Consider the following 71,653-nt stretch of genomic DNA (forward strand, 5'->3'; position numbering starts at 1 on the left):
AACAGGGCGCCATCTACCGCCTGGTCCCGCTACCTAATTGCACCGACTTGCGCTCGTACTACGAGGTGTCCCGCACTGTTCCGGAGCCTGTCCCTGCACAACGAAGGAAGTATGAAAAACCTATGCTGCTTTGGTTTCCGCCTCTCTGCGCGATCGTGTTGTGGCCCGACAGAGGCGCATGTTGACACAAGATCCAGGAGCTTCGTATGCAATTCTCGGTCTAGGCGCCGGCGTCCGCCGATGCGGAACATCGATGGTTCGATGGTCTTCAGTTGTGTCCCAGCGCCGAGGGGGTAAACACTTCAAGAAATCGTGTACAGACTACTCGGTATTCCGCTGTATTACGGAGGTATTACACGTGTATTACGGCCTTAAAATGCAAAAATTTGGCACATTTGACCCGTAAAAGGTATTACGACCACGTGTATTACGCGTAATACACGTTTTTTGTGTACAGGGTATTACGCGAGTGGTTACCCCCTCGCCCAGCGCGCAGCGAGAATGAGCTATCCTAGATTTAAGTGCGTCCATTGTCGTATCGGATTGTGGAGCGTAGATGCGGCGCGCAGTCACATGCAGGAACATCGGCAAATCAGTGAATACCATTCATCAGTCACCATCCTTCCAGAGACTGGCTTCGGTATCCGTCCGAATGTTTCTCGATGATGTGTGCATGGTCCCAAACCGCCCGCGTGTTCGGCTCCTTGGCCTCGGGTTAGTGGCTGGTTAGAGTCGAGCAGCCGAGCCTGTTCGGGAGCCGAGCCGAGTCGATGGCGTCGACGGCGCTCGGCGGCGAGCCAAAGACTCCCGAGGCAGTGAGATGTGCATGCCAATGTCGGTCTCTGTTTTCTTCTGTGTCTTCCCTGCATCCATGTGAATCTAAAAGGGTGTTTTTGTGTTTTATTTTAAAAGAGGGGATAAACATTGCTCATCCCGTGGAGTGCGGGCGTTGCGGTGGAATATTTAACACCATCAACATCACACTCCAACATCAACAGGAGGAGCTGTGCTATATGTGTGAGTGTTAACAAGATTACACAAATGGACGTAATAGACTGTCGAAAGGTAATGAAGTGATGAACAAAATGTTACAGCCGTTCCTGTTGCGAATGGTGCGATAAGATCCCGATTCGGACCTATAGGGACAAGCATATCTATAATTCCCAGAGACGAAACGCCGCCCATCCTCCCCATCAGGGCTCCGATGCCCGTCAGGACCACCGTACCCATTTGGGCGACATATGTCCCCACCCAGGTGGTTACGGTGGCCCCGGCGGACTCCACCACAGGGCCAGATAGGGAGGAGCTTCCAAGTGAAGACAATTAAGAAATACTGTTAAAATACTATGTTTAAGAAATACTGTTTAAATTCTATGTTTAAGAAATACTGTTTAAATACTATGTTTAAGAAATACTGTTTAAATACTTTGTTTAAGGAATACTGTAATACTACGATTAAGAAAAAATGAAAAAGATTTCATTTGAAATAAATAACACGTGAAATAGGAAACGATGTGTTTGTCATTAAATTGTCTATGAACAACTATTCCCACACCCGCTGAAGAGAGTCGTGCGTTACTTGTAATGGGGGCTACTAAAATACAAAAATATAAAATATTATAAATAATTTGATGAAAAAAGAGAACAACATTCATGCCATTTGTCGTCTTTTTCCCCCAAACAATAAAAAAAGTATGAAACAAGTAAGAAAAATTTAGTCCGCCTCAGAGAGCCACTAACCTCTATGAAACACTCACAAGATGCTAGCTTTGAGCAATCACGCCACCGAGCTATCCGCGCAGTAGTCGAGTCCGAAAACCGCGAGAGCGCAGCACTGTCCAGTTTCGCAAGGCGCTAGCCGGCTCGAGCTGATGGCTCGACAGATAGATGTCGCTGAGGAACAATGGCAGCGGCCATCATTAAAAACCCGTCTCCGAAAGTGTCGTTTCTGCGCGAACACGATGAGGGGAATATGTGCGAGAGAGAGTGAGAGCGATAAGGCACGCACGCATTGACCTCGCACGCCAGCTGCGCTGCGAGCGAAAACCGCTGACTGCGCAGGCAGCTCGAGTTGAGAGGGACGCCTTGCAGCGAAAAGGCAACGTCCGAGAGGGCGCATGTGTTCGGAAACAGCCGCTCCAAGCGTAACGGTCATGTTGCGCTCGTCCTTACGGACGAACCGTTTGAGCAAATGGGTTCACGTTTTTTCTATTGATAGAGGATAGAGTACTTGACGTCCTCGCCAACGGGCATTGAGTTTGAGGCAGTCGTTCGGCGCTCACAGAGCGTCAAAGTCGAACATGCTCTTTTGGGGTTTCTGGAGACCTTAACGCGCCGCGGAGAAAAAACTCACAGGCCGTAGGCTTTGGCTCGCCGCGAAGCCAGAACACAGAGAGGTGACTCGCGGAGTGTAAGCCACGCCAATCGATAAAAAATGTATCAATTTGTGAATCCATTTTCGGCATGCTTGGCAGCTCCCAGTGGAAGTGGTAAAACTCGGTGGGTCCTTAAACTTTTAAAACATTTAAGTGAGGTAATTCAGGCCGTTCAGAATGGTTTGATATTTAAGAAGCTTAAAGAGTCTATAACAGATAATTTTCAATGAGCTGGAGCGTCGCTCTATGCTGGTAATGTGAGTTATATGACCTGTCACTAGGTGCCCCGGGCTGGGGCACCCAGTGACAAGTGCAGAGGTCTGCGGAAAGCTATGTAAATAATGTTGTCAAAACACCACAACATGTTTTTGCGATCAAGGAAGGATCAAAGCAACCTTCTGAGGTGTAAGCAGATTCATTTCTCGCACAGTATCGGAGTGAGTGCCAAGATCCAAAAAGTGTCACTAGGTGCCCCACCCTCCCTTAATGGACTAGCAACGGAGCTGGCCCGAATCTCTGCCTTTCGAATTGTAGTTCACTATTTCTCCAAATAAATATGCGATTTTTAAGATGGCTCGGGCATTTTTGGAAAGAAGACACCTTGAAGTATGCCCAAAATTACAAAAAGTTTTAATTTTCCCACCAGGGCTCAAACAGGAACAGCTTCACCGTTGCGCTTCTCAAATGCGCAGGGCGACGGCCATGGTGCCAGGGGCGACGCAGGGGGGACGCATCTTCAACTTGCGATAGAAGCTTCCGGATGCCGCAAAAGTGATGGGACAAGTTGTGCACCTTGATATATGTCGAAGACAAACTATGCCCGGTCACCTTTGCGGCATCCGGAAGCTTCTATCGCAAGTTGAAGATGCGTCCCCCCTGCGTCGCCCCTGGCACCACGGCCGTCGCCCTGCGCATTTGAGAAGCGCAACGGTGAAGCTGTTCCTGTTTGAGCCCTGTGGGAAAATTGAAGCTTTTTTAAATTTTGGGCATACATCAAGGTGTCTTCTTTCCAAAAATGCCCGAGCCATCTTAAAAATCGCATATTAAGTCGGAGAAATAGTGAACTACAATTCACAAGGCAGAGATTCCGGCCAGCTCCGTTGCGAGTCCATTACCCCTTGTCTCATGCTGAGAGTGTATTTGGGAAAATTTGGTTGTTATAACCGAGGTTTGGGTTGGTTTTGAGATAAGCAAAACATACGTTTCCTGACCAGCTACACATAGTAAGGACACTAATTACTGATTTCCTACTACTCACAATAAATCCGAACTGACATTCTATCAACGTCGTGCACACTTGGTTAAAGTATTCCTAAAGGAAGCGGTTCCGAGATAAAGTTCGTCACGGGAAAAGAAACGTAACCAAGTTCACCTATTGTCTGGGGCCGCGAGGATTTGAATATCCGCTGGTGCTGGAGAGGGCGCAGCGATGACATCCGATCGCGGCTCTGCGCGACGGTCAGCCCGGCGGCGGAGCGGCTGGACGGAAGCGCAGGGCCGGCAGATGTGTTCAGGCCCTCGGACGGCACAGTCCGTGTAAGTGCTGGTGGCTTCGCGAGTAGCCGTGCTTTATTAGAAACGTTAACCCCGCAAGTGCTTATTCCACAAGAATTTCCCACGCTTTGCACGGGGTCCCCAATTCTTCTCAGGGAGCTGCACTCAGCCGGAACACCGTACCGGGCCTTCAAGTGGCCCGCACGGGTTGTGTCCGACTCGTATCACTAGGGGTACGCGCCGTTTAGTCTGGGCGCGTAGTGTGGCTGAGCGATGCGAATTGACATAGTTTGTGCACTTTGGACTTTGCTTGAGTAGACGAAATGTGCAATGATGGGCTCATATTGAGTGAACTTTAGACCAGGGGCACAAGTGGAAGTGATTTTCGTTATCAGAACACCAAAAACTGCTGGGATCAAAGTCAAACTCAATATAAAAATTTTGGTCCAAAATTGGTCAAAATTCGGTTAAATGTGAGTCTGGGAAAAGTTTGGAGGTCATTTTTGAGTTCAGCACACCAAAATCTGCAGGAAACCATATAAAACTCGACTTGAAAATTTTGGTCCAAAATGACCTAATTTGGGATGAAAATATAAGTCTGAAGTCGAAATGGGAGTGATTTTCGTTATCAGCACACCAAAAACTGCTGGGATCAACGTCAAACTCGATTTAAGGGGAGGTTCTACTGAAAAAATAGCACTTTTCAAATTGAGCCCCAGTGTTAACATTTGTTGCATATGTGTAGTATTACATTGTTTTAAGTCAAACATGAAATTTTAAGCCCAATACCTTCCTCCAAATCCAGTCGAAGAGGTTTTTTCAGCCTATTTTAGCAATGTCTTAAAAAGTTCTCCTACGCAAAGTATTTCAACGTAAACTGATGTTCTGGACATTTTTCACTTCTTTGGCACATATGCAATAAAGCGTGGCATCACCAAGACATGGGACCCAACAAATTCATTATGGCATTGTTTATCAGAAAAAAAGACACTAAAATATCAGGATTTTGACCATTTTCTTGAAATTCCAGTGACATGCTGTGTTAAAAACCCAGCTTCTGATTTTGCAATGGTTCCAGTATCTTACTAATGCCACGGTTTATCAATTATGAACCAAAAAAGTGAAAAATGCCCAGAACATCAGTTAACGTTGAAAAACTTTGCATAGGAGAATTTTTCAAGATACGACTGGAAATAGCAGAAAATTCCTCTTCGACTGGGTTTGGGGCTTGGTATTCCTCTGCAAACTTCAAATTTTACTACTTTCTATGAAATACTTTAAATTTACAATGAACGTAAATAGTGGGACTCAATTTGAAGAAAGTAAGATTTTCAGTAGAACCTCCCCTTAAAAATTCTGCTCCAAAATTGGTCCAAATTTGGGTAAGTGTGAGTCTGAGAAAATTTTGGAAGTCATTTTTAAGTTCAGCACATCAAAAACTGCAGGAAACAATATAAACCTTGACTTGAAATTTTTGGTCCAAAATGACCTAATATGGGATGCAATTATAGGTCTGGTGTTAACAGTTTGGGTCAGGGGACAATTTAGATGTCAATATTGAGGTCAGCGCACTGAAAACTACAGCGAAACACACAAATCTCAACTTGGAAAGTTTGGCCCAAAATTGCGTAGCTCTAGATGAAAATGTAGGATTGGCATTGAAATAAATGAAGTTTTTGTGACTAGTACACTGAAAACTACATACAATACTTTAGACTAAATTTCTTTCTGTATATTGTTCCTATTTGTCTTCATGAAGCACCCTCTGTCGTCACCAATTCCCTGATGCCACACCAATGCGAATCCCTCAGTCGAGTAACATTCAATTGCCAGCATTGAATCGCTTAATTGGCTACTTGTATGCTTGGGTCACTATTCGATATCTTTTTTTCCTAACTAATGAATTCACAATTTTATAAGTAATATTTAAGAAACATTTTGCCATTCTTTCATTGTGAACCAGTGAATAAAACAATATTGATTGGAACATGTTATCACAGTTAATATTAAGAGAGTGGCAGTTTAGGGTAGGCTGATCTGAACCAGTTAACGGGGACCAATTATTGTCAAATCCAGTGATTCCTCACATAGAGTCCAATGCCAAGGCTACCCAAAACTTAATGAACCGACATAATTTCTCTTACTCATGTAAACAATACTGAGTAGTACCAGTTATATTAACTTCAGTGATGTTAGAAGAATTGTCTCATTAAATCGAATCACTAATTCACTCACCGCTCAAAACCTGAGTCGTCTCTTTGAACCCAATATCAATTCAAACTCAATACACACAAGCATACATTGATTCTATTAATAAACACATGTTAGTACTTTTGCACTCTTGTCAGCTTGCAGTTTTGAAAAAGAATGTATTTCTCGAGTCCAAACTAAGTATGCCTGCTAATTTCAACACAAGTTTATGCATTTCCCTGATTTCCTCTAGTATGAAAATTTAAAAAAGAGGATGACACTATAGAAAATGAAATATGAAGATGCCCACAATACAAAAGGTGAAAATAAAAACATTCTGTTTACAATGCTCTGTCAAAGTGCACTGACCTGAAGAAGATTCCCCTCTAACGGGGGAGAGGGGCGAGGGGAACGAAAGACGTAAATCATTTGCACTTCCATTCTCCATATTTCGCTGTGTTGATACTCCAAAAGGGTTTTAATCATTCTAGAATGTTGAAAAACTATGGCCGATCTCATTTCCAAACCCTTCTGCTCGTTATTTTGTTTTATTTGCTTATTTGCTTCTGTCCCGTATTTGAGAGCCGCTGCCGCAGGTATGAGAAATTCGTGAGTGCTGAGTGCTGCCAACCTAACCATGCTAATAACCTGATTCAAAAATATGTTTTGAATATTTCAAACGATACTAAACAACGATTTGAAACAAACTCGTGTTGGGGGGTACTAAGGCGACGTTAAATACGAAATCTTGAAACTATAGCCACTGTAGTTGCTGAGAATCGTTGGTGAGTACAAACAGACTCACAGACAGACAGACAGACGCACGACCAGTCACTTTTCAGCGCGCCCAAACACGGCAAGGGCTTCGCTATCGCTCAGCCAACAAGTATTGAACCAGCAGTGCGATCTAATATCCGTAGAAGGCACTTTGGGGACGAGTGTGAACGGGGAGAGGCGAATAAAATAATACACCTCTCACCCTCTCACGGCCCGTCCCTTTAGTGTTGGGAGATGCTTACAGCCAGCGCGGAGTCACTGGCGTTCCGACCAGCAGCGAACACATCCCACTGAACCACATTTTCCGTCAAACTGCCTCGTTCGCAGCGCGCGCCTGCAGCGCATGGAACCAACATGCACTCAGCGCAGCGCGCGGAGTGAGAGGACAGAGCGCCGCAGGCAAAACGCGATCCGTGCACCTTGGAGGACGGCTGGAGACTGACGTTTGGCGTGCCGAGGCAGCCAAAACTTTCCGAGTTGCCGAAGGATTAACGCTCCCCTCCTCGACGACCAATCAGAGAGCTCCTCTTGCCAGCCCAGCCGGCGGGCCTTTCCGCGAATGCATCGGCAGGGACACTCCGGATCGGTGCCGATCGGACTCTGCCGGACAGTCCGAGACGCAAAGCCGCCCTGCGGCCAAGGCCGGAACTGTCCGCTCCGGACTCGGACTCACTACGGCCAAGTCCGAAGGTAAAAAGGAACTGTCCGAGGGGAAAGGAAGATTCTGGAACCGTCCTAGACAGATTTCGGAACTCATCTGTTCTACAAGGGCGCCGCGTGACGCGTTTGACGGCCATCAGTTGTTAGTGCGATCTTGTGCGTGTCGCGTCGCGTCGTGTTGCTGCGTGTCGAGCTGAGAGTGAATACTGAGTGAATAGTGTGTGTGCCTGGTGCGTTGCTGTTGCTTTTGTGGTCGGTAAGTGATGAGGTGGAATGCAAGGCCCGTGGCTGTGGCGCTTCGGGTGGTATGAACGAATGGGCCGGTGTGTTCAATGTTGTGCTTTCCTCGTTGCAGTGTAGTGCGTGTTCCTGGTGTCTTGCTGTGCTGCTGTGTTGCTGTTGCTGACGTGCTTCCTGCTACCCGTCTTCGTTTTGGGTTGCTTCTTGTGGTATGTATGTAATGTATGTAATGAAGTGTTGTGGTCACCACCAGGGAGGGAACAACGTCTAAAGTTCTGTCCGCCCCTACCGCGGTCCTACTGTGAACCGAACCGGCAAAAGATCAGTTGTGTCTAGCCTTCCAAGTCAAGTCAAGGTGCCGTGGAGCGCCTGTCGTCGGGAGGGTAGGCCAGCCCGCGGCACAGCGCTTCGCGGAGCACCTGAGGCAGCCTACCTGCCGGGCGGTCCAACCGCCCGGCCCGGCATATACATTGATGCGATCTGGAATTACGAACTTCCATCATTATGCTCGCTTTCCATAACATAAAACCTTTTTTTTCTAGTGGTATTGCTGTGTTTCTAACTGCCCCATCCACATCTGTTTCAAACTGCCCCAGAGGGCACCATTCCAGTTGTGCTGCTTCCCGCCGGACTTGGTGAGGGCTACGTCAGTGTCCGAGGGTGCGTTACGTTTGCCTAATATGGTACTACAAGATGAATTAAGGGTGCGGGAGATGATTGCTTACTAGCGAAACCCAGACCAGACGGAAACTCCCGTGACTTAGAAATTTAAGTTTAGGCCAAGTTCAGTGGTACCGAATTTATACCTTTTTTTCAAGGCCACTAAAGTGCACCGTTGACGACCGTGTCGATCGCAAATCAGTAAGATCATGAAAACAGAAGATTGTGCACACCCACATTTCCTTCGGCAGCCCTCATTGCTTTAATATTGGTGTTTGTTTCAAACTGCCCCTGTTTCAAACTGCCCCACCCTCCCTTACCCCCTTCCCCTTGAATTGAATAATTTGTATTAGTAGTATTAGGGTCAGTTGGGGCGATTATGGGACACGGTGTAAAACGGGAGCATATTCCAAGGGGTACCCGACTCAAGATAATCATTGCGCGTCTAGTTGAATCAGTGAAATAATCAACATCATCCAATGAAATGACAATCATACTTTCGGGGATGCAATCACTTTTTGGTCTTATGTCCAACCTTGCCACGGAAACCTCAATCGGAAGAACGGACGGAGTTCAAGACAGGGCCTCGCACTCTGTCCCTGAAAAATGTCATATCTGCGGAGATCCCCTTTTAAGAAATTTTGCTTACACCAAAAGCCATATGAAGGACCACGCAAAAGTAAGTTGCTTTGAATCTAAAACTATACAGTAAAATACTATGTAGTGTTTTGTGCATAGCTTTGCACGAAATTGGCCATGCGTTTATTCGTGCGTGCGTAGCTATTGTTGTGTCTCTGGTTGTGGGCGAGAGAAGTCAGTCAGTGCGCGCGGATGCTACTCTGGCGCGGCCGGCAGTGCTCTGGTGGGGCCCGAGGCACGGGGTGCCGCTTCTTATCGGTTTCGCGACAAGTGTCGGCCTCGGCCGGACTCGGGTTGCTCCGGCTCGGCTCGGCGGCCGCCCGGCGGGGACCGTCAGGAAACCAGCGTCCCAACACTTATGCACGAAAGTGTGCATTGTAATGCAGCACCTTGGGCGTTGTTCCGCACAAATTCGTGCGCACGCACGAATATCGAGAATATCGAGATTCGCTCCCTTGTTACTAAATTGATGTTCTTGACTTGATTACCTCCTTGTTTTGATTGCAGGAGGACACCGGAGCGCAACCAGAGCGGCTCACCTGACCTGTTCACTAGTCCGGAGGCGTGCGTATTTTGAATATGAGATTCGCTCCCTTGTTTCTAAATTGATGTTCTTGACTTGATTGCCTTCTTGTTTTGATTCCAGTACGACTTCGATGAGCTACCTGAGCAGCTCCTCCGTGGTAAGCAAATTTAAGATGAAAAAAAAAAACTCTAGAGGTGGAGGAGACAAACGTCACCTCCAATAAACACAGACATACAATGGTCGGATACAAACAGTACCGCCCCTCCAGCTTCCCCGACAAACGCAGTGGCGTAGGCATCAATACCTACATCGAAATAAGCACCCAACACCAGCTCGTCGCTCACCAACACGACGACTGGTCAGAAGCATCCACATTCAAAATCGAAACAAACAGAGGTCCACTGTTCGTTACAAACCTCTACCAGGCTGCCTCAAAACCTCTCAACACAAGACTCATCCAATCCATTCTCGATGCCTCTCTGTTGCGGGCCCCCGCGACTGGCAATCGGCGTGAGCCCGCCGCGACGCCCCGTATTGCTGACGCTAATGGAAAACCCTTCCAGCGGTTCCGATGCGGAGCGACAGGGAAGAGCAGCCGATGCACTGGCTCGCACCGGCCCGCTGGAGGGGACGGCGCGGCAGTCGCGTTCTAGACGGTCAAAGTGTAAGGTGCGTGTGGGGCCACCCCTGTAGTTAAAAGGAGAATACAAACGAGATAAAACCCGAATTGAGTCTGGCCTTGAGTTACCGAAACACACCACCGAAACATCACCGGGCCAGCACTTGCTCGTCGGCGACTTCAACATGGGAGCCAGAAAAGGCAAAGCTTCCGGGTCTGTTGAGATCTCCTACTTTCCGCCCCAGCGCTGATTTTGCATGAATTCTTGGCTCCGGCCTCGTGATCCTCCAGTTTTGTGGAAACAGTCGTTGAGAGTTGTTCTGCCGTCTATTTTGGTTCCTCGCCGTGTTTTGATTGTATCATTTGCCATGTCTCCCGAGCTGTATTTCGCTTTTTATTACCATATCAATGCTGCTGGTTGCACGTGGAAGGTGTGCTGCGAGTGCTTCGTGCACTCTTTCCAGTACGGGCGGGTACGCCCGTACTTAACCGTGGCTACCGCCACGAGGCAATGCCTCGCACGGTACGTCTGCGCCTCAGTTCAGTCGGACGACCGCTTAAATCCGGAGTATTTATGTTTTCTATGGAACGAGACATGTTGTGTGAGTACTGGCTTTTAAATGTTTTTGTGCACTTCTTTATCGAGTGTTAAGTTAGGTAATGATGCCTTCGGGGTTTGGTTACAGTATTTGTATCGGCCTGCTGTCGTACCTGCACCTCCTGCTCCCGTTCCTGCTTCCCGTGTCACTACTTTTCGGATACCTGAAGATTTGGAGGACGCTCCCCTCGCCGTGCGTCTGATGATGACGGCGAGGGTGAGTCTAGTAAATTTTCTAGACTATGACATGAAAATTGTGATTAAGGAGGAGGTTGTAGACCTCGTTGATTAATTTTTAGTTGTTTTTTTTTAAGAATTATTATAATTCTTTTTTATGTTCTTTGTTTTTGAAATGCGCCGGAAACGAATTTTGCAAAAAAAAATTGTTAATGTAATTATTTTTTAAAAAAAAAATTTTCAAAGTCCATTATAATTTGGCACCTCTCAGTTTAATAGTGGTAATTTAATAGTTACCTGATGATTCCCTTATTCCCGCGTTTTAGTAGGCTGCTGAACAAATGGTACAAAATAAACTTTTAATAAACGGTGATTTAGGCCTATGTAGGTTGTGCTGGATGCCCTGTTGGTTATGCAGAAAACAGATTAGGGGGGGAGGGCTAGATGAGGGAAACTGCGAGAGATAGAGAGAGAACTATGCAGTTCAGCTGCAGTGTGAGATGTGTCGCCTACACCCGATAGATTGCTACCATGCACTTTGCTGCGCCGAGTCCAAGCGGCCCTCCGCTGGACCCCGACCGCAGTCATCCTCGTGCACCTCGATCATGACGTCGCCGTTGTGGTGTGCCCTTTGCCTTAATGAACTCTGGTCCCACGACCATGCTGTGTGCCATTTGGCCAATCATGTGTACGAGGGTAAGAGCCCCCGCAACTGTTTCCCGATAGCTTTGACGAAAGTACAAATTGAATCTGTGCGCTGCGAGCGCGCGGTTCGCAGCACACCTGGCTGGCTAGCCAATCAGAGTGCGCCTACCTGCCGCCGCCGGGCGCGGCCGCAGCACACCTCCCAGGTATAAATATGACCGCGCACGGGACACTCCTCACCATTCCCCTGCCGCTTGCACGCCGGACACGGGAACTCCGCCGCCAACCGCCAGTCCAGAGCCCGCCTTCGACGTGAACGGACACCCCTCGCTGCCCACCATGGCTCACTTCTGCCCCACGTGCGGAAAATCCTGCTCAACGCCAGCCAACGTGCGCCGCCACGAGCAAACGGCCCACACCCCCGTGAGGTTCGAGTGCCCCGCCTGCCCAGCAACGTTTCGGCACCGACGGCCACCTCCCGGCCACCGAACGTCCACCACCCCTTTGGACATCGCCAGCGCACTCCTTCACCGTGCACCGTGCACCCTCCCATCATCGCCGCCGCCTACAAGCAGGCCGCCAACACCGCCGCGAGGGTGAGCGCCCCGTCGCCACCCCGTCCGCCGCCGTCATCGACGCAACCCGCGTAGCGGCGCCGGTCGCCCCGCCGCGTCCCGCGCGCTCGCTCGCCGCCATCGAGGAGGCCCCGAAGCAGTACCCCGCGCGCGCGCACCTGCCGCGTTTCGGCCGCCTCCCCCCACCGCCGCGCACCCCCGTCCGTCGCGCACCGCCGTGCGCCCGCGCGCCTCGCCGCACGCGCCCCCCCGGGTGACCGACGACGCCGTGCCCGTGCACAACCACCCCGCGGACGTCCCCGTCGACGCCCACCGCCAGCCGCCGCAACTCACCCGCCGCGCCGCTTCGCCGCGCACCCTACCGACCCCTGCCTGAGGCCGCACCGCCTGCACCACCTCCTCTCTCCCGGAGCAACAAAGTCGCGGAGAACCAAGCGACCACCACCTACCAGCTCCAGGACGCCGTGAGGACCAGCAGAAGGCCCGGCAGCAACTACAACAAGAAGACCCACCAGCACGCCCACGAAGCGTAGCCGTCGGCTCCAAAGTCAGCCCACCACCGCCATGCCGGCCATCACCGGTGCTAAAAAGGCCAAGGGGCCCGCGGTGCGGACCCCAGGCGCCAGCACACCCAGACCCAAGGGCACCGGCATCTTCTCCCGCTTCAACATAAAAGCTGCGAAGCAGAAGACCCCAAACGTCCCCAAGACCGCCACACCGCAGGGCGCGAACCAGCTAGCCGCCCGCTCCCACCGACCCCCGGTCGACCGCAAGTATCAGCAGCTCGGCCGCATCCTGAGGGAATGCAGCCAAGCCCCCTACCGCATCCTCTCCGCCAACTACGCCAACAACATCGCCGAGGCGGTCTACTGCCCCGCCTGCGAGACCCTGGACTACCAAACGCCAGCGCAGGCCTCGGCCAGCCTGGCACTGCACGGCGCACAAAGGTGCGCCGAAGCGCCCTTCTCCCAGGACAGAGCCATCGCCCGCTCCTGGTACCAACAGGAGAACTCCAGGGCCCGCTTCGCCTTCAACGCGGCCACACTGCTGGCCCACCACCTTTACGGCAGAGAACTCGTCACCTGCCCAAACTGCGACACGACCAGCAGCGTCGAGGCGATGCACCTCGGCAGCGCCGAGGACTACCACTCGCGCAAGCTATGCACAGCCCAGAGGGACCCCGCCGACGGCCGACGTGGCTTCCTAGTGATCGAATCCTGGCCAAACGACCCGCTCTGGAGAATGCCGAGACGGCGCCCCCACCCTGGGGCACCCCCAGGAAGCTGCAGCTTCGACTGCCCCAACTGCCTGCACTCCGTCTACACGAAGCAGACCAACGCCCCCGCCGCCCTCGCCAGGCACGTCACTGCGATCTGCCTGTTCCCAAACGCGGCGCTGGAACACTTGTTTCCCGCCGGACCACTAGCGGAGATCTTCGACCCCGCCATCGCCGCCCTGGCCCACAAAGAAGCCCTCCTCGCGTTCATCGCAGAACAGGAACAACCGGCCGACGCCAAGGATGGCCAGATCCAAGGCGCCCTGATAGAAGCCCGAAGCCGACGGGCCGAGCCAACCACAGACGCACGGCCGCCGCCCCAGCCACTGCAGCCCGCCGCTGCGGCCGCTGCGACAGCGAAAGCCGCCACCGCGACAACGAAACAACCGAACGCCGGTAAAAAGAAGACTGGTAAGTCCACCGGCGCCCCGCCGCCGAACGCAGCTCAGGACGTACCCCAAAGGCTCCGCCCTAAGCCACCCCCGCCCATCGCGGTGAGCGGCGCCCTCACAAACGAGATCCAATCGGAAATGCTGGGGATCCAAGCCGCCCTCCAGGCTGGGCTCCGCCTAGTCCCCCGCCCCCACTCGTTCCAAGTGAAGACCCACAACGAACAGGACCGCGACATCGTCGTGAACAAACTGCTGGCACTCCGTGCCACCACAGGTCTGGAATTCCACACCTATAGTGCCCCCCAACGCCGCAGCTTCGTCGCCCGCGGCATCCCAGCGCATTTCACCAACGACGACATCCTCAAATGGGCCCGCGACTGCGGCATAGACGCCGCGGAAGCAACCCGCCTGACCTCGCGGAAGGACACGGCCCTGTCGCGCGCCCTGCCCTCCGTCCGCCTCTTCGTCTCCAAGACAACCACCCTGGCCGACCTGCAGGAGAACTGCAGATCGATCAATCTCGCCCAGGTCCGCTGGGCCCCCTACCGGGGATCACAGCGACCCCCAATCTGCCCCAAATGTCACCGCATCGGGCACCTACTACCGGACTGCAACAACAACCCCCGCTGTAAGGGATGCGGGAGCGAGGCTCACAGTGTCGACCAATGCACGGAGCCGTCCATCACATGCCCCAACTGCCACTCCAGCAAGCACAGAGTGAACTACGGAGGCTGCACTCACATCTCTGCCTGGATCAAACGTAACCGGCGCACCAGCCCGCCGGTCAAGCCTCCGACGCCGCAGAAACGCCAACGCCCGGACGGGCAGCAGCCACGCGCGCGGCGCCAGCCGCACGAGAACCGCCCACGTCAACAGCAGCAACCACAAGAACAACAACAACGCCGACCCCAACGCCACCGGCAAGACCGCCCTGCCCAGGCCCAGGCCCGGGACCAGCGCACCGCCCGCGACCCCCGCGGCCCGAACCGGAAGCCTGCCCGCACCTCGAACGCCTCCCGACGCCCCACCCCGGCCGTCGATGACTACAGACTCACAACGCCCGCCCGCGGCCTGCCCGCAGGGCAGAGCAGCACGCGCCACATGGAAGCCATCCAGCAGGTGGATCAGCTCCTAAGCCTCCTACCCTGCCCAACGGCAGACGTCAAGAAATCAGCGTCGGCAGCATACGCCAAGCTCGTCAAAGCCACAACGGCGGGAAACGCCGCCCAGACTCTCCAAACGGTGATCGAAATCATCGAAAAGTACGGAGCGGCCCGCCCGCCCCGCCGCTAAGGGAAAAAAGCCCGCCACTCGCCCCCCCCCCCCTCCCCCTCCGACCCGCCGCGCGCTAGACTGACTGGGGCCAGGGCCGGCTACGGGGGACGAGAAGAGAGAGGGGGAAGCGCTGCGCTGCCCGCGCTGTGTCGCGGCGGACCCCCCCCCTCCCCCCTCCACCACCTCTACCACCACCACCACCGACTCACTCGCCGGCCCGCCGACTCACTCCGGGCCGCACCGTGAGGGCTGCGCTGCGACACGACAGTCCCGGCTTGCCCACCAGCCCGCCAACAACCGTCTACCGACATGCCCAAGGAGATTCGCTGCGAGACGTGCCAGGCGACGTTCTCGACGCCAACGACGCTCCGGCGACACCGGCGCGTCGTCCATCTCGCCGAGCGTCGCCACCCCTGCACCTTCTGTCTCAAGGGATTCGACCAACCCTGGCAGATCGACCGCCACCTGGCCACGGTACATTTGAAAAGCCGTGCTGGACAACACCATGAATGCCCGGTCTGCGGGCGGCCGTTCGCCAATCGGCCGAACCTCGTCCGCCACGTCCGGGCGCTCCATGAAGACGCCCCCACGCCGCCGTCCCTCCGCGAGAGGCGGAAACAGGAGGCATCCGACACTGAATGGCAGGAATGGTTGTCCGGCTGCCAGACGGGCCCGGTAAGCGGCAACGACACCGCCGCCTCGCCGGACTCCCCGGACTCCAGTCCGAGTCCGAGCCCGCCCCCCGCCCCCGCGGATGAGCCGTCCGGGAGCTCTGTGACACCTTGTGTCGCGGAGCGATCGGGCGGCGAACCCGAGGATGCCGGGGAACCGGAACCCGAACAACAAGAGGAGCCTCCCGTGGACACCGCCGACCTCGCGGTCCCTCCTCTGCACCCTGCCTCTGCCACGGAGGGTGCTCAATCTTGAGCACCCAGCACCAGCAGTGCCTCACCGGCACTAAAATCAAAAAGGCCCTTCTAAGGGCCAACCAATCATTCCCGAAGGAATAACTCCAAAGACAAAAAACCTATGCCCGGCCCACAAGCTGGAGACCCTCCGCAGCTTTCCACCTTTCCTAGAAAACCCCGGCCGAAATTTTTATTTCGAGTATGGCATTGTTGTGGGTGCTGATAAAGAAAATGACAACCATTTTGACCCCAGACCCGATTTGTATCACCATTTTTTCTTTGATTCATTATTGCAGGAGGAGGCTCGAAGGCTGTTGGCCCAAGTGGTGGCCCCACAGCAGCAACACGCTCACTCGGCGGCGAGCCAAACACTCCCGAGGCAGTAAGATGTGCATGCCAATGTCGGTCTCTGTTTTCTTCTGTGTCTTCCCTGCATCCATGTGAATCTAATAGGGTGTTTTTGTGTTTTATTTTAAAAGAGGGGATAAACATTGCTCATCCCGTGGAGTGCGGGCGTTGCGGTGGAATATTTAACACCATCAACATCACACTCCAACATCAACAGGAGGGGCTGTGCTATATGTGTGAGTGTTAATGTGTATAACAAGATTACACAAATGGACGTAATAGACTGTCGAAAGGTAATTAAGTGATGAACAAAATGTTACAGCCGTTCCTGTTGCGAATGGTGCGATAAGATCCCGATTCGGACCTATAGGGACAAGCATATCTATAATTCCCAGAGACGAAACGCCGCCCATCCTCCCCATCAGGGCTCCGATGCCCGTCAGGACCACCGTACCCATTTGGGCGACATATGTCCCCACCCAGGTGGTTACGGTGGCCCCGGCGGACTCCACCACAGGGCCAGATAGGGAGGAGCTTCCAAGTGAAGACAATTAAGAAATACTGTTAAAATACTATGTTTAAGAAATACTGTTTAAATTCTATGTTTAAGAAATACTGTTTAAATACTATGTTTAAGAAATACTGTTTAAATACTTTGTTTAAGGAATACTGTAATACTACGATTAAGAAAAAATGAAAAAGATTTCATTTGAAATAAATAAATAACGCGTGAAATAGGAAACGATGTGTTTGTCATTAACTTGTCAATGAACAACTATTCCCACACCCGCTGAAGAGAGTCGTGCGTTACTTGTAATGGGGGCTAGTGAAATGCAAAAATATAAAATATTATAAATAATTTGATGAAAAAAGAGAACAACATTCATGCCATTTGTCGTCTTTTTCCCCCAAACAATAAAAAAAGTATGAAAAATGTAAGAAAAATTTAGTCCGCCTCAGAGAGCCACTAACCTCTATGAAACACTCACAAAGATGCTAGCTTTGAGCAATCACGCCACCGAGCTATCCGCGCAGTAGTCGAGTCCGAAAACCGCGAGAGCGCAGCACTGTCCAGTCTCGCAAGGCGCTAGCCGGCTCGAGCTGATGGCTCGACAGATAGATGTCGCTGAGGAACAATGGCAGCGGCCATCATTAAAAACCCGTCTCCGAAAGTGTCGTTTCTGCGCGAACACGATGAGGGGAATGTGTGCGAGAGAGAGTGAGAGCGATAAGGCACGCACGCATTGACCTCGCACGCCAGCTGCGCAGCGAGCGAAAACTGCTGACTGCACAGGCAGCTCGGGTGGAGAGGGACGCCTTGCAGCGAAAAGGCAACGTCCGAGAGGGCGCATGTGTTCGGAAACAGCCGCTCCAAGCGTAAAGGTCATGTTGCGCTAATCCTTACATGTGGCAAAAAGCTACGGTAAATTCTGTAAACAGCTTGTGGCAATTCTCCGTAGCCCCCTTATCAATATTCTCTGTAGGCTCTTACAGCATTTTCCATAGGACCGCACAGTATTCTCCGTAGGACCTTACAGTGATCTCCGTAGTACTATACAGTCTTTCAGGTCCTACGGATAAGAGTGTGTGGACTTACAGAGAATACTGTACGGCCCTACGGAGAATACTGTAAGAGCCTACGGAGAATATTGATAAGAGGGCTACGGAGAATCCTGGCAAAAAAATTAACAGAATTTTCCGTACCTTTTTGCCACAGTGTACGGACGAACCGTTTGAGCAAATGGTCCGGTGTCCTCCTGCAATCAAAACAAAAAGGCAATCAAGTCAAGAAAATCAATTTAGAAACAAGGGAGCGAATCTCAGATTCAAATTACGCACTCCACACTAGCGAACATGTCACGAGAGCCGCTCTGGTTGCGCTCCGGTGTCCTCCTGCAATCAAAAACAAGGAGGTAATCAAGTCAAGAACATCAATTTAGTAACAAGAGAGCGAATCTCGATATTCTCGATATTCGTGCGTGCGCACAAATTTGTGCGGAACAACGCCCAAGGTGCTGCATAACAATGCACACTTTCGTGCATAAGTGTTGGGACGCTGGTTTCCTGACGGTCCCCGCCGGGCGGCCGCCGAGCCGAGCCGGAGCAACCCGAGTCCGGCCGAGGCCGACACTTGTCGCGAAACCACGGAGCAGAATGGTATGGAGGATCAGCTATGCACGAAAACCGAACTACCTTTCGCGGCGGCAGTTGGTGCTTGCTCCGGCCGCCACCGCGCGGCGCTCGCGTCGTTATGGCTCTGCCCCGGCCGCTGGGCGCCTCTGCCGGCCACTGTGAGGCATGGACCGGGGACGGTTTTTCGGCTGTAAATCCTAAACCGTTCAAATTAAATGGGTAGAGTAAGCGAGGCGATTGTAGGTCTCAGTCTAAGCTACAATCGGCTCGCTCAGTATACCCCTCTAACTGCAGCGGCCTAGGAGCTAGGACTGAAAAACCATCTCCCGCCGGCGCCGGCAGCCCCAGGCCCCAGCCCCTGTCTATGCTTTTCTCTAGAGATAAAGAAAAACATTATACAATCCATTAATTTCTAATTAAATTGCATGATTGTGGTTGAATATTGTTCAGCTAAAATATGTTTACGTAATGGTGTCATTACAATTGCTGGAATGCACATTGTTTTAGAAATCGAGTAGTCATGATATTTGACGGAATTTACTTTATGATGCCTGGTTTAAAAGCTTAAGTCAAAATGAAGACTTTTGAAACAAATCAGTACAGTTGTCGTGACTTAAAAGTGAAATCATTAAAGATGTAGTCAGAAGGTGACTTTACGTTTGCTTTTCAAGTATTGCCTGATGGCACATGAAGCGTCAATAATTCTTTATTTTTTAATTTTTCAAAAAATCTGAGTATAATGCTACTTTATGCTTTCAAGCACAGTTATTAAATTGAAGCCAATTTTATTAGGTTCCCACAGTTTCCTCGCTTGCCAAAGCTTTTGAGCCAGGCATTACAAATTAAGTTACGTCAATTACTTACTATAGGTTCTTGATTTCTAAATCGAAAAGGCTATGCAGCCACTGTTATGGTCTTATGTCCTGATAACAATTAAACTATGCAATACCGAGACGCAATTATGCAGTTTTATTGAAAGCAACTGGATTGTCTTATATTTTTGTGATTGTAGTATGGACCATGGGGCCTGGGGCTGCCGGCGGGAGATGGTTTTTTAGTCCTAGCTCCTAGGCCGCTGCAGTTAGAGGGGTATACTAAGCGAGCCGATTGTAGCTTAGACTGAGACCTACAATCGCCTCGCTTCCTCTACCCATTTAATTTGAACGGTTTAGGACTTACAGCCGAAAAACCGTCCCCGGTCCATGCCTCACAGTGGCCGGCAGAGGCGCCCAGCGGCCGGGGCAGAGCCATAACGACGCGAGCGCCGCGCGGTGGCGGCCGGAGCAAGCACCAAGTGCCGCCGCGAAAGGTAGTTCGCCGGCCCTATGCCGCTGGGCCTGATCCGTTGCTCCATACCATTCTGCTCCGTGGCGAAACCGATAAAAAGCGGCACCCCGGTGCCTCGCCCCCCCCCCCTCCCCCCCAAGAGCACTGCCGGCCGCGCCAGAGTAGCATCCGCGCGCACTGACTGACTTCTCTCACCCACAACCAGAGACACAACAATAGCTACGCACGCACGAATAAACGCATGGTCAATATCGTGCAAAGCTATGCACAAAAAACTACATAGTAATTTACTGTATAGTTTTAGATTCAAAGCAACTTACTTTTGCGTGGTCCTTCATATGGCTTTTGGTGTAAGCAAAATTCCTAAAAAGGGGATCTCCGCAGATATGACATATTTCAGGGACAGAGTGCGAGGCCCTGTCTTGAACTCCGTCCGTTCTTCCGATTGAGGTGTCCGTGGCACGACTGTAACTGAAAAGGTTGGACATAAGACCAAATTTTGTCATCTCAAAATTCACCGAAAAATCCGAAAATGCGGGGCTTTATCTAAACAGACCTTGTTTCCCCAAGCTTTTGTCTTTCCTCCTCTCTTTTCAATGTCGCCCTTTCTTCTTCAGCTGTTATCTTCTGACGCTTCTCCTTCAATTGTTGGTTGTAAGCCGTTACCTCCGCGGCTTGCTTTTATTCCCTTTCCAGAATCTGATTCTTTTTCTCCACTCGCTCTTTCTCATTTTTTTCTTCTTCTTCTCTCATTCTTTCTTTTCTTTTTCTCTCTGTCTCCTCATCCTCTTTCTCTTTTCTCTTCCTCTCCTCTTCTTCATCTCTCTTTTTTCGGTCATTTTCTTCTTTTGTTTCTCTACATTCTTTTTGACGTTTTCTCTCCGCCTCTTCACGTTCTTTTCTTCTTCTTTGTTCTTCTTGTCGTTTTTCTTCTCGTCTTTTTTCTTCTCGTCTTTGTTCTTCTTGTCGTTTTTCTTCTCGTCTTTTTTCTTCTCGTCTTTTTTCTTCTCGTCTTTTTTCTTCTCGTCTTTTTTCTTCTCGTCTTTTTTCTTCTCGTCTTTTTTCTTCTCCTCTTTTTTCTTCTCGTCTTTTTTCTTCTCGTCTTTTTTCTTCTTGTTTTCTTTTCTTCTTGTTTCTTTTCTTCTTGTCTTTTTTCTTCTTGTCTTTGTTTTTCTCGACTCTCTCGCTCAGCAGCTTGCCTTCTTCGCTCATCTTCCAGTCGTTTTTCACGCTCAGCTTGTCTTTTCCGCTCAAAATCGCGCGGTGTCGACGGCCAGCCAAGGCGACAAATGCCCCCTGCCTCGCCACGATTTTGAACAGAGGGGGTAACGATTGGTTAATTTCGTGTCAGCAGGATTACGGGTTACCCGGATTTCCCGCGGATTACCTCCGGGACTGGAGCTGGCAGGCGCTTGTCCGGGCCAGGGTTGCACGTTTTCCTGAAAACCTGTCCGTCCTTTTGAGCCACGTATTTGCTAATTTTTAATCGACTTATTTGTTTCAGGAAAATGGCTAATCGAAATAATAAGGGATTGCCTGGGTAAAATGCTTGTTTTGATAAGCTTGAGAATAAAAGACGAGAATCAAAAAGAAAAATTCAAGACAAAAAGAGAAAAGAAGATGAAGACAACCGAAAAAGACTAGCTGAGCAACGTAGACAACGAGCACAGAGAGAGGAAGATGAGCGGAAAAGACAAGCTGCAACGTGCAACCCTGGCCCGGACAAGCGCCTGCCAGCTCCAGTCCCGGAGGTTATCCGCGGGAAATCCGGGTAACCCGTAATCCTGCTGACACGAAATTAACCAATCGTTACCCCCTCTGTTCAAAATCGTGGCGAGGCAGGGGGCATTTGTCGCCTTGGCTGGCCGTCGACACCGCGCGATTTTGAGCGGAAAAGACAAGCTGAGCGTGAAAAACGACTGGAAGATGAGCGAAGAAGGCAAGCTGCTGAGCGAGAGAGTCGAGAAAAACAAAGACAAGAAGAAAAAAGACAAGAAGAAAAGAAACAAGAAGAAAAGAAACAAGAAGAAAAAAGACGAGAAGAAAAAGACGAGAAGAAAAAAGACGAGAAGAAAAAAGACGAGAAGAAAAAAGACGAGAAGAAAAAAGACGAGAAGAAAAAAGACGAGAAGAAAAAAGACGAGAAGAAAAAAGACGAGAAGAAAAAAGACGAGAAGAAAAAAGACGAGAAGAAAAAAGACGAGAAGAAAAACGACAAGAAGAACAAAGACGAGAAGAAAAAAGACGAGAAGAAAAACGACAAGAAGAACAAAGAAGAAGAAAAGAACGTGAAGAGGCGGAGAGAAAACGTCAAAAAGAATGTAGAGAAACAAAAGAAGAAAATGACCGAAAAATGAGAGATGAAGAAGAGGAGAGGAAGAGAAAAGAGAAAGAGGATGAGGAGACAGAGAGAAAAAGAAAAGAAAGAATGAGAGAAGAAGAAGAAAAAAATGAGAAAGAGCGAGTGGAGAAAAAGAATCAGATTCTGGAAAGGGAAAAAAAGCAAGCCGCGGAGGTAACAGCTTACAACCAACAATTCGACGGCCCCTATTCAAAAGATCTTATCTGCGCGCTCCTATTCAAAGAATCTTATCTGCAACGCACGCAAATTTCACTAAGTTTGACCATTTGGGACGGAGAAGAGGGTAAGCGTATCATATTTCTACACGCACTATTAATTTCTTTGATCTTTCATCTTCAAGTTTGTGTAACTACAATCCCAAATTATTTTGATTTGTAGCTGCCTCTAATGGTCAAACTTAGTGAAATTTGCTTGTTTTGCAGATAAGATTATTTGAATAGGAGCGCCCAGATAAGATCTTTTGAATAGGACCCCTCGAATTGAAGGAGAAGCGTCAGAAGATAACAGCTGAAGAAGAAAGGGCGACATTGAAAAGAGAGGAGGAAAGACAAAAGCTTGGGGAAACAAGGTCTGTTTAGTTAAAGCCCCGCATTTTCGGATTTTCGGATTTTTCGGTGGATTTTGAGATGACAAAATTTGGTCTTATGTCCAACCTTTTCAGTTACAGTCGTGCCACGGACACCTCAATCGGAAGAATGGATGGAGTTCAAGACAGGGCCTCGCACTCTGTCCCTGAAATATGTCATTGGCTGAGCGATAGCGAAGCCTGTTACTCCAGTGGAGTTGAAAAATTTTTCCTGTCTGTCTGTGTGTCTGTGTGTCTGTGTGTGTACACTACTCCTCCTGAACGGCTCGGCCGATCTGGCTGAGATTTTGCAGGCTTATTATGTATGTCCTTGGCTTGGCCCACGCGAAATTTCACCATCCTAGCTTTACTGGTTTGGTTTTTATAGCCGAAAAACACTTAAAAAACGGCGAAAAATCGAGTTTTTCTGAATTCAGATCGCCTTTGTCTTGAAGAAAGAGGGGTCTGGGGGGCGGAGCCAGGACAAGTGAAAAAGCTACAAGGGTCAAGATCGCGTTATCTGCAGATAAAGCAACTCTATCTAGAATGAAGGGGGGTCTGGGGGGCGGAGTCCCCCAGCACGCAAAACGTTAGGAAAATCGACGATGGAGAAGCCATTGCCTGCCGAAGGCAGGCTAGCGCCGCAGGCCAAGGTAGGTACGCCAGGCGCGGATTGGAGAAACAGGCAGCGAGACATCGCGAAGCCTGTTACGACAAGACGCGGTCTGGCGTAAACCTACCTTGTATCTGCGGAGATCCCCTTTTTAGGAATTTTGCTTACACCAAAAGCCATATGAAGGACCACGCAAAAGTAAGTTGCTTTGAATCTAAAACTATACAGTAAATTACTATGTAGTTTTTTGTGCATAGCTTTGCACGACATTGGCCATGCGTTTATTCGTGCGTGCGTGGCTATTGTTGTGTCTCTGGTTGTGGGTGAGAGAGGTCAGTCAGTGCGCGCGGATGCTACTCTGGCGCGGCCGGCAGTGCTCTGGGGAGGCCCGAGGCACCGGGGTGCCGCTTCTTATCGGTTTCGCGACAAGTGTCGGCCTCGGCCGGACTCGGGTTGCTCCGGCTCGGCTCGGCGGCCGCCCAGCGGGGACCGTCAGGAAACCAGCGTCCCAACACTAATGCACGAAAGTGTGCATTGTTATGCAGCACCTTGGGCGTTGTTCCGCACAAATTCGTGCGCACGCACGAATATCGAGAATATCGAGATTCGCTCTCTTGTTACTAAATTGATGTTCTTGACTTGATTACCTCCTTGTTTTGACTGCAGGATGACACCGGAGCGCAACCAGAGCGGCTCACGTGACATGTTCGCTAGTCTGGAGTGCTTAATTTGAATCTGAGATTCGCTCCCTTGTTTCTAAATTGATTTTCTTGACTTGATTGCCTTCTTGTTTTGACATCAGGATGACACGGGAGCGCAACCAGAGCGGCTCACGTGACATGTTCGCTAGTCTGGAGTGCGTATTTTGAATATGAGATTCGCTCCCTTGTTTCTAAATTGATTTTCTTGACTTGATTGCCTTCTTGTTTGCAGTACGACACCGGAAGGCACCTCGAGCAGCCATGCCTCAGTGTCCTCTGGTCTGGAGGGGTACTTATTTTGAATATGAGATTCACTCCCTTGTTTCTAAATTGATTTTCTTGACTTGATTGCCCACTTGTTTTGATTGCAGGAGGACACCGGAGCGCAACCAGAGCGGCTCACCTGACCTGTTCGCTAGTCCGGAGGCGTGCGTATTTTGAATATGAGATTCGCTCCCTTGTTTCTAAATTGATGTTATTTACTTGATTGCCCTCTTGTTTTGATTCCAGTACTATTTCGATGAGCTACCTGAGCAGCTCCTCCGTGGTAAGCAAATTCAAGATGAAAAAAACACTCTACAGGTGGAGGAGACAAACGTCACCTCCAATAAACACAGACATACAATGGTCGGATACAAACAGTACCGCCCCTCCAGCTTCCCCGACAAACGCAGTGGCGTAGGCATCAATACCTACATCGAAATAAGCACCCAACACCAGCTCGTCGCTCACCAACACGACGACTGGTCAGAAGCATCCACATTCAAAATCGAAACAAACAGAGGTCCACTGTTCGTTACAAACCTCTACCAGGCTGCCTCAAAACCTCTCAACACAAGACTCATCCAATCCATTCTCGATGCCTCTCTGTTGCGGGCCCCCGCGACTGGCAATCGGCGTGAGCCCGCCGCGACGCCCCGTATTGCTGACGCTAATGGAAAACCCTTCCAGCGGTTCCGATGCGGAGCGACAGGGAAGAGCAGCCGATGCACTGGCTCGCACCGGCCCGCTGGAGGGGACGGCGCGGCAGTCGCGTTCTAGACGGTCAAAGTGTAAGGTGCGTGTGGGGCCACCCCTGTAGTTAAAAGGAGAATACAAACGAGATAAAACCCGAATTGAGTCTGGCCTTGAGTTACCGAAACACACCACCGAAACATCACCGTGGCCCGGTGGCACTTGCTCGTCGGCGACTTCAACATGGGAGCCAGGAAAGGCAAAGCACCCGGGTCTGTTGAGATCTCCTACTTTCCGCCCCAGCGCTGATTTTGCATGAATTCTTGGCTCCGGCCTCGTGATCCTCCACTTTTGTGGAAACAGTCGTTGAGAGTTGTTCTGCTGTCTATTTTGGTTCCTCGCCGTGTTTTGATTGTATCATTTGCCATGTCTCCCGAGCTGTATTTCGCTTTTTATTGCCATATCAATGCTGCTGGCTGCACGTGGAAGGTGTGCTGCGAGTGCTTCACGCACTCTTTCCAGTACGGGCGGGTACGCCCGTACTTTACCGTGGCTACCGCCACGAGGCAAGGCCTCGCGCGGTACGTCTGCGCCTCAGTTCAGTCGGACGACCGCTTAAATCCGGAGTATTTATGTTTTCTATGCAACGAGACATGTTGTGTGAGTACTGGCTTTTAAATGTTTTTGTGCACTTCTTTATCGAGTGTTAAGTTAGGTAATAATTCCTTCGGGGTTTGGTTACAGTATTTGTATCGGCCTGCTGTCGTACCTGCACCTCCTGCTCCCGTTCCTGCTTCCCGTGTCAATACTTTTCGGATACCTGAAGATTTGGAGGACGCTCCCCTCGCCGTGCGTCTGATGATGACGGCGAGGGTGAGTCTAGTAAGGGAGAGTGGGGTAATTCCGGACGCTTTTTTTCTTTTTGGTCTTTGAGCTTGAATATGCTTCTTGGTTCAAATGTTATTACAGGAGAGTAAAGTATGGACCTTTACCTTCACAATGATATACATGAAAGCCAAATCTCAGCAACGGTTAGGGAGATATAGGCGCTTAACAAAAGCCTTGCAAGTGTCCGGAATTGCCCCAGCCTGGGGTAATTCCGGACGACCTATGGGGCAATTCCGGACGACCTTAAAATTTGACACTACTCGAGCTTACTTTCGCTTGTTTTAATGTCAGGCATGCTTTTAGAAGGCGTGCAAGGACATTTGCTGCGAACTGAAGTGTTTGATTATTACTCAAAGCATATTATAAGGAATAGTTTCTATCAAAACCCCTAAATTGACAACACTGTCTTGAGTAAAGCTCTTTAACATAGCTGCAATACTATTTTTCGTTCTTTCTTTATCCTTCTTAACGGTGGGGATGCATGTCCACAATTTTGAACCCACTACCTTAATATAATGCGGGAAATTGAAGAAAATAACACTTCTTGTCCGGATTTACCCCACAGGTAGTGAAAACCCTTGATGTTCAATTGTAAGAAAACGGCGAGCCATACGAGCACTCCCGAAACGCCAAAGTAAAGTCCAATGACCATATAATATGATAAAATTTTAGTCATGGGACTGAACTTGATGGTAAGGTACGATAAGTACATGGAAATACGGGGGAAAGATGCAGCTTTTGCCTATTTTTGATGGTACTCAAAATTCGTGAAGCGACCACAGCCGAACGGTTTGACCTCCTACCTTGGCGATTTGGAATTATCATTTTTAACTGATTATCTTCCTCTGTTAGGCGGGCTTTTGAGTTATCTTCACTCAAACCCAGTGAAAATCGAAGTGTCCGGAATTACCCCGTGTCCGGAATTACCCCACTCTCCCTTAAATTTTCTGGACTATGACATGAAAGTTGTGATTAAGGAGGAGGTTGTAGACCTCGTTGATTAATTTTTAGTTGTTTTTTTTAAGAATTATTATAATTCTTTTTTTTTCTTTGTTTTTGAAATGTGCCGGAAACGAAGTTTGCAAAAGAATTTTGTTATTGTAATTATTTTTCTAAATTTTTTTTTTAAAGTACATTATAATTTGGCACCACTCAGTTTAATAGTGGTCATTTAATAGTTACCTGATGATTCCCTTATTCCCGCGTTTTAGTAGGCTGCTCTGCTGAACAAATGGTACAAAATAAACTTTTAATAAACGGTGATTTATGTAGGTTATGCAGAAAACAGATTAGGGGGGGGGGGGCTAGATGAGGGAAACTGCGAAAGATAGAGAGAGAACTATGCAGTTCAGCTGCAGTGTGAGATGTGTCGCCGACACCCGATAGATTGCTGCCATGCACTTTTGGCTGCGCCGAGTCCAGGCGGCCGTCCCGCTGGACCGCGACCGCAGTCATCCTCGTGCACCTCGATCATGACGTCGCCGTTGTGGTGTGCCCTTTGCCTAAATGAACTCTGGACCCACGACCATGCTGTGTGCCATTTGTCCAATCATGTGTACGAGGGTAAGAGCCCCCGCAACTGTTTCCCGATAGCTTTGACGAAAGTACAAATTGAATCTGTGCGCTGTGAGCACGCGGTCGCAGCACACCTGGCTGGCTAGCCAATCAGAGTGCACCTACCTGCCGCCGCCGGGCGCGGCCGCAGCACACCTCCCAGGTATAAATATGACCGCGCACGGGACACTCCTCAGCAAAGCTGTCCCTCCGCGCGCCGCCGAGCCGGACGGACGTGCCAGTCCGCCCGTGTGTCCGAGACCGTCGCGCATACCCGTCGACGGGCACCTCGCCCGCCGTCGACTCTGACTCCCGTGGTGCCGCCTGCGTCGCGCGCGCCGCGCAGGAGCCACCCACCCAGTCAGCCAACCAGCCCGACGGCCTCCACGACGACGACCGCCACCACCTCCCGGCACCGAACGTCCACCCTTTGGACATCGCCAGCGCACCTCACCGTGCACCCTCCCATCACCGCCGCCTCCAAGCAGGCCGCCAAACCGTCGAGGGTGTCGGCGCCCCCGCTGCACCCAGCAGCGTCCCGTCGCCACCCCCGCCGTCATCCCGCCGCGCCACCACAAGTGCGCAGCGACGTCGACGCAGCCGCGCAGCAGCACCGGTCGCCGCGCCGCGCCCCGCGCTCGCTCCCCGCCGCTCGTCGCCATCGAGGAGGCCCCGAAGCAGGTACCGCGCGCACACCTGCCGCGTCCGGCCGCCACCACCACCGCCGCGCACCCCGTCCGCCGCGCACCGCCGTGCGCCCGCGCGCCTCGCCGCACGCGCGCCCCGGTAACCGACGACGCCGTGCACGTGCACAACCACCCCGCGGACGTCCCCGTCGACGCCCACCGCCAACCGACCTCTGCCCGAGGCCGCCCTGCCAGCCCCTCCTCTCCTGGAGCAACAAAGTCGCGGAGGACGCGATCACCACCCACCAGCTCCAGGACGCCGCCGTGAGGACCAGCAGAAGGCCCGGCAACAACAAGAAGACCCACCAGCACGCCCACGAGCGTAGCCGTCGACTCCCAGTCAGCCCACCGCCGCTATGGAAAACAGCGCACCCACCAACAGCACCAGGCTCAACCAGAGCCCTGGCCTGCTTGCAGAGCACGCCGCCGCAATCACACGCCTCGAGCGCCGCCGAAAGCTACAGATGGAGACCGTCATCGGCAACCTCCACACACCGCCGCCCTGCCCCATGGATGAGGCCACTGCCACTGACCTGGCACGCCTCATCCGCCTTGAGGAGGAGCTCCACCCCAGAGAGATGGCCTGCCTGCTACATGCAGCCCTCCACGGCCTCGACGCCCACCCTTTCACGCTAACGGCGAACTGCGGGACGCGGGCCACCACCCTTGTCTGCCCAACGTGCAGGGTGGTCGACTTGGCCATCCCGCAAACCGCCTCTCTCAAGAGAACACTACACCGCCACGCCCGCTGCCACGCCGCAACCCATGTCCTCAGCCCTCTTCAGGGGCGGAGCTGGTACGCCCGGCTCGTTTTCGCCCCTGAAGAGCAGGGCCTGGAAACAACGACGGACGCGCTAAAAAAAGCGCAATAAGGGGGCCGAGAAGCTGCCCCCGCCAGCCTGCAGCCCGCACATCACCCTGCCCTCAGCACGTCTCGTCAACAAAGCGCTGAGTGAGAAGAAACAGAACAGCTCTCCAACGCAAGCCCACCGGGCCTGCACAAGCCCGCCAGTCCTGACCTGTCGTCCCAACGCCACGCACGCACCATGTTCGCCTGCGACGACTGCGAGCGGCAGTTCGCACACGCCCGCTCGCTCCAACGCCACCGCCGTGTGGACCACCATGCACCTGCTCACCGTTGTGAGCAGTGCAAGAGGGCCTACCGCTACGGATGGCAGAAACAGCAGTATCTCCGCTCCGCCCACGAGCTGAGCGGCTCACACCGCTACCCCTGCTCGGCCCCGGGCTGCATCTACCGGAGTACTACGAGATCTAACTTAACGCGGCACTGGCGGACCTGCCACAGTGCCATCGCCAAGGAACTCGCCGACGGGTACACCTCCCAACCTGCCCACCGACCTACCAAACCTGACAACCAGACCGACGACCCCCGCAAGGAGGCCGTCCGGGAGGCCCTCAAGACCTTCCTGACTAACGCGATCGCTGCGGCCATCACCCTGGCCCGCAGCGAAGCCCGACCAGTGACAGTAGACGACATCCGTGCGGCGCTCTAGCCAGCGTCGCACGTCGACAAACAAAAATGGCCCTTCTCAGGGCCACCAACCCCTCCCGAAAGAATGCTGTCAAAGACGCTGAGCACTGCTCACCTACGGCCTGCCCACCACTGTGGCGGCACTCCCGCCCCCAACCGCGGCCAGGCAGCCCCCGTGCCTCAACGGGCCTGCCGCTTGCCGCCTCTCCAAAACTAGGCTAGTGGTCCGCCTCCACCGACGCCTGCCCGCCGCCGCCACCGCGTCGAGCGACCCGCTCGGCGCCCCTTCTCAGCTACGCCCACCCCTGTGGCTCCTCATCCTCGACGGGCAGCCCAGGACTCCCTCGGCCGCACTGCAAATGCGACCCCAGGAAGCCGCCGGACGGACGGCCCGACGCAACGAGAGTAAGTCCGCCTCCCCGGCCCTACCGCCCGCACGGACCGATGTGTGTTTGCCTGCCTCTGTCCCACCCCCGCCAAGGGCCTTCCCCTCCGGCGGGGGCCCCAGAGAGGCCCCACCACCACCAACAGCGACGCCGAGCGCGGCCAGGCAGTCCGCCACAGGACTCGCCACACCGGCCGCTTCTCTCCCCGAAGCAACAAAACGAGCGGGTCGACCCGTCGGCCCTGCCCGCCCCGGCCTGCAGCCCCGCCTGCCTGCCCCACCCCTCCGAGACCGCCCCTGCCGCGGCCCCCTCCAGGACATCAAAAAGAGTGCCGCGACGGCTGAGCCCAGCCAGCCAGCCAGCCAGCCCGCCAGCCCGCCGCGACCAATGGAACCGCCAGGTAGTACCTTTCTCCTCTGATCTGCCTGGCAGCCCCTACCTCCTGCGTGGCCGCCTCCCCGCAGCCGCGCCAGGACCCCAGCCGAGAGCCACCAAGGGCGCGACCAGCCCCCGCGCGCGTGTCGCCGCCACCCCCAGAGAACACACCTGCAGACCGAGCGAGGGCAGTCCGCCCCCCCCTCGGCCCGCCTGAGTGAGTACGTCGCCCTTCCCGGGCCGGCGAGTACGTCGGCTCCCCGGGCCTCCGAGTACGTCGCCCCCCTGGGGGCCGCCGAGTGCATCGCCCCGCCGGATCAGGCCTCCCCGGCCGCTCCGCCGGCGGGCCGCCTGCCTCTTCCAACCCCCTGCGTCGACCCTACGTCGAGGTCGACCCTACGAAGTACCTCAACAGCTACACCGCAATGATCAAGGCTCTTGCCAGTGGTAACACTAGGCAAATCCTTGCAGCCACCAATAAATTCATCAACCTCGTCGTATAATGGGACTACGAATCATCAGCAACAACATTAGAGGGGACCTTCGCGGCCGCCTCCCGCTTCTTCAACAACTAGCGAACTCCCACGGTGGACAGCGACAACCAACACCAACCCGAAGCGCAGCAACCACCACCAGAAACTGCTGCCGCCCCCGCCGTGATCCTCCTCTTCTCCCCCGAGGGGTGGAAACTACCAGCACCACTAGAAGAAACCCCACTCTTCTTCTCAGCGGCAGGTTGGACACTCCCACCCCCGTAAGCAAAACCAGCACTCAACCCTTTCGGCAGAAAACACCATCCCATCATTTCGGCAACAAAAAGGTCCTTTTCAGGTCCACCAACAGTTCCCGAGAGAATAACTCGCTCAAAGACAAACCACCCCCTGGACACCTACAGAAACAAAGCCAAATAAAACCAAAACCCCGGCACTTGCACAGAACATGCACAGACAACACACCAACAGCCCACTGTGCTGGGCCCCCACCCCTGGCAAGGGTGAGAGCCTACCCCTCACTGAGGAATGGCACAAGGCCCAGCACACAAGAAAGAAGAGGACCACTGGTAGGACGGGCAGGAGCCGCCGCCAGACAACCAGAACTACCAGACCTCCCGGCGCCTGCACCGCACCAGCACGCTGCCCACCCCCACCCCCGGGGCTGTTTCGATGGTGTGGTAGGGGGTTCGGAGATCGAGTATGATTAATAGATGGATTTCAGGTCAACTGGGTATAAGATATATTGAACCGATTAGGACTGGGGTGGTCTCACACACCTTGTCTAAGGGATTGACTTCGGACGACTGCCCCGAGTGTCCGCCCGGAGTGCCGCTCCGCGGCCGCTCCGCGGGCTCGCGAAGGGCCCGGCGGACGGCCGCTACTGCCTCATCCTCGCGCCGCCCGCCTCGCGCTCTAGATGGCAGTGAGCGGGCTTGGTGACAGGAGCGGCGCGAGATTTGAGTTTCCCCCCGCAACATCCGTGTAGCATCAAAATTGTCGACCCCGACAACGGCACAAACTAAGATAGCTAACTCTTAACGTTTGAACATTTTCTAGGCAAATTAGGTTGTGTGAGACCAGCACCAGGAGTACAATTTTTTTTTTACATTTACAAATATTTCAAAAGTTGATAGTGGCTACATGTATTTTTAGATAAATTATCATGACATGGACACATACAAAAAAAATGATTAGCAGTGAAGATGAGAAAAAAAACAAGACAATGTCCTTTTACCACAGTTTAACACTAAATGATTTTATCCCAAACAAACTCTAAAACTACACCCATTGATATTTTTTTTTTGTATTTTCTTTTTCCTATTCTAAACTTAGCACTATCGATTACATGGTTTCCTAACATTACACTTAGACCTATTCTCTCTCTTCTCACTCGCAAACTACCGGGCAGGGACGCTTACTCCCGTGTGACTTAGACTGTTCGCCGCCGTCGAAGCTCGTGATGGCAAAGGGTCGTTTCTTCATCCTTTGCAAAATCGTTGATGATGAGTGCCAGAACTGCTATTGGCACCAAAGGTAACCGCAGTCGGCCGTGGGGGGCGTTGCGCCTAGCCACAGCTCGCGCGACTCTGAGTAACTGTTGAGTCAAGCGCCTGGACTTAGCCAACACTACAAATCCAAATATCAATTTAGAATTTTTAACAAGTAGTGTGGCATACTTCCCCCAAAACCCTTCGGCTGAAGCAAGGCGCGCCAAACACCTTCCTTGCTTGTCCGGCTTCCTCCCATAAAGGGCCTCAGCTTGGGCAGTCGTTTCTACGACTGTGCCTCCTCTCTCAAAGACTTGGCATTTTGGGTGGAAGGTCAAGGAAATGGTGATCCAATTGGTGCTCCGGGACGGTGTCGGCTCCGGTCCTTCCCAGGCTCGGCCGTCCTCGTAGCAAGTCACACAGGAGTTTTGTTCCCTAGCACGTCGGTGCCTGCGGATAACCTTCCTCTAAAACACTGCTAAAAAAAATTACAGAAAGAAAATTATACCTAGCTTAATTCTAATGGGACCTTATTACTCTTACAACCTCGCCGCCGCCCGTTGGCGCATGCTTCTGAGCTCTACCTCATCCTCGTTTTCCTCACTCTCCGGCGGCGGAACAGTTTTCTTTGATGCCCCAGCAAATTTGCGGACAGTCGCCCTACCACAGCTCCACAACATTGACACAGCACTAGTCTTTTTATCAATCCAATATGCTGCTGCGGCAATTACCGAAAGACAGATTAATACAAAAATTATGGTTTCAATCCAGCCAGACTTATACAGCGGCATTTTGTGCCAATTCATTCCCGTGCTACTTAGGGGTGCCACTGTGGCCAATTCAAGTGGTGGCATTGTTACATTTTCTGCTGCAAGAGCAAGAGCCTGACCTTTAGTTACAAACACATCCAACAATGAGAAATTTCCTAAATCCGTCCATGAATTATCAACATGCACTTTGTTATTTACATTTTTCGGCATAACACAAGCGCTACCTGCTGGAATTAAAGTACGCTCACCTGCGCGTTGTTCCACGAGGGTGCAGTGGCAAGGGATTACAATTTCATGCCTGCCTGATACCAAAACATTGACAGTACGCACCACATTATTATTGCAAATAATATCCAATTCACTAGTTGGGTTTAAAACAGAGAACGTGTTATTCCAGATAGATTGAACTGTTGCTTCCTTCTTTTCCACACAATTTACATGACAGTGATCTTGCAACTCCGCAATTTCCATTCCAGTGAGAATTTTGTGAACACAATTCGTAATATCATTATTTTCACTAATGCGAGGCAAAATTTTTACAAAATTGGTATTTAGGACGTCACGCTCGTCCATTGGTCGAACTGATACCCCATCTGTTGCAATGAGGACCGATTTTTGAAGAATGTCACATGTATGTGAGTTGAGCAAAAACTTTAATGGCTTTATGGCAAAAACCGCCCATTTATCTGTAGCTGGAGTGATGGGAACATAGACCGAAATACTTATGCTCGTTTGAGACACGAGATCACAAGTAGCTGAACTGAGCAGGTAATAAAGGTCAACTCTTTCCGGTGGAATCGCAAGTTTGAGATCTCCAGATTTTAGTAAGAGATTCTTTTGTGCCAAAACATGCTTCAGTTGACCCTCACTAATGGCAAGGCGGTCAAGGCGACCGGCCTGACAATTATGATAGATTGACTTCATCGCCATTAAGTGGCTCTGCAAAACTTCAATTACTGATTGGAGTTGAAGTGTGAACAAGACTTTATGTAGGATTATGTCCCCATCGTTTGCAGCATCATTGATAGATCTTACCAAGACGTTGTAAGCACTAGAATATTCAGATAGCATCTGCTGCATGCTTTTTGACAGACTTTGAATTTGGATTGCATGCGTGTTCGAGACGGTGATCAACTCATTAGTTTTATTGTTAATTTGTTCAACATCTTCTCCCAAGGTATTTAGAGATGCAATCACTGCATTAAGCTGTTCCTCCGTTGCAGTTCCTTCGATCCAATTTCTAATTCTACCCAAAACCGGCAACAATGCCCTTTTGAAACGGTTAGCAACAGGCCCAAGTTTAGCAAAAATTTGAGACAGTTCAACAATAATTTTCTCACTTGTTGTTTGCAAATTTTCAATGACAAGACAAACATTCTTTCCATTTGTAACATCATCACATTTGACTATGTCCGAGCGACTCTGGGTTGACATTGAAGGCAGATTGGCTGTGAATGTAATTGAGATCACATCCGTTGCAGGTATCAGATGAGGTAATGCAGTTATTTGCAAACCTTTGGATTGAACCACCTGGACGTCCGCCATAGTCGCCTCTGTTACCTGTAGCCGCAAGGCCACACAAGCTAACCACCACCAAATCATCTAAAATCGAGACAAAGTGACTATTAATATTTAACATAGCAATAAGAATTTAACATTTTGTTTTAAAAAAATTATGTAAAGTGAACATAGTCAACATTTAGAAGTTAGACATGAAACCGATTTTTTTTGAATCATATTATTTGAAGAAATTTGAGCAGTCGTCAGAAGTTATAGGTGATACATATAAATAATTACTGGGGTATTCCTGAAAACGTTTTCTATTGTTTTTATGACTATTTGAAGTGGAATGGCATCAAGCCCTGCGCCGATTTCGGGCATAGCAACTTCGCATAAATTATGACTTTTCATGAAATTTCTAAGTGCAATCAGCGAGCTGGTGAAGTCCACCACAGTAGGTTTATGAAAAGAACGGTGCTTTGTTATTAAGTTAAAAATGAAGCGAGTGTCCCGCCACACTGGAGTGACACCACCAACAATTCTATGTGAATTTAAAATTTCTTGCCTGAGGTTGAATAGATTTTGAAAAGTTACTGCAATACCACGTCCCATTTTTACGTCGTATGCTATACAATGAGCTAAATGAATGTGCTGAGGGCACGAAAACAGATTTCCCTGAATGTGGATTAACTGCATTTTTCCGTTGGTCTGGAAAGAAAACATACAGTTAGTACAAAACAACAAGACAGGAAAAACAGTCAGTACACCAACTTGAAACAGGATGCAATGAATGTGGATGGTATTTTAGTAATTTATATTCCAAGTTTTGTTTTTCTGTGTTAAAACCTTAATCTGGGCGGCGTGGACAAATTGTCAACGCCCTCGTTGGTAAATTTTGCGTAATGTAATTGTTTACGAGAATTTTATTGCGAAACTAGTCTTGTTTTCGTTTGAATCTTTCGCGCGCGATCGTCACTTATCGTCAACTGCTGTGATCCCTACGCGAGGCTAACTAAGCGGCGTGCTGCCAACTGTGCTGATGTACCTTCGCCGCCTGCATCACTGTTGTGCACCAAAGTTAAAAGTTGCTCTTTTATCGCGTTGCGTTTTGAGTTTTATTGGCCCTTCAGGTATACAAAAATGTTTAATTGTTAAAAAAATTTCAGTATTCAATATCGAACAAAAGATTTTATGTTGGTAATGAATGCACATGCAAAGTTTCAAGTTACCCGGGAAGCTGTGCACTGCTGATATTGCAGTTCTCACGATCTTCTATTTGGTGTTGTGACTCTGTGCGCGTCTCAGAGCCTAGCGTGATTTTAGAGATTTATATGAAAAGGAAAGTTTTCTAGAAGAAACCATGCTTGTTGTGCGCATAGCATCTTACCACATTGTGTCGCTGGGTACTGGGGCGCAGATAAAACTCTGTTGCGTCTGCGTTGCCGGATTCATTAGTAGGAGCCCAAGACGCCCCGTGTGTGTTTGGAACGCTTTGCGGGCGGGTTCTGGTTACTGCTTTGTGCCCTTACCCGAGTGTGTGGATTTAAGCGAGTACCGATGCTTTCTGTGTCGTCAGACTGTTACTGTAAGTATTACAATCTTTTATAAAGAGAAAGAAAAATTAACTAGTGTGAAAAGAGGGAGAAAAAAAACTTATCTGTGGTTGAGCCGCGTTGACAGTCTGGAAATGTTTATTTTTTTGTTACTTTAGTACGAGGTGGTTCGCATCAGTCCGGAACCTGTCACTATCGAAGTGTTACCGGAGGCAGCCTCTGCCGCACCTGATGCCGCTCCTGAACAGCAAGGTGTCGAATCGTCCAGTGAACCATTGTCCAATAATGTGCTTACTGACCCGGACATGCAGCCGCGCGTCGCTCCGGTGGACATATTTGACCTAGACTGGAAGATCGACTTTAAGGAAGAATCTGACTCGTAATGATTTTTTTTTGTCTGTATTTTTGTCTGTTTAATGTGCATTCACCGCAATCATACTGTAATAAATCGGCTTGGCCTAATAATTATCTATTTGTGCCGCAATTTTCTTTTCCTTTTCACGCACTAAATTTGGTGTGGCTGCCTAATGCACTCTTATATGTTGGTTTAAATTATAATGTTTTATCTTGGCTAGTTTTTGCTTTCCATACGCTTTATTTTGTTGTTGTTGTTGGCAACTTATTGGGGCTTCTAGTTTCTTGCGAAGCTGGCTGGATGCTGACGCTGCAGCTCGCGGTTGTCCGGCGGCCAGCTTCTGTGTGGCGCCTCAGAGAGCTAGTCTTGTCGCGTCTCGCGGAGTGGGAACACTGCCTTTCATTTTCGTCAAAAGCGTAAAAATAAACAAAAATAATGAGCGGCCTGCCTCCCAGCTTAGTCGATATTAGGATGCCGTCTCTGCAGTGCGGCCTATGCCGCACTTTTTTATATTCTGAACTGGGGGCAAAATATCATGCCAAGGATCATATAAGTGCTGGTAAGTTTGATTATCATTTGACTGTGCGTATACTGAGCACATTCTAATTTTGAGAAATTTATGTAGCTTTCCCTTCTGGGGCCCCGCTCCTCTGTACCGGCTGCGGCCGCATGTGGCAGCACGCAGGGTGCGGCTGGGCGTGCGTCCGCCGTCACCTTAAAAAGCGCCCTTGTAAGTACCTTCAAAAAAAAATAAGATTTTCTCTCTCTCTTTTTTTTTCTCATTTTCGTGTTACGTCGAGGACTGGAAAATTTTTCTTTCGTTGCAGCTCCGTAACAACGTCGATTTCCTTTTCAATTTGAAACCTTATCTATTGCATTTGTAAACAGTAATGAAATTAATCCCCTTTTTTGTTGAGTATACTAGCGTTCAGCTTACTAAAGTTTAATTTGAGTTTTTTTTTTGTCTTTATTTTATACCTTTCCTTTTATTACCGTATTAGAATTTCGAGTCTCGTTAGCTTTATGCAGTTGACATCTTGCCCTGGCACTCTGATGAGAGAGAAAAAAAAATGCTTGCTTCGGTAATGTAAGTCTACGCGAGGTAATGCAGTGGGTTAGTTGTGCCAACTGGCCGACGATAGCAAAAGAATGGAGAGGGAAAAAAAAAATTCTTGATGTCGACCGTACCATGAATTAAATTTTAGAAACCTCCCTTCACAATTATTCCGAGAAAAAAATTTTCCACCCAGTGCTCCCATTTAACATTGGTTAGAGTTTGGTTTTCAAAAGTTACTTGTCCTTACAACAACTGCGGACCCCGCTGCAAGGCTAGGAGAGTTTAACACTCGATACCAACTGTTGCCACAAAACTTTATTCATTTTTCCTTTCCGGACACGTTCCAAATCAACCGGTAATTGATAGATGCACACACGGTAAGTGTAACAGTATCTGCATGCGACGTTTTAATTTCGTTATTATTAGGAAGTGCGAATGTAGTTGAAGCAGGTTGAAAGTTATGTTGGCATTGACATGGACCGCGTGTGATGCCTGCGTTTAAAAGTGCCGACGCTGCGCATTCCACTTGTCCAGCCGAGATAAGTCTCCTCCATCCGGCGTCAGTCCTGTCCTGCACCTCGGTGAAGCAGCGCGTACATTCCGAGACTGTTTTTGCTTTGCGCTTTTTCCAAATTTCTCGTGTTTTTTTTTTTGTTTGTCGCTTCTCTGACACCATGGCCGGAACTCGCCCGACGGAGGGTCAAATCGATCAATTTTTACGCCGGGAGAAGGAGAGGTCGATCGAAAAGGTGAAACACAGTGCAGCTATTCCCCTATTTGGAGATTGGCGTTTTGGTTAATTTGTTGCTCACACTGTGTGTGTATTTTTGTTTTTACTTTTTATATTGTAGCAAATGTATAGCATGGCCAATAGATACATGGCTATGATTTCCAAAAGGGCAACTCCACCGGTGCCCAGGAAAGTCCTGTTGCCAACACCGAACGTAAGTGCTATCACCTCAATCTTTGATTTATTGCCGGTATTTTTGAATTTTTGAAGATAGTTTATTTTGTGAAATTATGTTAATCAGATTCCACCCAGCCCAAACGCTAATGTTCATTTACGGTGTTACAATGAAAACAGTCAAAAGACTGAGACGTAAGTGCGAGTGAAGAATGTTTGCCATTTTCCCTTTTTCTCTTGCAATGAGAAATGCAATTTTGAAATCGCGGATCTGTTTGTTGCAGAATCTATTATATCCCCGACCCCAGGGGTGGATACCACCGTTTCAAATTCCCATAGATTAAAAAAAAAAAAAAAAAAAAAAAAAAAAAAAAACGCAACTTTAAAGTCAGCTTCAAAAAGAAAAAAAAAACTCTATTATTGGTTTAGCTTTCATTAAAAGTTATTATTCAGCCATATCGTATTCTTTTTGTTTCTATTCCCCATTTATTTCACTATTCCATATTTCATTCCGTATTTATTTATTTTATTTATATAGCGCTCAGTTATAATCCCCATTTCTTATTTCTTTTCACTAATATCAATTCCCACTTAATCCCTTATTAATCAATGCTCATATTCCTGTATTCCCCTTTTGTTTGAACTTTTCCCCCCTAATTTTCATACAAACACTCGCTGGTCCCTAATTTCTCATACAACATCCTGTTTACCATTCCCTGCCCCTGGGCAACTTAACCCTAAAATAACCCCGATAGAAAGATAGTTTCGCTTCCTTACGCTGTTGCTTTAAGATTGCTCCAACTCAGAAAACGAACGAGAAGAAAGACATCGCATTTTGTGGACACGGAACGTTGATAAAATATATTAGTTTTCAGATGTGTTGGCCAACACTGAGGTAAATTACTGTATCAAAATCTAGATTGGACATCAAAACTCCCCAAAACTCTCTACACTAAACTTATGAAACTAGAGGTACCGCAGTCTTGATTCTCAAATTAAGCTACAGTTAGGAAGTCCAACTTAGTTCAATAGTAATTTAAAACGAAAAGGAATTTTTGTGCAATTAATTAAGGTGTGTCCACTTTTCTTTGTGATATCAAGTAAGACAAAGATTTTGCGAAGGCAAAGAATGAGAAGAAGAATATGAATGATAACATTGCAAGCAACATTTCTGTCGGAGCTCTGCATCGGTAAGGATTTCAGGTTTACATTCGTCTGAACATATTCCCGAAGAAGAGGAATGAGAAGAAGTCTGTCGCTGCCTGGACCGCTTACCCTGCTGGTCCGACAACTGGAATACTACACTTTGACCCTCGAGACAACCTGGGGTCCCGTGCGGACCTCCAACGCGCTCAAACGGTCGTTGAGGAATACCTGCACAACACACCCCACGGCGGCGTTCAAGAAGTCACGCCGGAAGAAATCAACGGCTACATCGCCAAGATGAAAAACAGAAAAGCCCCTGGGAAAGACAAAATCAATAACCTAACATTCAAACACCTACCAGCCTCTGCAATCCTGAGACTCACGCACATCAACGCCTGTCTGAGAATCAGCTACTTCCCCCGCCAATGGCGGCTGGCAGTGATCAAGCCAATTCCCAAATCAGGTAAAGACCTGTCCCTCCCAGCAAGCCACAGACCCATATCACTTCTCTGCGGCCTCAGCAAAATTTTCGAGAAAGTCATCAACAGAAGAATACTCTCACATCTCACCAACAACAACCTCATCAACCCGAACCAATTCGGATTCCGCTCCGGCCACTCAACCACCCAAGCGCTGGTCAAGTTCTCTGATAACATCACAGAGTCGCTTATCCTCACTCAGAACTTCGGGGCCGTCCTCCTTGACGCCACTGAAGCCTTTCCGACTATGAATCACCTCCTCCTCTTCGGGAAACTGGCCAGACTTCGGCTCATCCCAGCCCTGATAAAACTACTCCAGAGCTACCTAAAGAACCGCCCCTTCCACGTAGAAGTCAACGCCTCCAAGTCCACTACTAAAATCATGGCCAACGGCACCCCTCAAGGTTCGGTCCTCGGCCCACTCCTCATCATATACCTGAACGACATCCAGGACCTCCCGGGAAACCAAATCATATACGCCGACGACACAACCATCTTCGCATCATCTCGCAGCGCCACTCTCCTGAAGAGCAATCTCCAGCAACAGCTCGACTCAACCACCGCATATATGAAGAACAATCGCATCCTTGTCAACGCCGGGAAAACCCAAGCCCTTCTCTGCACACGAAGGAAGAAATCTAACAACCCCAACGGCAACCTTCAAATACACTCTACCAAAAATGTCCTGTAAATGCCGTTAATTTATTACCAGTTTTCACTGTAGGTCAATTCACAGCGTTTACTGTGATCTGCTCACGGGATTCACTGTGATCTTATTCACGGTGTTCACTGTGATCTGGTCCCCAGTGAACACTGTGAATTTGACGCCACTGAGCACCGAAGTACTGCAAATCAGGCTTCAATTCACGGCGTTTACTGTGGCCAGATCACAGTGAACACTGTAACCGAGATCACAGTGAACGCCGTGAACTAGTTCACAGCAAACGCCGTGAATTGCATAACAGCAAACATTGGTAATAAATTAACGGCGTTGACAGGACTTTTTTTGTAGAGTGTAGACGCAACCGCCATTGACTGGACCACCGAAGCAAAGCTCCTCGGGGTTTGGTTTAACAAACCGCACACCTTCGAAACACATGTCCGGAAAACACTACAAAAAACGATTGCAGCAAGCTCCGTCCTGTACCCTTTCTGGAACAGAAGATCCAGGCTCCCCCTGGCAACCAAAGTCCGCATGTACACCACTTACATTCGGCCCATTCTCACCTACGGTGCACCTGCCTGGGCAGGCAAAACCAGTACCTACCTCATCAAACGCCTGCGAGCAGTCCAGACGAAGTCACTCCGTATGGCCACTTGCTCCTGGCGGGCATCCATCAAAACACTGAACGAACAAGCTGGAATCCCTCTTGCACAAAAACCGGTAACCCCACCTAGCAACTACGCAGGAATGCACTTGCGATCTGCAGCAACCACGCCACCGAACCTTGCGCCCAAACAACCAGCGCCAACCCACAACATCAAGCACCGACCACCGCTTGCCCGAGCAGCCACTTCAGTCACCGTGAACCAGCCGCCCCGTACAGTCGACATGTCTGTGCTCCGCATCGTCATCATCGCGGCCGCCGCCGCCGTGCTCCAACCTGCAGCCGCTGCACCGCTGATCACCTCCGAGCCCAGCCAGCAGCAGCCAGCCGCCACGGACACCACCTTCAGCGCCTACGACTGCCGCAACGCCACGACCTACGCCCGGACTGCCCTATCCGAGATCGGAGAGTGCCCGACCCCACGAGCACGTCAGCCAGCTGAGACCATCACCGCCACGGTCTTCACAAAGGACAAGACCCAATGGACTTACTACATGCACTGCCGAGTGAGTTATATCCAAACCATCTTCCATTGCGGCATGGAAAGCCACAGGGGTGCCGGATGCAACCCCCATAACCCGGATTACCCCCTCTATAACCAGCGCCAAGGCCCACTCCGCCAAGGCCCACTCACACCCCCGACTGAACACGGCACTTGCACATTCAACGAACACCCCAAAGCCGGACTCCCGCCTAGCTACGCCACTCCCTACCACCTACAAGAGGCCTCCAGCCGCGGCTGTCACAGCTGCGTCAGCACTCCCAGCCGGCCGCGGCGCAAAGGAATCCGCTGACACCGCACCTGCAGCCGGCCGCCCGGCCGACCGCCCAGTGCCAGTCACCAGATTCATGCCACGCGTCCGCGGACAACCGGCCGCCTGCAGTCAGTCCTGTGCCAGCTCTCGCCGCTTCCAGACGCCTCCAGTCCGCAGCGATGGCCCACCCGTGCCCCGTCTGCGGGAAGACTTACTCGACCCCCGCCAACGTCCGGCGCCATGTCCGGGCCACCCACGAGAAGATTCTATTCCACTGCCCATCCTGCCCGGCGAATTTCAGGTACCAATGGTGCCTGGACGAACACCGGCAGGTGAAGCACCGAAACATCCGCCCCGCCTGCCGCCGCTGTGGCCGTCGCTTCAGCAGCCAGTCCTGCGCCCGACGTCACATGTCGGCCGGGCACTGCAGGAGGCGGCGCCGCCGCAACGACACCGACACCAGCAGCAGCAGTGCCTCCACCATCAGCAGCCGCAGCAGCAGCTCGAGCACCTCCACCATCAGCATCGAAAGCAGCAGCAGCACCGGGATCTTTCCCGGTGGCGTACTTTTCTTACCCCTTTCGAGGAGTTCCGAAATCACATACATTTAAGCATGTTGTACGTAATGTGGGGAACTATAATCAATGAACAGTGATCCATTTCATTAGGAAGGCATTGGATTACAAGTTCACGAGAGCAGAATAGTTGAATCCTCATTTGGAACTTCTGTACAGTGCAAAGTACGCGTTCTGTACTTTTCTTCCCCAACCTACCCCTATGTTATATTATATTCTAATATTTAGAAATTGACGTAGCTTTTCCGAACGGGGCCGCTCTCCATTGCACGGGGTGCGATCGCGTATACTCTCACGCAACGTGCGCGTGGGCGTGTGCGCGCCGCCACAACAGGAGCCGTATCAACCTAGTAGCCTAATGGGTTTACGAATCCTCAGCAATAACATCAGAGGAAACCTCCGCGACCGCCTCCCACTTCTCCAGCAGCTGGCTGACTCAATTAACGCAGACATGGAACTTCAGGGGACAAACGTCACCTCTAATAAACACACAATTTTGGACCCAAATTTTGGAATTGAGTTTGACGTTGATCCTAACAATTTTTTGTGTGCTGATAACAAAAATCACTTCCATTTATACCCCAGATCTACATTTCACTCAATATGAGCCCACAAGCTGCACATTTCGTCTACTTAAGGAAAGTCCGAAGTGCACAAATTCGCATTGCTCAGCCACACTACGCGCCCACACTAAACGGCGCGTACCCTTAGTCTGTGTGTTCAGAACTACGGCTGCCAACTCATCATCGTCCACCCCCAAGTCAGCCAACAATGTCCTTGCTGACATCACGTCTCGTCTGCAAAATACCATGGTCGCATTCGCTGATCTCAACACTGGGGAGGATTTTACAAGCATCTCAACTCTTCGACGATTCCACCCATATGAAACTACCAGCTTCGAGCGAGTTGGAACTTCATTCGGAGATAAGATCAAGTGCGTCATTTAAGTCGAGCAAAGGGACCACGCTCCCCAATGTAATGAAATTCAAGTATCTGGGCGTTATGCTTGACACAAAGTTAAATTTCCTTCAGCACGTCAAATATATAACCGCTACAGCAGAGCGCATTTTCAACAGTATTGTCTCAATGGCAAGGAGGCATTACCAAATCAACCCCAAGAGGGTGTTCACATACTACGAGGCGATCTACGTGGCTCTTGTCAGCTACGCTGCCCCCTCGTTCCTCTCGAGACTGGACATCAAGGAGATCAAAAACAGAATGCAAATATCTTAAACATAAGTCCTCAGAAGGCTCACTAGAGCGTATAGCACTACCCCTGTGGAGACTTTACAAATCGTGGCAAACATACAGCCACTAGACCTTCACTGTAAAAAAAATTGTGAAATTTCAGTACAATTTGTTCAGACTTTGCAGTCTGAATCGGTAATTCAGAAAGTTGCTTTGAATTATCAGACTAGGAACTCTGAAATTTGAGATCAAACCGGTTAGTCTGAATTTTAAGCAGAAGGTCTGAAAATTCTGATAGAGTTTTCAGACTTGTCATCCTGAAACCTGTTTTCATAATTTTGGTATGAAAATGTTGACAGATTGTCTACTAATCAAGTCTAGGCGTAAGGCGTTGTATAAATTTATCGGAAATAATAATGTACACCCGTGCTTCACGCAGATTCGTCTGTGTACGATTAACCGTAAGAGTTGTCCGAACTTGCATTCTGGACTTGCCGAAAGGAGCTGGTATCCCCTGAAGAGAGTCACGCGGCACGGCTTCCCCCGCCGCCAGGCAGCGCCCGTAGCGCAGTGGTACCGAGCTCGTCTCGTAACCAAAAAGTTCCGGTTCGAACCCGGGCCGTAGCGAACAAGCGAAAAGTGGAAAGGAGGTACCGTCACACGTTGGTGGTTCATATTGTTCTCTTGTTGATTTCTTTCTCTTTGATTTATAGATGGCACTTTTATTTAATATTTCAGAGTAGCAGTCTGAAAATGTTTTTCAGACAAGTAGTCTGAATTTGGAATTCAGACAGAATGGTCTGAATAATTACTCTGAATTTTCAGACCACTAGTCTGTTTAAAAACTTCAGACTAAAATTATGAAATTTCAGTAATACTTTTTTTACAGTGTTCAAATAAAGACAAGAGCAATAAAATACCTACAAAAAAGAGGACAAGCAAAGCAAACCAATATCTACCCACTCATGAACAATGGACGAACCCAGAAGAAGAAGCCAGTCGAGAGTGGGACGAGAGTTGGCAAGTTGGCAACAAATTTACTTTATTTTTGCATTGTAATGGCGGGTATGCGCCCCACCGAGAAGCAAATCGATGATTTCCTGCGTCACGCTAAGGATAAGTCTATTGAAAAGGTGAGACACAGTATTGCTATTCCCCCGTTTTAAGATTCGCGTTTTATCCCAATTTGTCGCTCACACTGTTGTGTGTACCTTTGTTTTTACTTTTTATATTGTAGCAAGTATATAACTTTGCCATGAGGTATACCGCTCTGGCTTCGGCTAGGGCGGTCCCCGACAGTGCGAGGGCGATCCCATCGGTGCCCAGAAAGGTGCTATTGCCTACACCAAACGTAAGCGCTATCACATCAATCTGTGAATCATTGCCGGTATTTTTGAATTTTTGAAGATAGTTGATTTTGTTAAAAATATGTTAATCAGATGCCACCCAGCTTGAACGCAAATTCACACTTGTCGCAGTATAATGCACACGGTCAAAAGACCCAAACGTAAGTGCGAGTGAAGAATGTTGCCATTTCCCCTTTTTCTTTTGCAATGAGTAATGCAATTTTGAAATCGCGGATCTGTTTGTTGCAGAATTTATTATATCCCTGACCCGAGGGGCGGATATTACAAGTGCAATTTTTGATTTTTTTTTATCAAATTATATATTCAGCTTCAGTAAAAAAAAATCTCTTTTCATGATTTATTAAAATCTGTTATTCAGCCATATCATATATGTTTTTCCTTTGTTTCTATTCCCCATTTATTCTACTATTCCATATTTCATTCCGTATTTATTCATTGCGTGCGAAAAGAGCAAAGAAACTCACAAAATTTTCCCGACCCTGCAAACAAGGAAAGAATTAGATTCTGCAATTCAACCAGAAATTGTCCATGCTCTAACCGGGCATGGACCGCTTAAAGAGAAATTACATAAAACGGGCCAGATAAGCTCTCCAAGCTGCGAATGCGGTGAAGTACAAACTTCACAGCACCTAATCTTCGACTGCCCCCTGGAGCAGGAGCATTTTAGAAAACAAAGAAGCAACCAATCTTGGCGGATGAGGCGAAGACAAAAGAACTCCAGACCGCTCTCCGAGACCTGTAAGTGCGACTCGAACTTAAGCTTCAAGAAGAATAGAGGACAAGATCACTATACAGGGTTTTTTTAAAGCGGGGAAAATTCCACACTACCCTAATGCACACTCCGTGTGTACTGGGTGCCTACCCGGATGGGCGCAACCTCAGTTGGGAGGCATGCCTCCTGTCGGGGAACCGCGGAGGTTTGAAATCCCGCGGGCACTGGAGAGGAAGCCGCGATGACATCCGATCACCGCTCGGCGCGACGCCCTGGGCAGCGCGAGTCTGACCAGAGCGGGCGCCGAGCGGGCAGACGCGTTCCGGCCCTCAGGAGGCACAGTCCTCGTAATAAGTGCTTGTGGTTTGGTGACGTGCAATCAAGTTAATTCACTTTTAATTACCATCCCCTAGTTAGGGCAAGTGCGTGAGAGTATTCCCGACCATCTGAGCTGCGCTCAGCCGGGTGTCAGCTCCAGATGCAGAGACACCTGGAGTAACAAACATCCCGACTCCTCCGCATGCTGAATCCATCAGGGGTAACCTGCCGGCAAGGGTTTTTCCCTCGAAGGGCAGGAGTGCCCAAGAGCTCGATCAAAATTTTACCAAAAACTCAATAAGACCTGAAGTAACATCAAGAAGAACAGAAGAGCAGGCAGAAGAGAAATCTCTGAGGAAGCAAAAACATTAAGAGACCAAACAGGGAGGCAAGCAAAAAGCACGAGCCACCCTGACAAAACGAACAAAAATGAGCTTCAAAAAAATGTCCTTGTGATCAAGTTAGAAGTTCTAATTACTACCTCCCCGGTTAGGGCCGGTACAACTAGCCTTCCAGCCGGTACGACTGGCCTTCCAGCCGGGCCGACGTCAAGCAGCACTGCGCAACCTGCCATGCCTGTCTGCTGAAGAAGGTTACGAATGCCCCCCCCCGTCGCCCCGGCCAACTGAGCCCCCTGGAGTCTCATGATTGTTTCGAGCTTGTCGTCGGAGACTTCTCGGGACCCCTGCCTTAGTCACATGGCAAGTGCTGTTGCGTTCTGTCGCAACAGGGCACTGCCCGAACCCCAAGTCCAAATTGTCCAGTAAGCGAGAATGCACCGAGCAACAGTGCTGCGATCCCGCCTGGCCGAGCAGAGCTTGTCAGTCGGTAAGTGCCATCTGAGCGGCACAGAGCGGTCCGAGGGAGGTCTGGGACACACCGGAGCAACACATAAGTTACATCAGATGATCCACGTTTCTTCATTCCCTACAAACCTTCAAACCTAAAAGGTCACTCAGGCCAGAACTGGGCTATTCCCCGCAAGCCCAAGCATTGCTCTAAATAGCCTGAAGGCCTGCACCTGTCCGCGCAGTTGGTACCCGTGGAGCGCCTCCGCGCAGCCGCGTCAGCACTGGTAACGCGCCTGTCCAACGTCCGCCTGGCCGTCGACGATGTCTCCGCCCTCTACACGGCGCCGCTGACCCACGGCAGCGTCACGGACAGGCAGCTCCACATTTGGGTCAAAGTGCCGGGTCATCCTGTTGCAGCGTCCCGGCTTCCCTCGGCGCTGGGCTTACCTACGCCGTCGCGGTGCATTCCACCTTGGTGCGACGGGAGGCCGACAGGGCGATGCCAGACTCGGGTCACTAACTCTTTTTTGTGTGTGTGTGATTTCAGTGAAGAGAATGGCTGCCGCAGACCCACTGAGAGAATTGAACGACCTCGATGCCGGGGAAATTGAAGAGCAATTTCTTCTCTGCCCGAGGGAGGCCCCCACTCCCTCCTCAACATCGAGCGGATAGACACGAAGCACGGCCAAAAATTAAAAGTGAAGGTAGCTGCACCCAGTGGAGATTCATCCGTAGTTATTCTTCCTTCACTTCTTTCGCGCCTCAGCGATGAGGCGCTCGAAAAAATTAACGCATGTGGTGATGACGGACACCCCTACGCTCCACGCTAATGGGGAGAGATGGCAACTCATTCAAGGTTAACCTAACCATGGAAGGACAGCGCAGCAGCCGTGGCACCCACTACCTCCGTGAAGCTGGCAGAACCCAATATTGCACAATTGATCGGACATGTCTCAAAAAATTGAGCACGAATTGAGCAATCGATTGCACTATACCGATTTATTTGTGCATGCTCGGAACAGTACTTACAGCATCTTGCTATTGGGTTCTGCTGGGTTCACGCCAGCAGCGCCCAATCGAGCTACAGCAACGGGACAGGTGCCAAAAAATTGAGCACGAATTGAGCAACCAATTGCACTATACCGTTTTAATTGTGCGTTGAAACGAAGGTCATAATCCACCACAATCGTTTTCCCAGGTAACACTTACCAGCAGCGCCCAATCGTGCTACAGCAACGAGACAGGTGCCAAAAAATTGAGCACGAATTGAGCAACCGATTGCACTGTACCGTTTTAATTGTGCGTTGAAACGAAGGTCATAATCCACCACAATCGTTCTCCCAGGTAACACTTACCAGCAGCGCCCAATCGTGCCACAGCAACGAGACAGGTGCCAAAAAATTGAGCACGAATTGAGCAACCGATTGCACTATACCGTTTTAATTGTGCGTTGAAACGAAGGTCGATTGGGCACTGCTGATAAGTGTTACCTGGGAGAACGATTGTGGTAGATTATGACCTTCGTTTCAACGCACAATTAAAACGGTATAGTGCAATCGATTGCTCAATTCGTGCTCAATTTTTTGAGACATGTCCGATCAATTGTGCAATATTGGGTTCTGCCAGCTTCACGGAGGTGCACCCACTCCTCCCCCAGCGGCCAAGGCTACACAGATGTCACAGTCGAGCGCAGCCTCAAAATCTTCGCAGGCGACGGCTTTGCACCCACTGACACAACCACAAACACAATCAGCCTCATTAACCAAACGCCCCCCATCATCCTCATCAGGACTCCGGCGTCCGTCAGGGCCCCCGTACCCATTTGCGCGTCATATGTCCCCACCCGGGTGGTTACGGTGGCCCCGGTGGACTCCAACACGGGGCCGGATGGGGAGGAGCTTCCCAGTGAAGACATGGAGTAGATTAAGACCACTCGTATGATAATTTTCCTATACATCGGTACATTAATGTACAAACCAGTAAGTTTCTGCGTCAATTGCAAAACTTTTCAATGTAGCTGTATTTGTTATAAATTGGCTTCATTATTAGGTTGCAATAAAATTTGCACGACCCGATGTCATTGTGTTTGACGATGAAAAATAGAAAAGGCCTACGGCAATTGCTTTTATTCGGCCATGGAAAAGTTGACCGGTGTTCCTTTTCAGCTTGCAAGAAAGACTATTGGCGACACATTATTGCGGATGGTAGACAGTCAAAAAGAGGAACTTCTGCTATTCTGCCATGGATTTAGAAGATGATGACGCAGAGTCCATTTCATCACAAGTAACCATGATTTGGGACGATAGTGATGAAGTGGACGGTAAGTGACTTCATATCATTGACAATTATCAATAATTGTGTTGTGAATTGCACAATAGATGTCTCCTCATCGTTCCTCTTTTTATCTCTTCAAAAGGATTTCGCGGGTTCGAAAATGAGGTTAGTTTGGAAAGATCTGACGTGCAGTGCAATCGGAGCACATTGGCGCAGCAAGTAAAAGAACCAGTCGTTTTAACGAGAGAAGAAGAAAGGATAATAGCAAACGCAATGAGCTATATTCACGAGCGATGCGAAGGTAAAGTATGTGATACATGACCTCGAATCGATTTTTTTCAAGGCGTCCGAAGAATGCATTTGGATTTCTTTTTTTTTTCGCAGCGTTCTTCAACGAACTTGAACGACGAATATAAAGAGCTGCCGCTGATGAACTCGTTTTTCAATTCAAAAAGAAATGACTCTTCTCATATATGCGAAAAAGCATTGTAATCCTTATAACTTTTTTACGATACCCATATCCGAGTGTCATATTTTATTCAGATTTTACATAAGTTGTAACCATTACTATATTAATCATTTATGTAGTTGAAAAGTTATATAACCTATCATAGGATTAAGTCCTGCTCGATGTATGTTGTTAAAATTTCCTTTTGACGATTAAAGTATATTCTGAAAAGACGTTGAGATATAATTTTATAAGACACAGTCATTTTGGTCACGTGTGGATTTCCAAATTTTGAGAAAGCCGAAGAATTTTTTTTATAACCTCCTCAATTACATTGCCACACCTCTTCGAAGAAGTGAGGACACATTTATTCGAGGGCAAAGTGATTTTCTGCAACATCGAAGATAGAAGTCTGTCCTCCTCCGTCCACAACCTTCCGCTCGTTGCCCAGTAGAAGTGGTCCTTAAAGCGAGTCTGTTTTAAAATAGGCTCATTATGTTGCAGGTCCAACTGTTGCCATGGAGTCCCTATTTCTCATGTGCCTGGAGGTGGTGTCCATGGTTGATTTAGCCCTCATTGAAGCTACGATGGCCATGACACCAAATGTGTTGGACCCAATTATTCGCCAAAGAGGTACGGTGCAGCGAACTATTATTGCTTCCATTTCACATCTTACCTTTCGGAATTAAAGCCTATCTTCATATTTCAGTTATGACCGGGGACGGAGTAGGATTGGTGCTGGAGGGTGCGATGGGGATCTGTCCCAATGGGTCAAAGAATGGGTCATAGTTGGTCGGGGCGTTACCGTTAACTATGAATCGCGTACACTATCCTGCTGCATCCACGCCCTCCCTTTCGTCGCCCGATGGGGATGGCGTATTGAGCGGGTACACGTTTCAGAAACGTGGGAAGTCATGGATCGACAGGCCGTGTTGAGCGCATTTCTTGAGAGAGCCAAACCTCGCGTCGTGATCCTCGAATCTAAATTGGCACACCTCACTGTTCCAAATTATAGCCTTCTGGGTCACAATGGGTGGTCATGGTGGTCAGATGAAGATGATTCTAAATATGACAGAGTCTTTTCCCGCATTCAGCATTAAGGTGAGTACCTCCACTGCCCATAATTAATTTTCGTCGGTACGCAACAAGGAGTCCCAATCAGTTATTTTTTTTTTGTTTAAGGAATCCAATTCAACAGCACCACACTGTCAAACAAGTACAATACTGAGATTGCCTCCTGCGAAACTACCTCCATGCTCACCTGGCACGACATAGTTAGCTTCCAGGCATGCAGCACTGCTCCAGGCTTCGATTACTCGTGTTTAGCTTTTCCGTGCTCGTCCACGAATGGGTCTTGGGCACAAACATAAAGGCGCTCCGGATGGAGCCGCATCTGCCCGTATGTGCCCGCATGTGCCCGTGTCTGCCCGCATCTGCCCGCATTTGCCCGCATTTGCCCGTGCCTGCCCGCGTCTGCCCGCATCTGCCCGTGCTTGCCCGCACTTGCCCGCACTTGCCCGCATTTGCCCGCATTTGCCCCCATGCGGGTTCGAGCCTCGACCCGCCTTCGGATGCTGCGCCCGTACCTGCCCGTGCTGTGCCCGTGCTGAGCCCGTGCTGAGCCCGTGCTGAGCCCGTACAAGCCCGTGCTGTGCCCAGATTTGCTCGGGCTGTGCCCGTAACGGGCGCGAAATCTTTTTGTCTGGGGCAGTCCCACAAGAAGTGCAAAACAATCCATTAATTTAAGAGCACTCTGGCGTTCCTGCCGAAGATAGCGGGCTGCTCATAGATAATTCTTTGATAATTTTGAATGATCTTATGTCTAAGGTTATAATCAAGACATAAGTGACCGTTTGTTCCTCAAAGGCCGCCGAATGAATCGGCCACGCCCCTGCATCCTCAAGGACGCCGAATGAATCGGCCATGTCCTTCCAACCTCAAGGACGCCGAATGAATCAGCCATGTCCTTCCAACCTCAAGGACGCCGAATGAATCGGCCATGTCCTTCTAACCTCAAAGACACCCAATCAATCGGCCATGCCCTTTAAACCCCAAACCAGCCGAACGAATCAGCCATGCGCTTCAGTGTTTCCATAAAGTTAGGCTATAATTGGCCCAAACAGAGGTGTGCGACGGGCTGCATCTCCTCCTGTTCAACAGCTGTGGCGCGAAATTGCCTAGAAGGCAGGAGAAGACGCAGCCCGTCGCACACCTGTGTGCTTGGGCTACTTTTTGCCTCTTTTCTGGCAACGCTGCCGCATATGTCCCTGCATCCTCAAGGACGCCAAATGAATCGGCCATGTCCATCCAACCTCAAGCACGCCGAATGAATCGGCCATGTCCTTCCAACCTCAAGGACGCCGAATGAATCGGCCACGTCCCTGCATCCTCAAGGATCCCGAATGAATCGGCCATGTCCTTCCAACCTCAAGGACGCCGAATGAATCGGCCACGGCCCTGTATCCTCAAAGACGCCGAATGAATCGGCCATGTCCCTGCATCCTCAAGGATCCCGAATGAATCGGCCATGTCCTTCCAACCTCAAGGACGCCGAATGAATCGGCCACGGCCCTGTATCCTCAAAGACGCCGAATGAATCGGCTATGTCCCTGCATCCTCAAAGGACGGCGAATGAATCGGCCATGTCCTTCCAACCTCAAGGACGCCGAATGAATCGGCCATGTCCTCGTAACCTCAAAGACACCCAATCAATCGGCCATGCCCTTTAAACCCCAAACCAGCCGAACGAATCAGCCATGCGCTTCAGTGTTTCCATAAAGTTAGGCTATAATTGGCCCAAACACAGGTGCGCTGCGAGCCGCATCTCCTTGTGGATACTAGACGTCTGCTCCACAGCTGTGGCGAAAAGGCAGGAGGAGATGCAGCCCGTCGCACACCTGTGTGCTTGGCCTACTTTTTGCCTTTTTATCTGGCAACGCTGGCGCAGATGTCCCTGCATCCCCAAGGACGCCGAATGAATCGGCCGTGTCCTTCAAACCCCAAACAAGCCGAACCAATCAGCCATGTCATTCAGGGTTTCCAGGGCGCCACAGCGCGCAGTCTCAAAAAGTACGGGGTTTTCAGAAGACAGCAAGACCTGAAACACACAAGCCACACAAAAGATAAGAACAAAATGCTGGAATGATATTCAATGCACTGACTACAGTCATGACTACAAAACTCAAATCTGCCTGTTTCAGAGCATCTGCCCGAGCTCCAGAGTCTCTAAACAGGACTCGAATCATACGTGCGACCCCACCAATGAAATCATCATTCGAAGTGAATCCATTGGCGGGGTCACACACTCGGTTCGAGTCCCATTTAGCGGCACTGAAGCTCAAAATGCGCCTACAATTTTGGTCACCTCAACCGGTCTTCTGGCCTAGACTCCGATGAAGTCCCAGCCCACTGGCCCCGATCCAACCCCGACCCGGCTCAGACCCGGCTCAGACCCGGCCAAAAGGCTGGGCCGGGCGAAGAGTCGCGCTGCAGGAATCCGGCTCAGCCTTGGCTAAGCCTTGCCAGAGTCTAGCCGAGTCCGGCCACGATGTAAGAGTGCACGACCCGAAGAGTGGTCTCCCTACACCGTGAGTCGGGACAGGGGCGGGTTCCGCCACACTGGGGTAGGGCTAAGCCAAGGCTTAGCCGGATTCCTATAAGGCGACCGGTTGTCGGCCGGCCCGGCCCCTCGGCCGCGTCTGAACCGGGCCTCGGCCGGGTCTTGGTCGGATCTTGGCCGGGTCGGGTCTGAGCCGGGTCGGGTCTGAGCCGGGTCGTGGCCGGGCCGGGGCCAGGTCGGGGTTGGGTCTGATCGGGGCCTATGGGCTGGGACTCCGTCGGAGTCTGGGGCAGTCCGCGTGAGTGGGTCCGTCACAGTCAGGCAGTGTACTTACTTGGCTGGGCCACTGGACGCGTTGGCTCGCCTCGCTCGGTGGGGACCAACGCTTGCAGGTCCGACGGCGTCGCTGCGTGCTCGGCCGCGCCCGGGCCGCGACACCCGTCCGCTCCAAGAAGACGATGCTGACTGACGCTTCCAGACCCTTCCTCGTCGGCGCCTCGGCCGGCTACCGCACACCGCAGCCCCCCCCCCCCCCCCCCCCGGGGGCCGCCGCCGCCAGCGGACGGACGCTCGCTCGCTCACCCCTTCCCTTTCCTCGCGTTCCTCTGACGGCCCGCTCTCACGCTCTCTCTCCTTCTGTCTCTCCTTCTCTCTCTCTCTCTCTCTCTCTCTCTCTCTCTCTCTCTCTCTCTCTCTCTCTCTCACCCTTTCCTCGCGGACTGCAGCCGGACGCTCTCCTCTTCCTCTCTCTTTCTCCTCCCGAGTCGGGGCTTCCTTTAGCCTCCCTTGCCTCCGTGCGGGGAGCCGATGCAGACCGACATGAAAATTGCGATTTCTCGAAAACGGCTTGGCCGAAAAATTTGGGACTTGGTGGAGAGACTGGGATTTTCGATATAGTGACCAGGAGCCGAGATGCGGCGATCTCCGTTTTTAGAGCCGATCATACGCCAGTAGGCAACTAGGCAATGTCTGGCCGGGTTTGACCAGACCGGGGCCACCAGGGGGCGGGTCTGGTCTATTCCCAGTCTCTCTACCAAGTTCAAAATTATCCGGCCAAGCCGTTTTCTGAGGAATCGCGATTTTCGTGTCGGTCTGCATCGGCTCACCGCGCGCAGGCACGGCCGTTGGAGGCACGGCCGTTGGAGGCACGGCCGACGGAGGCCGCCGTGGTGGCTCCCCCCCCCCCCCCCCTTCCGGCCGCCACGTCTGCAAGCAGTGGGCACGGCACCTTGGAATCCGCTTGCCCCTGCAAAACGCAGTGTGGGAAACAAGCCTGCCGTCTCGCCGTCGCCTGTCGCGTCTCGCCACGGCACTGCAAAACACGGGCGAATACTTCGTGCAAAAACCGTTCAACTGCTGGTCTTTTCCGGGGCAGCAAGGGAGGGAGGGGGAGAGAACAGGACATCGGCATCGGCTGCCAGGGCCCGACTGGCTAAGTCAGGGCCCCGGTCGCAGTGTGACGTCAAGGGCCCCCTTTTCCGATATGGGTCCATTGTTTTAAATTAAAAAAACAAAAAAAAACAAAAAAAACTTTTTTAAACAGAATTAATTGTATTTGAGGGGCCAACCACTCGCAAAATCCTGAGTGCGCTTGATTTGCCGAAACCTTGCGTAAAATCGGTAGAAATTTCGTGAAATACCATCAAAATTTCGCGGAATCCAGCATAATTTTGACGCGAAATCCTGCGAAATCTTGAGAAATCTCTACTGAATTCCTACCATTATATAATCCTGAGTACAAAAAAATTTCAAATGGTTGCCCCCTCGATTTAAGTGCGTAAATAGTTAATGACCGCAACTTAGCCGCGGCCAAGAAGGTCCCGCGGTGAAAAGGCCCAGTGGCCCGCAGCCGAAAGGCCCCGCGCTTCGCGCGAGGCCCCGGGTGCGATCGCGCCCCCGCGGCCCGGGCCAGTTCGGGCCTGCCGGCTGCGTGGGCAAGGGGCATCAAGGACTCCAGTGTCGACCGGTCTGCATTCGAACATCCGGCCCAAAAACAATGCAAGCGGGAAGGCGGTGGGGAGCAGTGGCGGATTCAGAGTTGCCCATATGAAAAAGAAAGGGTCCCAAAACAGCCCGAGCGGGGGCTCTGTCCGAAAACGGTTCCACCGGACTGGTCCGGCTGACATCCAGAATGTTAGAAATCCGGCAAGGTTTCGGGTGTTGTCCGACGACTAGATTCGGACTCCTTTCGGACTAACCCGAAGCAAGGCCGGCGAGCAGGGCGGGCTGCTCCCCGCCGCCCCCCACCCTTCCCCTCCCTCCCGAAACCCCTCTCCTCCCTTCGGAATCCCCTCCCCTCCCTCTGCAAGTGCAGTGCAGGCAACACTGCAAATCCGGTGCACTTGGCAAGCCGTTTTGAATGTTGAAAATTGGCAAGCCTGGACCTGAAATACTTCCGAGTTCGCTAGATTTGGGCATTGCTGGCGGCCGAAGCGCTAAGTTTGGGCAAACTGGAAGATTTCAGGTCAGGGCTTGCCAATGTTTAGCATTCAAAACGGCGTGCCACTTTTGTGGCAGGCAAACTTAGCACCGGATTTGAACTTACGATAGTAATCAAATGGTTGATATGTAGGATGAAAACAATTTCCGATGGAAAGCACTTTGGGGACGAGAGTGAACGGGGAAAGGCGAATTAAATGATACACCTCTCGCCCTCTCACCGCCCGTCCCTTTAGTTTTGGGAGATGCAAACAACAGGAAGCGTGGAGTCACTAGCGTAATGAACGATCATCAGCAGAAAATTTTTCAAACTGAACCACCTTTCCGTCCAACTGGTTCGTTCCCTGCGCAAGGCTCCGCAAGGCTGCAGCGCGCGGAGGCGACATGGCTTCAGCGCGCCGAGCGAGTGGACTCTGACGCAGGCAAACGCGATGCGTGCACCTTGGAGGGCAGCTGGAGACTGACGTTTTGCGTGCCGAGGCGGCCAAAACTTTCCGAGTTGCCGAAGGATTAAGGCTCCCCTCCTGGCCGAGCCAATCAGAGAGCGCCTCCGACCGGCCCGGGCCGGCGGGCTTTTCCGCGCCTGCACCGGCAGGGACAGTCCGCCACACTCGGCTCGCTGCCGATCGGTCTGCCGGACAAGCAGGGTGCGAAAACTTAACGTAACCGGTAACTTAACGGAAATTCGGAAGATACCATTACTGCCGTTATTTTAATTTTGTTAGTTAATGTTAGTAACAAATATAACATACGATTGAAACATTACCGATAAAATTATACCCACATCTGATCAGGTAGATAAACAACGGTTAATAGCTTTTAACGGTTATACAGAATAACGGTTATTGAAATGAACCTTAATCATTGGAGAATCATTAATAACGTTAATTGTGGCCCATCTTTTTTAGGTTGCTGTTCATACCAATAATCGCAAAACCGTTCCGATTTAACGTTATTTTTTATAAAACACGATGCGCTTCTTTTCTCCTTCCGCTGCGCTGCGCCTGGGCGTACGGCTTGATAAGTGCTGCTAGAGTCGTATAGACCCCTTTGGGGCCCCCAGAGGAGACTTTAGGACTCGAAACGCCGAATTATCGTGGACGCGATTTCTTATAGCTCGGCGAGGATAGCCGTCTAGCCTTGCTTCGCTTGCCCGCTATGATAACGATAAAACAAATTATTGTTATTAATATGAAATGTAACCGTTAATTTTGCTACAGGATTATCGTTGTTGGGGAGTCCGCAGTGTTTGGTGTTTTTAAGTGAATAGCAAAACGATGTGGATCGTAAAAATTAGGATGTATTCTTAAAAATTTATACAGGATTACTCGCGTTCTCTGACTACCACACTCCTCCACACTGTGACGGTGGTCACGCGGGGACCGCCCAGCCGAAAAGTGCAAGCGCAGGCAGATGCTCGGGAAGGTAGGGAACCGACTGGCGAGCCGTGCCGGGACTCGACAGTCGGTGTGGGGCCTGCCAGCGGCAAAGACCAAACCAAGTGTCGGGAGTGCTGAGAGCTTGTATCAAGGTAACCGGACTCCTTTCTTATTCTACAACCCTCCCACCCGAGTAACCCCCTGACCATCAGAGAGCTACATCCCTGACAAGTGCTGCGGCCCACTAAACTGCCTGCTGGGTCCGGGACTTGTACATGGTGGAGGTGCTGAGGGTTTTAGTTTTAAGCTTCACTTGGGTGGGTACCACACCGGCTCACTTTAGGTTAAGGAACGACCAGCGCCACCGTCTGGCCGGTCAGCGGGGTCGTTTAGGTTTAAGGTTTTTAGTTTTAGGCCCGCGCCGCGCCTGTGTGTTCGCGAAAAGCCGACAGGCCGGAGGCTAATTGGGCATGTTTTAGTTTTAGGCCCGCGCCGCGCCTGTGTGTTCGCGAAAAGCCGACAGGCCGGAGGCTAATTGGGCATGTTTTAGTTTTAGGCCCGCGCCGCGCCTGTGTGTTCGCGAAAAGCCGACAGGCCGGAGGCTAATTGGGCATGTTTTAGTTTTAGGCCCGCGCCGCGCCTGTGTGTTCGCGAAAAGCCGACAGGCCGGAGGCTAACTGGGCAAGGTTCTAGTTTTAGGCCCGCGCCGCGCCTGTGTGTTCGCGAAAAGCCGACAGGCCGGAGGCTAATTGGGCATGTTTTAGTTTTAGGCCCGCGCCGCGCCTGTGTGTTCGCGAAAAGCCGACAGGCCGGAGGCTAATTGGGCATGTTTTAGTTTTAGGCCCGCGCCGCGCCTGTGTGTTCGCGAAAAGCCGACAGGCCGGAGGCTAAGTGGGCATGTTTTAGTTTTAGGCCCGCGCCGCGCCTGTGTGTTTGCGAAAAGCCGACAGGCCGGAGGCTAATTGGGCATGTTTTAGTTTTAGGCCCGCGCCGCGCCTGTGTGTTCGCGAAAAGCCGACAGGCCGGAGGCTAACTGGGCAAGGTTCTAGTTTTAGGCCCGCGCCGCGCCTGTGTGTTCGCGAAAAGCCGACAGGCCGGAGGCTAATTGGGCATGTTTTAGTTTTAGGCCCGCGCCGCGCCTGTGTGTTCGCGAAAAGCCGACAGGCCGGAGGCTAATTGGGCACTCTTTAGGTTAAGCCGCACCGAGTCGTGCTTTAGTTTTACTTCATTGTTTTAGTTTAGTTTTCTTTCTCTCTCTTTTTATCCTGCTCTCGATGCGTTTCTCTTTCCTCGTCTATTTCTCGACTCGCTCTCCCATCGCACCAACATCATATGGCTCAAGGCTTCGACCCACCTCTCAACGAATGAGCCCGAGATTTCCTAGAACGGGCATGGGCCTTCGTTCGCGGCCAGCGGCGAGGACGTCACCGACGGCCCCTTCACCGCCATCTCGCAATGCGAGGACTTCGACGACGACGCCGTGGGCAACGTCACCTGGAGAAGCTGACCGTCACCCCGCACCCCGTGGGCATAGGACGTCTATGCCGTGCGTCCAGCCTGGAACAACCGCCCTCCCTCTCGGAAGGACGCCTCTTGCACGCTGACCCCGTGGCCTCCGCCCTTTCCATGGCCCATGGCGGGGCCAACGCCCGCTTGCCCGCCGAGTCAGCGAGCACCGCACCCAGACCCGGAAGGCCCTTGTCGGGCAGTGCACCGCGACTGCCGCCAGCCCACGCGGCTCGCGCTGCACTTCTCCCTGCGTCAGCGTGCAACGCCAGCGAGCAGAGGCAGCAGCAGGTCGTCGCTGACGCCCTCAGTCAGCTCACGGCGAGTTTTCTTTTGTTTTTTTTTTTCGAGTCGGAGGTCGACGCCTCCGTCCACGCGGTCACCCGAGGCCAGTGCTGTCGCAGTGCAGGCCCCAGACGGGCCGGCGCCGACTGACCCAGTGCCGGGTGGCCTTGCTGTGGTGGCGGTTCCTGCAGGGGCGGAGCTCGACCAGTTCGTGGCCCGCGAGCAGCGCCTGGAACCAACGCTGGCGCCGATCATCGACGCCTTGGAGGCTGACGGCCAGCAGCGCGACGAGGTTTTGGTCTGCCACACCCGTTTAGGTGGCCGCAGCCGAGGCCGGACCCGGCCCTTGTGCCGGTGCGGCGAGAAGAAGAGCCTGCCCTGCGGCCACCCCGCGCTCTAGGCTGTCCTTCTTGCTTTCTCGGTCTCTTTGCATTTACCTTAGCTCTAGCCCTAGCCCCCCATAGCCCCTGATGGTCCACGGGTCACGAACATCCCTGACCCCTTGGACCGCACCTCCGTCCCTCCCTGTCCGGTTGCCTGTGTTACAGCGGTCGCCGCCCTGGCAGGAACACCCACCGACGCCCTGCCCAGACACCAGCGGGGCAGGCACCGAGGCAGCAAGGGGCGCACGTGCGACGGGCCGTCACCAAGCGCGCCGCCAGGGGCCTGGACTCCACCTTCGGGCGTGCACCACCACGAGCGCGCCGTGGCGGTCTCTCCATCCGATCGCCCGGGACGCCCCCATGAGCGCAGCAGTGCGGGCGTGCACCACAACGAGCGCGCCGTGGCGGTCTCTCCATCCGATCGCCCGGGACGCTCCCATGAGCGCAGCCGAGCGGGCGTGCACCACAACGAGCGCGCCGTGGCGGTCTCTCCATCCGATCGTCCGGGACGTCCCCAAGAACGCAGCCGTGGCCTTCAACTCCACCTTCCAGCGGCCGACGCCCCCGGGGACGACTGCTTGGACCACGATAGACGCGGCGCCCGCCTTCTGCCGGCGCCGAGACGCGGGCGCCGCGCCTCTCCGTTGATGGCGCGTCTTCGCAGAAAACTTCCGTGGACGTCGCAGCCCCGCCGACGACTTCTCTTTCTTCTTTCCATCTAAAATTTCTTCAATCTTTGCCACCAAATTAAATAAAAAATTGCTCTAATCCAACGTCCACCACCAACACTTGATTTGCGTCTGGGGCGGTTCTATGGTTCGGGAAAGCATTGCACTCATCCTAGTAGGCGAGTTTCCAAATTCTCAGTTTTCAATGTTTAAATTTTTAAACAATTTTCGCAATGTTATTCCGCAGCATAGGGCTGCCCAGCTAACTGGCTCGCCCCAAGGAGTAACTTCTTTCAGTCAAATCAACTTTAGTTCATTCACCATTTTGGCCTTCAATTTCAAATCTACATTTCGCATTTGGCTTTTGTATTTAAATTTTCGAGTCGCTTCCCGAGCATCTCCACTTTAGTTCGTTCTTCTTTTTTCGGCTTTACGCTTTAAATTCAGTAACTTTTGGCCCTGCATGCCAGTTGCACCTGTCCGTGGGGGGGGGGGGGGGGGGTGGCTGGGCGTGCGGGGTCGCACGCTTTTTCGGTTGGGGGTGATGTGACGGTGGTCACGCGGGGACCGCCCAGCCGAAAAGTGCAAGCGCAGGCAGATGCTCGGGAAGGTAGGGAACCGACTGGCGAGCCGTGACGGGACTCGGCAGTCGGTGTGGGGCCTGCCAGCGGCAAAGACCAAACCAAGTGTCGGGAGTGCTGAGAGCTTGTATCAAGGTAACCGGACTCCTTTCTTATTCTACAACCCTCACACCCGAGTAACCCCCTGACCATCAGAGAGCTACATCCCTGACAAGTGCTCTGGCCCACTAAACTGCCTGCTGGGTCCGGGACTTGTACAACCCCAGACCCGATTTGTATCACCATTTTTTCTTTGATTCATTATTTAAACAATGTATTTGTAACAATATAGTACGTTCTATCAATGTTTTGGTGTCAGGCAGGCATGAAATCGTCATTCCTTGCCACTGCACACTTGTGGAACAACGCGCAGGTGAGCGCACCCTTATTCCAGCAGGTAGCGCGTGTGTCATGCCCAAAAATGTAAACAACCAGGTGCATGTTGATAATTCCTGGACGGACTTGGGAAATTTCTCATTGTTGTGTTTGTAACAAAAGGTCAGGGTCTTGCCCTTACAGCAGAAAATGTAACAATGCCACCACTTGAATTGGCCACAGTAGCGCCCCTCAGCAGTACAGGCATGAAATGGCACAAAATGCCACTGTATAAGTCTGGATGGATTGAAACAATAATTTTTATACAAATTTGTCTTTCGAAAATTGCGGCAGCGGCGTATTGGCTTGATAAGAAAACAAGTGCTGTGTCGATGTTGTGGAATTGCGGTCGAGCAACTGTTAGGAAATTTGCTGGGTCAGCAAATCGAGCTGACCGAGCTGTCACGAGCTGACTCCTCATTTAGAATACATATCCAGTTTGACTTAACGTGTAGCTATCAATCTCACCCGATTTCCTGAACCCGTACCAGACCATCGAAACAGGGCGCCATCTACCGCCTGGTCCCGCTACCTAATTGCACCGACTTGCGCTCGTACTACGAGGTGTCCCGCACTGTTCCGGAGCCTGTCCCTGCACAACGAAGGAAGTATGAAAAACCTATGCTGCTTTGGTTTCCGCCTCTCTGCGCGATCGTGTTGTGGCCCGACAGAGGCGCATGTTGACACAAGATCCAGGAGCTTCGTATGCAATTCTCGGTCTAGGCGCCGGAACATCGATGGTTCGATGGTCTTCAGTTGTGTCCCAGCGCGCAGCGAGAATGAGCTATCCTAGATTTAAGTGCGTCCATTGTCGTATCGGATTGTGGAGCGTAGATGCGGCGCGCAGTCACATGCAGGAACTTCGGCAAATCAGTGAATAACATTCATCAGTCACCATCCTTCCAGAGACTGGCTTCGGTATCCGTCCGAATGTTTCTCGATGATGTGTGCATGGTCCCAAACCGCCCGCGTGTTCGGCTCCTTGGCCTCGGGTTAGTGGCTGGTTAGAGTCGAGCAGCCGAGCCTGTCCGGGAGCCGAGCCGAGTCGATGGCGTCGACGGCGCTCGGCGGCGAGCCAAAGACTCCCGAGGCAGTGAGATGTGCATGCCAATGTCGGTCTCTGTTTTCTTCTGTGTCTTCCCTGCATCCATGTGAATCTAAAAGGGTGTTTTTGTGTTTTATTTTGAAAGAGGGGATAAACATTGCTCATCCCGTGGAGTGCGGGCGTTGCGGTGGAATATTTAACACCATCAACATCACACTCCAACATCAACAGGAGGGGCTGTGCTATATGTGTGAGTGTTAATGTGTAACAAGATTACACAAATGGACGTAATAGACTGTCGAAACGTAATGAAGTGATGAACAAAATGTTACAGCCGTTCCTGTTGCGAATGGTGCGATAAGATCCCGATTCGGACCTATAGGGACAAGCATATCTATAATTCCCAGAGAGAAGCTCCAGACAAGAAAAACCACTTGGTCGGCGACATCCTAGGAGCGGGCGCTTGTGGTGTTTTATCGGTTCCTTTTATGTATACGAACTGCCGAAAAGACACTTGGACGAATTCCGACACCCCCTGTGGCTTTGGTACGGGTCTAAACACCCCAAAAACAGCTGTTTTCGAGGGTTTGGGTTTAGATGGGTTCTCGCAAACCGAGATCCAAAATAGTACCCAAATGGGTCTTAGATACTCAAAAAAATGCGCTCTTTCGAATGCCGTGTCGAACGAGGCTCTACGACGTCGGGTTTGGATGCTACGGGCTCTCAAAGTTGCTCAATTTCACTATTTTTTACTGAAGATTTGAGCATATCAGGGCCGTTTGAAGTAGACCATCGGCGATTTCGCTCCTCTTTGTCTTAAATGGTGCCTACCCACAGGTAAACAACCCCACAAAATTTCAGCCATGTCAGGCAATTATTAGAGGAACTGTGAACAATTTAAGTTTTGGGTCATTTTACCACTGGGCTTAGGTGGTTTTGGGTCCAGAAAAAATATTTTTTTTTAGCTCTCTACTTTTGATCAGCACCTCTTGAATCGCCTTTTTAACATGGTGCCTCAAAACTTTTTTTTTGAGGACAATTTTTTTCTTTTTCTAGCTGTAATTGGAACATAACTTGGAGAAAAAGACAAGTTTGTCCTCGAAAAAAAGTTTTGAGGCACCATGTTAATAAGGCGTTTCAAGAGGTGCTGATCAAAAGTAGAGAGCTAAAAAAAATATTTTTTCTGGACCCAAAACCACCTAAGCCAAGTGGTAAAATGACCCAAAACTTAAATTGTTCACAGTTCCTCTAATAATTGCCTGACGTGGCTGAAATTTTGTAGGGTTGTTTACCTATGGGTAGGCACCATTTAAGACAAAGAGGAGCGAAATCGCCGATGGTCTACTTCAAACGGCCCTGATATGCTCAAATCTTCAGTAAAAAATAGTGAAATTGAGCAACTTTGAGAGCCCGTAGCATCCAAACCCGACGTCGTAGAGCCTCGTTCGACACGGCATTCGAAAGAGCGCATTTTTTTGAGTATCTAAGACCCATTTGGGTACTTTTTTGGATCTCGGTTTGCGAGAACCCATGTAGTCCCAAACCCTCGAAAACAGCTGTTTTTGGGGTGTTTAGACCCGTACCAAAGCCACAGGGGGTGTCGGATTTCGTCCGAGTGTCTTTTCGGCAGTTCGTATACATACAAGGAACAGATAAAACACCACAAGCGCCCGCTCCCAGGATGTCGCCGACCAAGTGGTTTTTTTTTGTCTGGAGCTTCTCACAGACGAAACGCCGCCCATCCTCCCCATCAGGGCTCCGATGCCCGTCAGGACTACCGTACCCATTTGGGCGACATATGCCCCCCCCCCCTCCACCCAGGTGGTAACGGTGGCCCCGGCGGACTCCACCACAGGGCCAGATAGGGAGGAGCTTCCAAGTGAAGACAATTAAGAAATACTGTTTAAATACTATGTTTAAGAAATACTGTTTAAATTCTATGTTTAAGAAATACTGTTTAAATACTATGTTTAAGAAATATTGTTTAAATACTATGTTTAAGGAATACTGTAATACTACGATTAAGAAAAAATGAAAAAGATTTCATTTGAAATAAATAACGCGTGAAATAGGAAACGATGTGTTTGTCATTGAATTGTCTATGAACAACTATTCCCACACCCGCTGAAGAGAGTCGTGCGTTACTTGTAATGGGGGCTACTGAAATACAAAAATATAAAATATAAAATATTATAAATAATTTGATGAAAAAAGAGAACAACATTCATGCCATTTGTCGTCTTTTCCCCCCAAACAATAAAAAAAGTATGAAACAAGTAAGAAAAATTTAGTCCGCCTCAGAGAGCCACTAACCTCTATGAAACACTCACAAGATGCTAGCTTTGAGCAATCACGCCACCGAGCTATCCGCGCAGTAGTCGAGTCCGAAAACCGCGAGAGCGCAGCACTGTCCAGTCTCGCAAGGCGCTAGCCGGCTCGAGCTGATGGATCGACAGATAGATGTCGCTGAGGAACAATGGCAGCGGCCATCATTAAAAACCCGTCTCCGAAAGTCTCGTGTCTGCGCGAACACGATGAGGGGAATATGTGCGAGAGAGAGTGAGAGCGATAAGGCACGCACGCATTGACCTCGCACGCCAGCTGCGCAGCGAGCGAAAACTGCTGACTGCGCAGGCAGCTCGGGTGGAGAGGGACGCCTTGCAGCGAAAAGGCAACGTCCGAGAGGGCGCATGTGTTCGGAAACAGCCGCTCCAAGCGTAACGGTCATGTTGCGCTCGTCCTTACGGACGAACCGTTTGAGCAAATGGGTTCACGTTTTTTCTATTGATAGAGGATAGAGTACTTGACGTCCTCGCCAACGGGCATTGAGTTTGAGGCAGTCGTTCGGCGCTCACAGAGCGTCAAAGTCGAACACGTGTTCAGGCCCTCGAACGGCACAGTCCGTGTAAGTGCTGGTGGCTTCGCGAGTAGCCGTGCTTTATTAGTGTTAACCCCGCAAGTGCTTATTCCACAAGAATTTCCCACGCTTTGCACGGGGTCCCCAATTCTTCTCAGGGAGCTGCACTCAGCCGGAACACCGTAACGGGCCTTCAAGTGGCCCGCACGGGTTGTGTCCGACTCGTATCACAAGTATTGAACCAGCAGTGCGATCTAATATCCGTAGAAGGCACTTTGGGGACGAGTGTGAACGGGGAGAGGCGAATAAAATAATACACCTCTCACCCTCTCACGGCCCGTCCCTTTAGTGTTGGGAGATGCTTACAGCCAGCGCGGAGTCACTGGCGTTCCGACCAGCAGAGAACACATCCCACTGAACCACATTTTCCGTCAAACTGCCTCGTTCGCAGCGCGCGCCTGCAGCGCATGGAACCAACATGCACTCAGCGCAGCGCGCGGAGTGAGAGGACAGAGCGCCGCAGGCAAAACGCGATCCGTGCACCTTGGAGGACAGCTGGAGACTGACGTTTGGCGTGCAGAGGCGGCCAAAACTTTCCGAGTTGCCGAAGGATAAACGCTCCTCTCCTCGACGACCAATCAGAGAGCTCCTCTTGCCAGCCCAGCCGGCGGGCCTTTCCGCGAATGCATCGGCAGGGACACTCCGGATCGGTGCCGATCGGACTCTGCCGGACAGTCCGAGACGCAAAGCCGCCCTGCGGCCAAGGCCGGAACTGTCCGCTCCGGACTCGGACTCACTACGGCCAAGTCCGAAGGTAAAAAGGAACTGTCCGAGGGGAAAGGAAGATTCTGGAACCGTCCTAGCCAGATTTCGGAACTCATCTGTTCTACAAGGGCGCCGCGTGACGCGTTTGACGGCCATCAGTTGTTAGTGCGATCTTGTGCGTGTCGTGTCGTGTTGCTGCGTGTCGAGCTGAGAGTGAATACTGAGTGAATAGTGTGTGTGCCTGGTGCGTTGCTGTTGCTTTTGTGGTCGGTAAGTGATGAGGTGGAATGCAAGGCCCGTGGCTGTGGCGCTTCGGGTGGTATGAACGAATGGGCCGGTGTGTTCAATGTTGTACTTTCCTCGTTGCAGTGTAGTGCGTGTGCCTGGTGTCTTGCTGTGCTGCTGTGTTGCTGTTGCTGACGTGCTTCCTGCTACCCGTCTTCGTTTTGGGTTGCTTCTTGTGGTATGTATGTAATGTATGTAATGAAGTGTTGTGGTCACCAGGGAGGGAACAACGTCTAAAGTTCTGTCCGCCCCTACCGCGGTCCTGTGGACCGAACCGGCAAAAGATCAGTTGTGTCTAGCCTTCCAAGTCAAGTCAAGGTGCCGTGGAGCGCCTGTCGTCGGGAGGGTAGGCCAGCCCGCGGCACAGCGCTTCGCGGAGCACCTGAGGCAGCCTACCTGCCGGGCGGTCCAACCGCCCGGCCCGGCATATACATTGATGCGATCTGGAATTACGAACTTCCATCATTATGCTCGCTTTCCATAACATAAAACGTTTTTTTCTAGTGGTATTGCTGTGTTTCTAACTGCCCCATCCACATCTGTTTCAAACTGCCCCAGAGGGCACCATTCCAGTTGTGCTGCTTCCCGCCGGACTTGGTGAGGGCTACGTAAGTGTCCGAGGGTGCGTTACGTTTGCCTAATATGGTACTACAAGATGAATTAAGGGTGCGGGAGATGATTGCTTACTAGCGAAACCCAGACCAGACGGAAACTCCCGTGACTTAGAAATTTAAGTTAAGGCCAAGTTCAGTGGTACCGAATTTATACCTTTTTTTCAAGGCCACTAAAGTGCACCGTTGACGACCGTGTCGATCGCAAATCAGTAAGATCATGAAAACAGAAGATTGTGCACACCCACATTTCCTTCGGCAGCCCTCATTGCTTTAATATTGGTGTTTGTTTCAAACTGCCCCTGTTTCAAACTGCCCCAACCTCCCTTACCCCCTTCCCCTTGAATTGAATAATTTGTATTAGTAGTATTAGGGTCAGTTGGGGCGATTATGGGACACGGTGTAAAACGGGAGCATATTCCAAGGGGTACCCGACTCAAGATAATCATTGCGCGTCTAGTTGAATCAGTGAAATAATCAACATCATCCAATGAAATGACAATCATACTTTCGGGGATGCAATCACTTTTTGGTCTTATGTCCAACCTTTTCAGTTACAGTCGTGCCACGGAAACCTCAATCGGAAGAACGGACGGAGTTCAAGACAGGGCCTCGCACTCTGTCCCTGAAAAATGTCATATCTGCGGAGATCCCCTTTTAAGAAATTTTGCTTACACCAAAAGCCATATGAAGGACCACGCAAAAGTAAGTTGCTTTGAATCTAAAACTATACAGTAAATTACTATGTAGTGTTTTGTGCATAGCTTTGCACGAAATTGGCCATGCGTTTATTCGTACGTGCGTAGCTATTGTTGTGTCTCTGGTTGTGGGCGAGAGAAGTCAGTCAGTGCGCGCGGATGCTACTCTGGCGCGGCCGGCAGTGCTCTGGTGGGGCCCGAGGCACGGGGTGCCGCTTCTTATCGGTTTCGCGACAAGTGTCGGCCTCGGCCGGACTCGGGTTGCTCCGGCTCGGCTCGGCGGCCGCCCGGCGGGGACCGTCAGGAAACCAGCGTCCCAACACTTATGCACGAAAGTGTGCATTGTTACACTGTCAGAACACTCCGTAAAAATACGGAAATTTAACGGAGACTCTCCATTTTTTTTTTAACGGAGATCTCCGTTTTTTAAAATTATGGATTTTCTCCGTAAAAATATGGAAGTTATGTATATAAATGAAATAGAAGCCTTACTTATCAAAAAGAACAGACTAATTCACGTTATCGATGGGTTGGGTGACCAACTGATTAGGTTATCCAAGAGTACGCCTTCCCTAAAGCGACCTCGCCTTTGGGTTTCCGTCCATTTATCCGATCCTAATGGCATGTGGTCAAGTGGATCTTCAAACTGTTTTGGAGAATATCACTTTCGTCTAAAAGGACGAAAAGGACATTTTGCATTAACATTGAAGGTGGAAGGAGGGAAGTAAACCGTTAAAATGCGTTTATTTCTGCAAAAATGCGGTTTATCTCCGTAAAAATACGGAAAATCTCCGTAAAAATATGGCAAATCTCCGTAAAAATATGGAAACTTTACGGAGCCTCCATTCCCAAAATTAGAGTAACTTTCTCCGTAAATTTACGGACTTTTTTTCTGACAGTGTATGCAGCACCTTGGGCGTTGTTCCGCACAAATTCGTGCGCACGCACGAATATCGAGAATATCGAGATTCGCTCCCTTGTTACTAAATTGATGTTCTTGACTTGATTACCTCCTTGTTTTGATTGCAGGAGGACACCGGAGCGCAACCAGAGCGGCTCACCTGACCTGTTCACTAGTCCGGAGGCGTGCGTATTTTGAATATGAGATTCGCTCCCTTGTTTCTAAATTGATGTTCTTGACTTGATTGCCTTCTTGTTTTGATTCCAGTACGACTTCGATGAGCTACCTGAGCAGCTCCTCCGTGGTAAGCAAATTTAAGATGAAAAAAAAAAAAAACACTCTAGAGGTGGAGGAGACAAACGTCACCTCCAATAAACACAGACATACAATGGTCGGATACAAACAGTACCGCCCCTCCAGCTTCCCCGACAAACGCAGTGGCGTAGGCATCAATACCTACATCGAAATAAGCACCCAACACCAGCTCGTCGCTCACCAACACGACGACTGGTCAGAAGCATCCACATTCAAAATCGAAACAAACAGAGGTCCACTGTTCGTAACAAACCTCTACCAGGCTGCCTCAAAACCTCTCAACACAAGACTCATCCAATCCATTCTCGATGCCTCACCGGGCCAGCACTTGCTCGTCAGCGACTTCAACATGGGAGCCAGAAAAGGCAAAGCTTCCGGGTCTGTTGAGATCTCCTACTTTCCGCCCCAGCGCTGATTTTGCATGAATTCTTGGCTCCGGCCTCGTGATCCTCCAGTTTTGTGGAAACAGTCGTTGAGAGTTGTTCTGCTGTCTATTTTGGTTCCTCGCCGTGTTTTGATTGTATCATTTGCCATGTCTCCCGAGCTGTATTTCGCTTTTTATTACCATATCAATGCTGCTGGTTGCACGTGGAAGGTGTGCTGCGAGTGCTTCGTGCACTCTTTCCAGTACGGGCGGGTACGCCCGTACTTAACCGTGGCTACCGCCACGAGGCAATGCCTCGCGCGGTACGTCTGCGCCTCAGTTCAGTCGGACGACCGCTTAAATCCGGAGTATTTATGTTTTCTATGGAACGAGACATGTTGTGTGAGTACTGGCTTTTAAATGTTTTTGTGCACTTCTTTATCGAGTGTTAAGTTAGGTAATGATGCCTTCGAGGTTTGGTTACAGTATTTGTATCGGCCTGCTGTCGTACCTGCACCTCCTGCTCCCGTTCCTGCTTCCCGTGTCACTACTTTTCGGATACCTGAAGATTTGGAGGACGCTCCCCTCGCCGTGCGTCTGATGATGACGGCGAGGGTGAGTCTAGTAAATTTTCTAGACTATGACATGAAAATTGTGATTAAGGAGGAGGTTGTAGACCTCGTTGATTAATTTTTAGTTGTTTTTTTTAAGAATTATTATAATTCTTTTTTATGTTCTTTGTTTTTGAAATGCGCCGGAAACGAACTTTGCAAAAAAAATTTGTTACTGTAATTATTTTTAAAAAAAAAAAATTTCAAAGTACATTATAATTTGGCACCTCTCAGTTTAATAGTGGTAATTTAATAGTTACCTGATGATTCCCTTATTCCCGCGTTTTAGTAGGCTGCTGAACAAATGGTACAAAATAAACTTTTAATAAACGGTGATTTATGTAGGTTGTGCTGGATGCCCTGTTGGTTATGCAGAAAACAGATTAGGGGGGAGGGCTAGGAGGGAAACTGCGAGAGATAGAGAGAGAACTATGCAGTTCAGCTGCAGTGTGAGATGTGTCGCCTACACCCGATAGATTGCTACCATGCACTTTGCTGCGCCGAGTCCAAGCGGCCCTCCGCTGGACCCCGACCGCAGTCATCCTCGTGCACCTCGATCATGACGTCGCCGTTGTGGTGTGCCCTTTGCCTTAAGGAACTCTGGTCCCACGACCATGCTGTGTGCCATTTGGCCAATCATGTGCACGAGGGTAAGAGCCCCCGCAACTGTTTCCCGATAGCTTTGACGAAAGTACAAATTGAATCTGTGCGCTGCGAGCGCGCGGTCGCAGCACACCTGGCTGGCTAGCCAATCAGAGTGCGCCTACCTGCCGCCGCCGGGCGCGGCCGCAGCACACCTCCCAGGTATAAATATGACCGCGCACGGGACACTCCTCAGATTTAAGCAGATTTCTTCAGGGACTGCCAAATCTGCCTCGTCAGCGCATTCCCCTGCCGCTTGCACGCCGGACACGGGAACTCCGCCGCCAACCGCCAGTCCAGAGCCCGCCTTCGACGTGAACGGACACCCCTCGCTGCCCACCATGGCTCACTTCTGCCCCACGTGCGGAAAATCCTACTCAACGCCAGCCAACGTGCGCCGCCACGAGCGAACGGCCCACACCCCCGTGAGGTTCGAGTGCCCCGCCTGCCCAGCAACGTTTCGGCACCGCTGGATCCTGGAGGAGCACCGAGCCGTTAAACATCTCAACCACCGGCCCTCCTGCCACCACTGCCGGCGGACCTACAGCAGCGTCAGCTGCCTCGGGCGCCACCAGGCAGCCGGGCGCTGCAGGAGGCCGCAACGACAACGCATCCCATCCTCAAGCAGCGACAGCAGCAACGATGTCATCTCCATCAGGAGCCGCAGCTCCAGCTCCAGTTCCAGCTCCAGCTCCAGCAGCCACTCTGCCAGCAGCAGCAGCAGCAATGGAGAAAACTCATTCTTCAGGATCTGCGCCTGCTGCAAAGGCAGGATCATCCCATGGCGATACACGCAACATGTAGCCAAATACCACCTCAAGCCGTGTCGTGTCGTCCTGGAGCGTCTGCAACTCCCCACCACGGACGAACCAGAGCAACAGCCAGAACTGGACGAACAACCCCCGGCAGTGGACAGCGACAACCAACACCAACCCGAAGCGCAGCAACCACCACCAGAAACTGCTGCCGCCGCCGCCGTGATCCTCCTCTTCTCCCCCGAGGGGTGGAAACTACCAGCACCACTAGAAGAAACCCCACTCTTCTTCTCAGCGGCAGGTTGGACACTCCCACCCCCGTAAGCAAAACCAGCACTCAACCCTTTCGACAGAAAACACCATCCCATCATTTCGGAAACAAAAAGGTCCTTTTCAGGACCACCAATAGTTCCCGAGAGAGTAACTCGCTCAAAGACAAACCACCCCCTGGACACCTACAGAAATAAAACAAATAAAACCAAAACCCCGGCACTTGCACAGAACACGCACAGGCAACACACCAACAGCCCACTGTGCTGGGCCCCCACCCCTGGCAAGGGTGAGAGCCTACCCCTCACTGAGGAATGGCACAAGGCCCAGCACACAAGAAAGAAGAGGACCACTGGCAGGACGGGCAGGAGCCGCCGCCAGACAACCAGAACTTCCAGACCTCCCGGCGCCTGCACCGCACCAGCACGCTGCCCAACTCCGACCCCGGG

The 71,653-nt window shown here is 50.8% G+C and overlaps 2 protein-coding genes across 2 annotated transcripts; both read left to right on the forward strand.

Annotated features, from left to right (window-relative positions):
• The first annotated feature begins 28,522 nt into the window (after positions 1–28,522).
• Positions 28,523–29,657, forward strand: LOC117647153 (zinc finger protein 648-like). The gene has a single exon (XM_034388721.1). It carries the CDS (start codon positions 29,164–29,166, stop codon positions 29,629–29,631), a length of 468 nt encoding a protein of 155 aa, XP_034244612.1. The 5' UTR covers positions 28,523–29,163; the 3' UTR covers positions 29,632–29,657.
• Positions 29,658–44,064: 14,407 nt separating this feature from the next.
• LOC117647708 lies at positions 44,065–45,472 on the forward strand. Its single transcript, XM_034389604.1, has 3 exons — positions 44,065–45,094; positions 45,199–45,312; positions 45,401–45,472. The coding sequence occupies exons 1-3, from the start codon at positions 44,927–44,929 to the stop codon at positions 45,470–45,472; spliced, it is 354 nt and encodes a 117-aa protein (XP_034245495.1). The 5' UTR covers positions 44,065–44,926.
• The last annotated feature ends 26,181 nt before the right edge of the window (positions 45,473–71,653 follow it).

The sequence above is a fragment of the Thrips palmi genome, unplaced genomic scaffold (assembly GCF_012932325.1).
Source record: "Thrips palmi isolate BJ-2018 unplaced genomic scaffold, TpBJ-2018v1 HiC_scaffold_2, whole genome shotgun sequence".
Classification (NCBI taxonomy): domain Eukaryota; kingdom Metazoa; phylum Arthropoda; class Insecta; order Thysanoptera; family Thripidae; genus Thrips; species Thrips palmi.

Coding starts and splice junctions, on each gene's coding strand:
- LOC117647153 (XM_034388721.1), top strand. CDS start 29,164: ATGTTCGCCTGCGACGACTGCGAGCGGCAGTTCGCACACGCCCGCTCG.
- LOC117647708 (XM_034389604.1), top strand. CDS start 44,927: ATGAACAATGGACGAACCCAGAAGAAGAAGCCAGTCGAGAGTGGGACG. Junction 45,095..45,198: donor AGGATAAGTCTATTGAAAAG/GTGAGACACAGT, acceptor TTTATATTGTAG/CAAGTATATAACTTTGCCAT. Junction 45,313..45,400: donor TGCTATTGCCTACACCAAAC/GTAAGCGCTATC, acceptor TATGTTAATCAG/ATGCCACCCAGCTTGAACGC.